Source organism: Hakea prostrata, unplaced genomic scaffold (genome assembly GCF_041222555.1).
Source record: "Hakea prostrata isolate BN-2017 unplaced genomic scaffold, UWA_Hpros_2 contig_20, whole genome shotgun sequence".
In the NCBI taxonomy this organism is placed as follows: Eukaryota; Viridiplantae; Streptophyta; class Magnoliopsida; order Proteales; family Proteaceae; genus Hakea; species Hakea prostrata.
Genome location: NW_028291139.1, coordinates 47,355 through 119,443, shown reverse-complemented (window position 1 = coordinate 119,443; position 72,089 = coordinate 47,355). Strand labels below are relative to the sequence as shown.

The 72,089-nt window shown below is 39.5% G+C and overlaps 2 protein-coding genes across 2 annotated transcripts; one reads left to right on the top strand and one right to left on the bottom strand.

Annotated features, from left to right (window-relative positions):
- The first annotated feature begins 36,832 nt into the window (after nt 1–36,832).
- LOC148999252 (uncharacterized) lies at nt 36,833–37,276 on the top strand. Its single transcript, XM_089141340.1, has one exon. The coding sequence runs from the start codon at nt 36,833–36,835 to the stop codon at nt 37,274–37,276; it is 444 nt and encodes a 147-aa protein (XP_088997466.1).
- A 67-nt stretch (nt 37,277–37,343) lies between these two features.
- Nucleotides 37,344–40,501, bottom strand: LOC148999251 (gamma-glutamyl peptidase 5-like). Its single transcript, XM_089141345.1, has 4 exons — nt 40,109–40,501; nt 39,825–39,989; nt 38,022–38,189; nt 37,344–37,931 (listed from the first exon to the last, which is right to left on the bottom strand). Exons 1-4 carry the CDS (start codon nt 40,424–40,426, stop codon nt 37,818–37,820), a joined length of 765 nt encoding a protein of 254 aa, XP_088997471.1. The 5' UTR covers nt 40,427–40,501; the 3' UTR covers nt 37,344–37,817.
- Between the last annotated feature and the right edge of the window lie 31,588 nt (nt 40,502–72,089).

Sequence of the window (72,089 nt, the reverse complement as noted above, 5' to 3'; positions counted from 1 at the left end):
GACTGGCAGCTAAAGAGTTTACTCATAAAGAGGAAGTTGACTAGTGAAATTTTCTCACCTATCTCTTCTAAAGACTCTTTTAGAGTTATACCAAATAGATGTGAAGATTGCCTTTCTAATTGAAAACCTTAATAAAGAAGTCCATGTCATTTAGCCTGAGGATTTTGCGGTTGATGATTTTAATCATCTTGGTGTAAACTCAAGAAGTCTAATTTGTGGTTTTAAGTAAGCTTCCAACTATGGTGTTTAAAGATTGATAATGTTGTGACTTCATTCGATTTTGTTGAGAAACTTGTAGATCAATATATATATATGGCAAGGTTAGTGGGAGAAATTTTATCTTTCTCATTATTTATGTTGATAATATTTTGCTCACTAGTAGTGACGTTGGCCTATTGCATAAAGACCGAGCAATTATTATTTGAGAATTATGATATAAAAGACCTTGGTAAGGCATGTTTGTCTTGGGCATTGAGATCCATAGGGATTGTTCATGCTATTTATTGGATCTTTCTTAGAAGGCATATATAATTTATATTTAAAGAAGTTCAGTATGCTAGATTGCATACTTGATAATGGTTTTGATTCTCAAGGGAGATACACTGAGCTTATTACAGTTGTCCTATAAAGGATACTGAGAGAGAACAATTGAAGAAAGTATCTTATCTTGAGATACTTGAAGAGGACAATTGATGATAAGATAATCTACAAGCTTGTTTCAGACCTATAGCATTAAGGTATATATATATATATATATATATAGATTTGACCTCGCTAATTGTCCGGATAATAAGAAGTCCATTTTAAATTGTTTTCCTTGATGGCAGGAGGGATAATATCGTGAAAAGTGTGAAATAAGGTAAAATTACTTATTTCATCATATAGGTTGAGTTTGCTACATATTATGGGGCAGTTACTCAAATTGTTTGACTAAAGAATCTCATCAGATAATTGACAGTTCTATTTTAACATTCTGGATAGACCCATCCAGTTGTACTATGATCACAATTCAGTTGTGTTGTTTATTAACAACAAGAAATGTGTGATCATAGGGTCTAAATACATGATGGTCGAGTATTTGACCACTAAAGAAAAAGCTGTTTGGTTAAGGAACCTCATTAGACAGTTGACATTTTTTTATTGTGGATAGATCTATCCAGTTGTACTGTGATAACAATTCTGCTGTGTTGTTTGTTAATAACAATAAGGGTATCACAGGGTCTAAACACATGGAAATTAAGTATTTGACTATTAAAAAAAAGGTTAAAGAAGGTGACACCACAGTAGAGCATATTTGTACAGATAATATGGTTATAGATTCCCTAACTAAGGGTCCCTGCCCAGACGTCTTTGATAGACATGCGGTAACTATGGGTTTAGGAGAAACCTTAGATGCGGTTGTTTAGTGGGAGTTTGAGAATTTTGCTCTATTGTGTAATAAGGAATTCTATCTGTACTTGTCTCTTGTATGCACTGATAATTTATTTGAATTCAATAAAGTTCTTTGGTGACATATTAATCTTCACATTATTATCATGTTGCATGTTATGAAAGTCTTAAGGTATGTGTTAACCTTAAGAAAAAGCTAAAGCATTCATGTATTAGCCTTAAGGTGTGTCATGTAACACATAAAGTTAAAACTCAAGTTATAAAGATGACACAGGTTTGTAGGAACCATAATGTACATATAATCTCATTTTTTGTGGCATTGAGTCACAGGTTCAAACCATAATGTACATGCTTTCGTGGCATTGAGTCACAGGTTCGTAGGAACTGTAAAGTATATTCTTTTGTGGCATTGAGTCACAGGTTCATGGGAACCATAAAGTATATTCTCTCGTGGCATTGAGTCAGGTTCGTGGGAATTATAAAGTGAGAGATTTGGATTGACAACAGAATGACACATGAGGATTTCTATAAAGTGTCATTAGTTGCCACACTACCATATTGCATCCATTTTCAGTAAAGTTAAGAGTATTTGTGACCATGGATGGTCCTGTGTTACATAAAAGATACAGTTACTGCCATGATTCGGTACTTAAGGCTCTATGTGAAGGGATTGAGCTCTAGGATTATCCTTAGACCAATATAAAGTTGTGCACATAAAAGTCAAAATGTTTTCAACGTATCTTTTTCAAATGTTTTCTTAAAACAAAGGAGATGTTTTGTTTTACTCGATTGTGTCACAATCAATATAGCCCAAGTGGGAGAATGTTAGAATATTAATCGAATATTCCACATAAGGTGGGCTTCATTGATTGTGTTACACTTTGATTTGGTTTCTTATTGGTCTGATATGGGTAATATACGGTTACTAGAACTCTTATATGGACTGGCTAGTGTGGGCTAATAGGAACCGTTAGATCTTGATGGACGATCTAATGGATTTGCCTATATAAAGGATGCTAGGTCCCTCCTCTAACCCTAATCATAATCACAATCACATCTGCTTAGTCAAAAAGGATATACCATCAAGCCAGTGAATAGGGAGGAGTCTAGAGGAGAATATCCAACATCAAGTTGATCATAGAATCAACTTCCACCTTAAGTTTGTTCCTAGTGGGAGACATAAAGAAGATATTCCGCTGCGCTTTGTCTCCAATAGAACCATAGAAAGGTATGCTCATCATCATCTTGTGTCATTATTATACTAAGGTGTTTTTAGTCGATCTATGCGATCTTGGATAGAAATATTCTTACACAAAGAACATAAATACCACAAAGAAGAGAAGAAATCTCATCCATAACCCATCGCGAGCCCAGTGCAACTACATGCACCGCCGTAAGTTGACAAATCCCATAGCACAACATAGTAGAATCGTGGCATAAACACAAGAATCACTGCCAGCAAAGGAGTAGAAACCGCACTACTCTAGACAAACCAGACTATTTATTGACTGCATAGAAACATCCGTCTAAGACTTCCGACCAATACTTATTGAGCGTGGATTGAAATAATTCAAGCAAGCATAGGGAAACACAGTAAATTGAATGGTGGAAAAGACATACCTGAAGCATGTCTACCACCGAGTAAATGATCGATTGCCAGGTTAGGAAGGAAGAAACTTAACATGCAGGCAACTAATGCCACCCCGCTAGCTGATCAAGGACAGAGTTCCGTAAAATAAGAGATCCCATCAGATCATGGCAGGCTAATTGCAGATCAGAAGCAAGAGAGCACGATCTTCGAATAGAAAAGCCAGGAATGGAATAGCACGCAGTTCAGTAGAAAACCAGTGGAGTTAACGCTGCGAGAAGTGACAATTGTTGCATGAAGTGTCTAAGATGAGAGACGAAAGCTCAGATTGGTGAAAGCAGTCGGTGATCACAAGACACATATAAGGGACTCAATACTAGGACCGAATAGGGGAGGGACCTTCGCCTTCACCAGCATGCAAAACATGCAACCAGAGAACCCTAGTTGCAGAGCGTCTCTCTCGGTCATTCCTCGTTTGCTCAGTGTAATTCCACCATATGAGAGACGGACGGATGGAAGGAAATGAGTTTTAACCCAGTTATGGATCAAAACATTACTAATTTTTTAATTAATCTACGGTGTTGGAACATACCAACATAATAAAAATATAATAAATGACAAACGGGATTTTTATTTGCGGCAGCAGCAAGCAGCAACAGCTCAGATTGAGCCACATAATCAAGATTATATCGGACGGTTGTAAAAGAGAAAGGAGGGGTATATATGTAAATATAGTAAGTTATTATTTTATCTAAAAGTTTAAAAGTTTTGAAATTTACAAAATCAATCCCTTAAACCGACCCAATTCCCAAACCCTTTGTGCGTTCCGCCTCCTCATCGCCTGCTCATCGTTCCACCACCGCCACCTGCTTTTATCAAATGCCTTTTTATACTTGCCAGTGATTCTTCCGTTACTCTATATTCTCAGTATTTTTTTTCCAAGAGATTGAATCCTCCTTATAAAAAATATCTCGTGATTGGGAGTTTCGGTGCAATACAAACAGAGAAAAATACTGATGTCATATTGGGAGTCATGGTAGCCACATACGGGGAAAGATGCTTGCACCCATTACTATTTGACTGTTGATCTGAATAAAGCTAGAGCAGAGCAGGTTGTAACAACCCATGGCTTGATAAGCATCATTCTGAACACACAAAAAGCAGAAACACGGTGAGCTAAAGGAAGAAGATAATATAAATATATAAGATTGAAAAGAAAATAATGGCATACAGTCCAATAGGTGAAGAGTCTCGTGCTGTTGTCTGCGTACAGATCTGGGCTAACCTGCATTTTGTAAATATAGAGATGAAAAATCTCAGCCAACAGAGAATCCACAAGAGGTGTCTTGAGCCCCTTTTACAACGGAAATGTTCTTAACACATTACAGAGAAATAATAACTGCCAACCAGCTTCATTGTTGTTGAGATCTTGACCAAAGGAACCACCCAAGATCCAGATCTGAGACAAGTTGAACTCATTAGCTTGCTCGGAGAATGTCGTCTTTCTTTGTTCTTCTGATCAGTATGGTATTTTCTGGGCATCTTCCATTTGTGTGCCACAGTTGAATCATAGGGTCTAAACCTTTTTTCGTATTTGCAGTGGCCTTGTTCCCATCAAAAAGTCCTTCTGGATGAAAGTTACCGGCGAAGTTTGCAGGTGGAGGTGGTGGTGGAACGATGAAGAGGCGGAGCGCACAAAGGAGTTTGGGAAGTTAGGGATTTGGTCAGTTCGAAGGATTGATTTGTAAATTTGAAGACTTTTAAACTTTTAGATAAAATGATAATTTATTATATTTACATATATACCCCTCCTTTCTCTTTTATAACTATTCGATATAATCTTGATTATGTGGCTCAATCTGAGCCGTCGACAGGCAGCTGCTGCTGCAAATAAAAATCTGCCTGGCAGCTATCATGGAGCATATCTCTTTTCCCCAGTAGCTTTCATCTTCAAGAAACTGTTAGGGGTAATCTGGACCATTCCTATTTTAAGTGATGTTTTCAATTGAACCGTTTGGTTCAAGTTGGTTCGGGATTATGTATATGTGGGCTTATGGCTTGGTTCAAGTCATATGTGCAAATCGATTTTTGAGGTTTCTGTTCTTCGTGTTTCGAGTTCTCTCTGGAGCTTTCATGGTTGTATTCATCTTCAAGATCCTGCGGTAATGGCTTCTTGGTGGTTCTTGGTGGTTCTATGTTGGGGCTTTTGATCATTGAAGCTAGAAGAGTACTCGGTGGAAGTATTGGCTTCATTGACTACCTGTATCAGGTGTTATCTGTATGTTCTTTCTTTCTTCCCTTACCTGTAATGTCTTGGACAAATAGTGGATTGGATTCAGTCTTGAATCCCAGAGATGTAGGCATCTAATGCTGAACTCCGTCATCAATCTCTCTCTCGTGTGTGATTCTCTTGTTTGCATTCGGTACATACAATTAGGACATGATATTTCGATCACAGAAACAAAAAGAAAACATAACAGAGATAAACAGGAATGAAAGCTTTAGACTTCTGTAGAGGATTCAGAAACTTTTTTGAGGTTAAAAAGAGGCCGATAGAGGCAGTAATCATAAAGGTTTGGAACGTAACACGGTTTAGCCTACGCTATCACTATTACGAATATTAGTTTCCTCGGTTGTCTCCGCTGTCGGCTGAAACGTCATAGAAAAGGTTGCATTATATTTTGGGTAATTTTCATCTGGACCCCCTGAGGTTTGGTCCAAGTCACTTTTAGTCCAGTTTAAGTTTTCTTTTGCATATGGCTCCCCTGTAGTTTCAATAAATGATTAAATAAGGACAAGTTAAACAGAAACTATTAATTTAATTAAATTTGTGACAAAAATACCTTTGTGTCGTTTGGATTTATTTATTTTAATTTTAATTTTAATATACTAAAGTAAATACCGTAAAATAAATAAATAATAAACAGTCATCGATTCCCTTTTTACAGTTATCGATTCCCTTTTTACAGTTATCGGTCGGAATCGGAATACATCTCCATCGAAGAAGAAGATCGAGAGTGAGCCACATTTGGAGATCAAAACCATATCTGTGATCCTCATGCGACTGCACAAAAAAAGAAAATGAGGACGACTTACTCTTCTTCTACTACTACTGCTGGTCTCTATCTGCAACCGGGGTAACCGCTCTTCAAAAGTGTTACCTTTCTCATGTTTCAAGCTTGGATCAGTTGATATTTTTCTTGGAAGTGGATATTTTGCTTCATTCTGTAGAATCGCAGAGGCAAGAATCTTTTAACAATCGGTTCTTTTTTTGTGGGAGATTATTGAATACATGAATATACCCATTTATAGTTTTTAATTTTTTTTCAGTTTCTGACTTTGTTTGATGGTCTTTCTTCTTCTTCTTTTTTCGATTTTTTTTTCCTTCTATTTTAGATGGATTCGAGTTGAAGTTCCTCTACAGTTAGATAGAAAAAGTCAGTTCTTTTTTTTTTTTTTTTGGCTTTTGACTTTCTTTTTTCGTTTTTGTAGGTGCTCTTGTTTCGTTTTTCTTGGATTGTGGATTCATCGTTTTGAATTTTTTTTCTCAGAGAACCAGTGGTTAGAATAGGTATGGTATCTGAGGAATAATCTTTCATCTCAGATCATAATCGAATTGAAAATTGTTCCTCATGACTTCCATTTTGATGTTTTTTAGGGTTTGAGAGGTTGTGATTTGGAATGTATATGCTTAAGAAACTTCATCAACCAAATTATCCCTATCCGAACTGAATTCAGAACGATCAGAGTTAAGTTATTGCTGTTAGGGTTTCCCTTCTCGCTTGAAAATTCGATGCTGAAGAAGAAGCGTTCGTGGGACAAAGCACAAATAAAAAATAAAAAATAAAAAATTCCAAACGAGGGTATTTTTGTCACAAATTTAATTAAATTAACAATTTCTGTTTAACTTGTCCTTATTTAATCATTTATTGAAACTACAGGGGAGCCATATGCAAAAGAAAACTTAAACTGGACTAAAGTGACTTGGACCAAACCTTAGGGGGTCCAGATGAAAATTACTGTTATATTTTTCTCTCATTCTCTTTTCTTTATATGAATACGCTCCACCTCCACTTTTGGTCAGTCAAATCTTATATTTTCTAATAGAGAAAAATATCTTGACATGAAATTAACGTTAGAGCCAATTTCCCTTATTTGCCAGATGAATGGGCAATAGTTTGTTTTTCAAGGGATGCCAATGAAATTTGATCTTGGCAACAAAAAAATAGTATATAGCCTCAATTGAACTAGCACTTAACACCATTACTTGCCCCATCTCTTATGGAGAAGATAAACTTTTATTATGGAAAATGTACCGAGGCATATTTCATGGCCAAAAGACCTGGGTTGCCATTCTTCGAAGTTGACCACATTCAGGGGTGAGACTACCTAAATTCACGAATATAAACAAATTGTAGGGGAGGAAGCTAGAACTGAAATTTCAGCCTTCACTCCCTAGCTAGAACTCCCACTACACTTGAGTGTAGAGTTTTAGAAAACCTTGTTATGAGAAGTTGCAACTTCAGTTCTATTGGCTTGGAGAACTTGGTATGTGTCCTAGCAAAGTTAAGGTTGTCTTTCTGGTATTCATTGAAGCAGTAGCACCATTTTAGGCTGTCTACGCTCTAAATCCTTTGTTCTTCTAATGATCAATTTGACAACATTGGGATGTGAAAGAAAATTGTAATTAACCTCTTTTCATTGCACATATGGGTCTTGAATGATTTCCTCTTCACATGAAATGGAAGTGATGCATCTCTTTCTTGCAAGAGGTCAGAGTTTGAATCTCCTCAGAGCCAGGAGTAAAGCCTTACCTATATTAATTATATAAAAGCTCTCTTGAGGATGTAGTCGAGCAGCATCTGGCCCGAACGAACCTCAAATCCAGGAAAAAAAAAAAAGAGAGAGAGAAGAAAAAGAAAAAGAAAAAGAAAAAGAAAGATGAAGAAGAAGAAGAAGAAAAGAAAAGAAAAAAAGAAAGTGATGCATCTCTTCCTTGTTTGGTATTACCCTAATTTTTGGTGTTGCAAGAGATAATCTTAGAGACCAATTTAGAATTTCTCTACCATTTGATTTCTAAATGGTAACCTTACATAACGAATGTATGTACTCTTAAGCATGGAGAAGTTTGTATTCTCATACATATGTATGCACAAATTTGGTAGCCACATGGGTGGGTGGGAGTAAATTTGAACCCTACATATATATGATATGATCCAACACTTTAGAGGTGGATCACATACCCCACATGAGAGATGGAGACTTATATTGATCTGGACTCTGGGGTAAGGGCTGACTTAGTGAAAGTGATTATTTGGATATGGCTGTGCTTCTGGCATAGTGATGGTAATCTCCTATGTAATGCTAATAATTTCAAGAAGATCTTTTATTGATAGGGAGAGAATGCATGTGTATTGATCGGATTTATTGAGTTTTGTGCCACTGAAGCATGAATATCAAGCTTATTGGAACTTTGACCTAGTCTGATCATTCTTGGAAAAACTACATGATTAGACAATATTAGGTTTGTCTTTACAAACCTGGCAACACATTTTTTTCAGTTTTCGAAAATATATTAACATGGGTTCTCATTTACAAAACTAACCAAAACAGTGTTCTTTCAATAATAGCATTCTTTGACAATTTCACCCTCATCATTATTCCGACGTCATTCATATTGAGACATTTCTCTGCATTGCCACCCAAAGCTTACAAAGTCTTGGAAACCTGATCGCCCATGGTGAATACGTAATTGGTTCTTCATCACCTCACTTGTCCCTCTTCTTATTTCCTCTACTCAACGAAAAGACCCATTAAAGCCTATTAGAAACAGAGCATGATAGAAATGGGCGCTTGGTTTCCTATTCTTCTTCAAATTTCTCATTCAATAATGAGATTTAGACGACCAAAGCTTCTCCAAAAGTAAAATCTCTATTTCAATAGGTATAAAACATGAAATGTTAGACAATGATGCCCATTCGGACAATGATTCAATCATCCTAGTAACCTTGTTTGCATCCCTCTGATTCTTCAAATGGAGCAATCCCAACAAAGAAGAAGTTCTAGATTGTCCCGTGCCCAATCTAACTCGTCGTCATAACCAAAACATCAGTGTCAAATCCTCCTACATCCTCCTTGTCAAGATTAGATCCAAATTCAACAACTCAGAGGCCTTCACCGAGCAATTTTGTAGCGTTTGCTATGGAAGACTCCCCAAATTCAGAGACAAAATCCTATCTTCTAGCAGAGAACTCACCCCTGCACCAAGATATCATAAAGCCAACATTCTTATTATAAAATACCCCAAAATCCTAATCCACTAACTCATTATCTCAGGTCTATAAACTCAGAGTGCTAATAGAAGACAACTTTGGACCATTCAAGTTGAGACCAGAAGTCCAGAAATCAAATTGATGGACTTGGATGAACTAGGAGATGACCTAACTACTTTAATTGGTTTCAAGGGGAGAGAGAAAAACAGTCCGGAAAACTTAAAAAGGAGATTTTGGCATACACGAAAACTAATGCTAGAGGATCCCCAATCCCAAGATAAAGTATACCATCGAGTCAAGTGAGTTTAGAGGCTTCTACCCTCCGAAGCCTGTCAAAAATATCATTCGCATATGAAAGTTATAGGGGCAATTGGTTAATTTAACCCCCTACCAAGAAAAGAGGCAGTTTCAGGTTTTTAGGTTTTAAACCCTATTTTATTGCTTTCTAACCTCATAAATGAATTGTTTATATTCCTCGGAAACTGAGAGCTTGAGAGAGGAGAAAATGGGTTTGGAAAAATCCTTGCACGTGAGGCAATGTCGAAGCGCGGATTATGGAGATAATCGCGTGTGAAGGTAAGAAGACCTAGAAACCCCTTTTTCCAACTACTTTTCATGGTATTTAAGTTGGTAGATTGCAATAGTAACGGCAGTTGTAGAAGTTGGGCTGAGATGAATGTTCATTTATGTTTCCCATCATGTTTCTTAACCCCTTTGAGAAATGAATTATGCTATCCTTTCCATTTGAGACCAATTCATCCTCTTAGAGACACCCATAGATGACACTCTGAGAACCAAATTGGGCCTTTTTTATTTGAGACTAGTTGGAATGTTTGGAATGTGTTTTTGGTCATAGCCACGGAGGGGCAGTGGACCGGCCTTGGTGACCTTGACTTGTGGCCCCCTATCCGAATGTGCAAGTTGGGTACGATTGATACTTAGTTTGATTCCTAACTTCAACCTAACTTAGTATATATATGTTTCTAGGGTTCATGTAACATGTTAGTACTTTTGAATTGTTGATTTCTTGGACTCTTGGATATCATTCTTATTATTGATAGGTGAAGAATACATTATCATGTATTGTGTATTCAATTTAAATTCAAGTTCTTGTTATTACTTATGTCATATACCTTCTTATGAATTGTGTGTGAGACATGGATAAGAGTAATATGATGTTTATGCTTATGTTATTGTTCAATTTATCAAATGATGATTGTGGATGTGATGTGTTTGGAAATTGGGTGGTAAAGTACTATATATATACCCTTGGTGTCTATGCACTCACTTAGATTAGTATATACACGATCAGTAGGTGTCAAGGAGCATGGTTAGGTTACCCTAACATTCTACGGGCAATGGTATTGAAGCCGAGTGACCCATGATTTTAGTGACTGTGTCTTGTGGGTTTCCAAAAAATGACTTGAGTGTCCCGAGGAGACACAGGTAAGGGTGTCAATTGTGTATCAAAACCTTTTAACTACACCAACTTGCGCCATTTAAAACCACACCATTTCAAATTTGGTACGAACGGTTTCAGTTTCGAATGTTGTACCATCGGTATGTACCGAATACCATTTATTGTAATGTATTTGAAGGTTATTTTTGTAATCTTATTTTCTACTCTTATAACCTAAGTCCCCAAATCCCTTCATTTTAGACCTCAGCCGTTTTAGACTTCTTAAGTTCTTCCGTTCTTCGTCTCTTCGAGTTCGAGAGTTTGAGTGTTAAGACTCCGTCGCTTCAAGTTCACCCAATTACCTTCTCCTTCTTGAATCTCCTGGTTCTTATGAAATCTTGGTGAAGTTTTGAGATTTTTTTCTCAAGAAAAGAGTAGAAGTTGGGAATGTACCTAATACAGGATTCTTGTCCAATAACAATTTTGCTAATAACTCCACTTTCTCCTGCAATGCATCATACTTTTGAGCATTTAATTTCCTTCCTTCTTCTCTTTGTCTCTTTTCCTCTTCTCTTTGCCTCTTTTTCTCTTCTCTTTCTTGTTCAACTTGTTGGATTTTTTTAGTCAACTCTGTAAGTCTACCATCCAACTCCTTGTTTCGTTGAGTTTTTGTTAGCCCTAAATCTTTTGGACTTACTCCCGCTCCTAACAAACGTTCCCGACCATGGGTATCTGGTCCCAAATGAGTGGTGAAGATACTTTCGAGGACTGGAATGTCATTTTGATTCTCTTCAAGCAAATTAGCCAACTCTTCATTTATCGCTCTCTAATCATTAAACATTTCTCAACCAAGTTAGCCCACTAAAGACTCCAATATCATATCACATCATTTATGCAGACATTAATCTTATACATAAATGCATACCATTATTTCAGCTGAAGTAGGATCAACAGGAGTTTGATCATTCATTGTATGTGTTTCGAAAAACATCTCTATCCTTGTAGAGTCCAAACCTTCAAGATGCTCTTTTTTCTAAAGAAATCCAACAAAAAATAAATAAATAAACAAAGATAAAAATGTTAACTAATAGTTTGCATACATGTTCACAATAATTTAAATAGTGTGACATTTCAGAAACGTGCCTTCGTGTGAAATCGTTGTGCATAGCTTCTTCAACCACAAGTATGAGTCATATTTTGGAGCTTTTTGATATCAGTATTAACATGACGCATCTTCTACATAATAACAAAACAATTAAAAGATTAACATTATATAACATTGACTTTTACTTATAAAATATGTGTTCACAAATAAATGACATCTTACCATATTCTTTTCAGTATTCCATATATATGTCTATAAGCTCTTTCCATTGATCTAATGGAACCACCGCTAGATAATTATTGATTGCTTCATCAATACTACCAACATCATCATACAACTCTTTTCTTAAGTCTCTTTTAAAGGCCTTCCATTGTAGCCCCATTTTGACATATACCCATCTTTTACCCAAAACATCCACTCAATATCTCTCCTGCAAGAAAAAAGAATCATTTATCAAAAAAGAAACATCTTAATTGTAAATACTAATGCAATTAATATTGTTAATCATTTTACCTGAATTTTATTCCATAATGCTTCCTTGTAATGAATGGGTACTTTCCTCCAATCGTGATCATAGTTATAGGGGAGGTTCAAACCATTTCTTACCTGTGTCCCTAGGTAAGTAATAAACCCTGCTAAGTAGCCATCATCCCCTTGTCCATATACATTAACCGACATGCCTTATTTCCTTCGGATCCATCCTATTCGTCTTCAAAGACACATTTAGACCCCTCTTATGACGTTTCCCTACAATTGAATTCCAATATATGAGAAACAAATCAAAGGCACATAATCCAAATAAATAAAAAATTATAAGCATATCAAAAGCATCCTCACTCAGAATTGAAGTGCTTGAAGAAGGAGCAAAATCCAGTGAATCCATTAAAAGTCACAAAGTGAAACACTAACAAAGAAAAACCTGTAGATGTATAACATTATATTATCATTAGATATTCAATTACAACATAATAGGCAACTATAAAAGACATTAAAATAGCAAGTAACTAGGAGAAGATGGTGAGTGAGTTTTATCAACAAAAACAAATTTAAATATGATATCTTGCACACAAAAAAAATGCATTAGGTAAGCACACCTAATTCTGCAATTGAAGTGATAATTTATGACTTCCAGTATCAATGGTAGTGATAGTGATGTTAGGATTTGAAGAATAAAAACCTTTGGATGATTAAAGATGATTTGTACTTTTTGACCAACACAAATGGATAGCAACCACATCACAAGCCTTACTTTAGGATGTTCTGCAGGTACCTAACTCTGCAGTTGAAGTGTTAACTTATGACTTGTTGTATCAATGGTAGTGATCGTGATGTTAGGATTTGGAGAATGAAACCTTTAAGAATTTCAGGATTTATCTTACTACAGACATGAAAGGTTTCGAAAATCTGAAAATAATAAGTTTGAGATCCACTTGTAAGTGAATGGTATTGTTTGAGACAAAGATAGAGTTTATACTGCTGCTCTTCTCCTTTTGGATGTAGAAGCTAATCCATGTTCTATTTCCCCTTCTATTGGGGGGATTTTCTTTGTCGAAAGGCCCATATTTTCTGCATAGATCTTCTAGGATTCTTGGAAAAAGATTTAATAACATAGCATCAAAACTTCACTACAATATTTATGGGAATAAACTGATCTATTGTGCTAAGGACAATCCATCTTCATATCTAGCCGTTGTTCCATCTCAAGCTCTATAGTCAGCATGTGTCCTACTCCAACTCAAACTCATCCATGTAGAACCCTAGCAAGATCTCTAGAAGCATAGGAAACAAGGACTCATGGCTGAGAGAACCTATATATTGTACCACAAATTAACATGATTGAATAAGAAAACATCAAATCTCTAGTGGTGTAAATACACACACACAACACTTTCTTTGGGACTGGAATAAAGACAATGGCTAATCCAGACTATCTTTGGGACTGGAATAGCCACGTGGACATTGTGCCTTATCCATGTTGCCCGTTACGTTTATATGTCATAAAAGAACGACACTACATTATTGGCCAACAAGGCATTCAATCAAAAGAACAACACTTCAGTCGCAGAAAAAAACTAAGGCATAGATCAAAGTAGAAATTAAATAGATAAAATTTGTACAGCCTACGACAGTAAAGATGAATGCATCTGTTTGATTAGCAAAGAAAACACACACCACACCTCTAGCACTGCTACCAGGGGATGCGTTCAACTGCACAGCCAAGACTTGAAGTAGAAATAGTGGGATCAATCTCTAAGTCAATCACAACAAACTATGCATATTTCTCAAACACAGACCAATTAACACAAAACCAGCAGACAGAGGACCATGTAATAAATCCTACTTCAGTGTTCTTTGCATGACCCAACTAGGTACCCAGGTGGTTCACCTGATGTTGTAGATTGTAAAGACAACAAGAAGATCCTGAACCAGTAAATTAGTGAGCTTGATACTCGCAACTAATTCACCTGTTACTCTGGCAATGGAGCTATCTATAATTTTCTAATTGAGGAACAAAGTTATTTCATGAATTTTCAATAATGAAACTAAATAAACTAGCTTATTCCAATCGAAAGCAGTTAAGTCATTCAACAAAAAAGGCTTTGCAGGGTAAAAGCTACTTCTAAACCTCATCACACATATTCCATCATATTCACACGAGTTTACCATGAGATGCCACAGTGCTTTAGTACCATAACATGTTTTGAGTGATCAGGAAATAAGCAAAACAGTATTGGGTGAGCGTTCTCGAATAACACATAAGAAAATGGCAACAACAGCCTTCTAAGAGATACAAAACTTGTTTCTTGTTTAGACATCCCTAGTTCACTACCACTAAGTTCACTACCATAGGAAAACCTCACCTAGCAGTTCAAACACAGATAAATTAAGTAGAATCTCTTGGCTCATTAGATGGTTCAGTCCCTGTCATGTACTTAGAAAGAGTTAACGAACTGACATAGTTGTGCAGCATCCAAATCAAATCCATTGGATACATCCAGAATGGATTTCAGTGAACATCATTATTCATCATATGGTACCATGTAACAACAACAAATTTATTCGCTACAAACATTTGCAAATGATTTTGGGGTCAACAACATTGAATAAATTTCCTGATACGATCTTCACTAGACAAACAGGAAGGAGGAGAGTCATCGTTTCTTTGTAGGAAAAAAAATTGGCAATGAATATACCACTGGAAATCCGTTCTTCTCATCAACTTCTAACGAAATCTCTGAACAAAGCTCTGTTCTTACCTGAGATTCAGCGAGCAAGTGAAAAGAGTCGAGCAAACTATCCTCTGATGTACCAAACGAGAGAACCAGAGGGATTGCGAGAGAGAGAGAGAGAGAGAGCCAGAGGGACTGAGAGAGATACAACGAGCTAGAGAGAGGAGTTCGTTTTTCAACTCTTCGACTCTTTGTCTTCCCGAAAGTGAGAAAGAGGCGCGGGGTTGGGCAGGAGCAATTAGGGATTGTGGCAGTATATTTTCAGAAGCTTTTTTCTGGCGGTTTTACATATCCGCCACAAAATATTTGGATTTACCGTCGTTTTTATTAGAAACGCTGCAAATAACATGTTATTTAGTGGTGGATAAATAAAAACCGCCACTAATAATTAAAATTGCCCGCAGTTTCCATAAACTGCCACTAAATGTATGTGAATGACCGCTCCCTCTGCCCGGTTCGTGGGTTTTTATCAATTAGTGTCGGTTTAAAAATAAACCGACACTGAATATATCATTAGTGGCGGTTTTTTCTAAACCGCCACTAATTAAACGTCACTAATTGTCATTTTTCTTGTAGTGTGATCAGCCTCTATTTCTTTATCTCTCTTTATGTCGATCAAGTATTTGTATATTTTTACTTAATTTGTTTTGGAAGGATCAACTACCTTTCCCAACTTCCCATGTTGTTCAGATAAGGCTGTGTGTTGAATTAATGCATTTGTGATTATTTTTTCCAAACCATTCAGATCTTCTATCAGTAGTAAATTATAGGATTCTATTTCACATAATCCTACACTAAAAGGGTAACTTTGTAATGTAAATCAAACCAATGGATGAGACTCATCTGTTGAGGTGTTTACAGAGTATAGACTGGAGTCCAGACCATTGATCAAAGCTTACTTTCAATTGAGTTCGGATCCCCCTCCCCCCCGGGCCCCCCCCGCGGAACCCAGCCCTAACCTTGACCCGGAAACCTTGTTGTTTGTAGGTCCGATGACCCGAAGTAAAGTAAGAAGTCAGCTTTGGGCCATCCCAGTAGAGGACTTGGTGTCTGGCTTTGAATCCATGAAAGTTGATGATGAGGTTCTATTTATGGAAACTGAATCCTGATGAAGATCTAATTAGTTGATGGACTTGGAGTGCTCTCTATCTTGGTTTGAAGGCATTTCTACCTATTAGGTAAGTCACTTGACTTGTGTGCAAAACCCCTTTAGGATTGGATTTGATCCGGACCTTCAATTCCTTATTTTGGCCTTCTTGTCGGCATTGGTCGCGTTGGTCGATCGGGCCAGTCGACCAATCCACTCGACCAATGAGTGTCGTCTTTGGAATTAGGTTGTTCTTGCTCTATTTAAGTCCAACCTCGAGTCCACTTCGTATTTGCTGCCTCCAAACCCTCTGGACAACCAAAGACCTCTGCAAGTCATCTCTCTTGCATCCTTGGTGTTTTCTTGACGGATCTTCGTCGGAACTCTTCTTTTTGCATCAAAAGGTATGTCTACTCTCTCTTCTTCTCCTCCATCTTTGTTTTTCTTTCCTTTTTGAGTTGAGACAGTAGAAGAGATGCTGCATCCTCTGTTGCAAACATCTCTGAACATGTTCTCATGATCATCCTAAGGATTTAAGGCTAGAACAATGATCTTAACCATGATCATTGCAAGCTTTTGAAGGATTCATGATCAAACCATGATTTAATCTTTGTTAAACTTCTAATCTGAATTCTGATCTCTTTGGACCTTCTTTTGTTGATCCTGTTAGTAGTAATTACTGTGTTTCTTTCCATGATCCATAATCTATAGATTTCTAGATGTTCTCTTCTACCATACTATGTGTTCTTCATGATGCATGATAGTTACATATATGGTAGGTTTTATTTCCTTATTTAGATTTATGCTTCTAAGCCTTATTCCATGAAGATCTATGTATGTTTTCATGTTTTCATTACCGAAAGCAATGATCCATCCTCCTATTGCTCTTGTCTTTGTTTTCTATTTCAAATTCATCAAGATCCATGTTTGAGTTAATTATGGTAACTTTTTGTTTCCTAATTTGGATCTTGATACCTTGAGTTGGTTAGTGTTTTGAGGTCCCCTATATGTTAGAATACTACTGATGTAGTCTACCCCTTGATTAGTACCCTTTTGAACCACCAAATTCGGATTCCATATCTTAAAACTCTGATTTTATAGGCTACTGTCTGCATTGGTCGACTGATTGGTCGACTGGACCACTCGACCAATCCACTCGACCAATGAGTACAAGCAACTCCAGTTTGGTCTGCTTCGGATGTTTTGATATCTTTGCTGTTAGGGATCTTTCCTAATATGTTGTATATACTTGTTTAGGACCTTCTTCTCAAGTTTGCCAAGATCTTACTTGATTTCTTAGGATTCCTTTGCGAGTTATAAAAGGTAAGGATGGTTATTTCCTTAATTACATAGATAGCATGAATCTAGTTTCTATATTTGAATATCATTAATATGTTTCCTAAATTAGATTCTTACAATGATATACTACTGTTGCATAGCTTTGATTACAGTAGCATTACTTATTCATATTGAATTGATTCATGTATGATTTACTTACCGATGTTATACAAGTGATTGTAATTACCGATTTCTTTCCATATATGAAGTTACCATATATGTGATGATATGAATTGATGCATGTGTATGCTTAAGTATGGTTTGGAAAGGAGAGGTGTCCTTTTGACACTTCGTCCTTGGACTACTACGGGAATATTATGGGATGTTTCCGGAGATGCCCTCTGGACACCTTCCTAAACTGTTGGATGACATATCTAGGATTGTCTAGTAGTGTTTGGCTAGGATGTCCTGTTATGTCGACCCTAATCGGAGGGGTATTGAGACCGAACGACCCGTGGTAGCAATGGGGATTCATGGGCGCTCAAGACCGGTAACCAACCCGTGAGAGGACAGGAATCACATTGTGGGGGCCATTTATTGGTAGGGTTGCATATGGTTAGACTTGGGCTCACGGGCGCTTAAGACCGGTAACCAACCCGTGAGAGGATGTGAGAGCTTCCCGTTTACCATATGTGGATGATCAATAGGGTTGATGAGTCCGTAGTCCGAGTTGGTTGGTGCCATAGGATCGCCGACTCTAGTGTGAAGGATACCGGAAAGGATCGTCGGGACGAGGAATGGAAGTATCTGGATCCGACTTGATGTAACTAAGTAGAAGACTTGCATTTGGCTAGGTTTTACCCCGACATGCGCCAGCACTTATACCAAATGGTTGTGAGAGAGTGTGTTGACTTAACCCCCCTGCCAAGGTTTGTCTCGAGGGATGAAGGACCCATTACCAATCGGCTGCTCAAGACCGGTGAAATGATCCGTGAGAGAATCCAAGATATCTTAAATGGTTGAGGATGTGAGTGGACTTTCCTAAAGAAGTACGGTGCTATGGCTTAAAGCATGTCCAATAGAGACCAGATCCATAGAGTTAGATTCATTCATTCATTGTTTGTCTCATATCATATTGCATTTATGTTTGTTCGGAATTCGCCATTTATGTTATTATGGATTTTAACGCTTCTTCGAGTTTCTTTGAAACTCATTCCTTTATTGTACAATGTTGTTAGACTATCCTGCAGTGAGTACTATGACGGTCCCTATGAAGAAGCGCAAGGCGAAGAGACATATCTCCGGGAAGGTGATTGCGGTTACCACAATTACTCGAAGATCCCGCAGTGGTTATGCTCCGTACGATGCTTAGTCCGACCATTGAGTGGAAGCGTCCTTGTGCTATTTATGAGATTTACACCTACAAGGATGTTGTCTATAAAGTGGAGAATAATTTAGTTACCCAATGTACTTGTTACTGGGATTAAGTTTTGTCTAGTTTATTCTTTTAGAGCTACTTTTCCGCTGGATGTAAAGTGGGATTTTGCTTCGCTTTACTTATCTGATTGATACTCTGATTATATCTATTATTCTGATTCAGTTATGATTCATTCTTTCTTTATTGAATCTATGATTTATCTTCCGCACTCATGTTATGATTGTTCATGATTATGTTATTGTTTATGTGGGAGGTTGATCACTCGATACCTGATCTTCGGGCTGTGGATCACACTCTCGGGTATGCCAGATAGGGTACCGGCTGGGAGGGCGTGACAGCAGGGACTAATCGATAAAAGTTAAGGAAAAGGCAAAGCCGGGCATGTCACACCCCACCCAGCCGGATCCAGTCATATACCCAAATACTCATGGGGATGATACACTACAGGACCAAGATTCAGTGACAAACCCACACAACCATATGATATAGCATAATCCTAGGACATGAATAAATCAAGTTTAATACTAATCTAAAATACTAATGTCTACAATCATCCATGTCTAAAGTTAATCAAATAAATATCAGAATTTGAAAGAAAAGAAGAGTTTGTTTGCAACGGAATAAATCAAGTATCTTGGTAGAAACTGCTCTCGCCCTTCTCAAAAGATATAAGAGTATAAATATAAAATAATGCCATAAATGACACGATAAAATCCCTAAGCGTGGTGGGGTCTCTACTGAAATCCAACTCCATAGGAGCAGTCCTAGCACAAGCTCAAAGCTCCATGTGCGTCCACTTCCTCTCCAATTGCATTTCATGATAATCTCCTGGTGACAGATCCTAAATTTGAATGGGGTCCTCATAACTTGTAGAATAGTCTAAAGAAAAATACACATATAATGGAATAAGTTCAATAGAACTTAGTGAGGTCAACTCAACAATCATGTCATACGTTTGTTCACAAATCCCACGTCACACATATAAGATAGTAATGAAATCAATGATCATGATATGATAAATGAATGGTTATGATGTTATGCTCCTAACTCTATCATGTAATCTCTATGGTAGACATACATTAAGTTAAACACCAATCTCCTCTAGGTGGTCTCAGTCACTCTCCCTCACAACTCTTAAGCAAATCTTTTGGGTTCTCCGTGGTAGTTGGGTAAAGTCATGACAATCCATGGTTGGGGTATAAGCCACCACTCTCTCAAATCACCGTTTGGCGTGAGATTTGGCGTGTGTCAAAGACAACTCTAGGCCCAATGCATAGTCATACGGTCTCGTACTACATATGCTCCAGATATCTCCCCTCATGCCTAGTGCCCTTTCAGTTTGATATCCTTCTCCACCTAGGAATGGTATCCACAACAGGAGGCATCTTTTGGATTCCATTCCTTAACCCAATGGTTATCCACATATAATGGACATGATGCTCTCCATGTCCTCCCATGGGTTGCTTACCGATCTTGATCGCCCATGAACCCTTATCTATTATGTGCCACTCTACCATTCTATGATGACAGTGGGCCTGTAAGGCACTCACCCAGCCGCTAACATCACGGGTTACCAGCTTCAATAACCTTACCGGAAGAGTAGTATCACTCATAGGGTCATCTAGCCCAACACTTCTAGACACCTAGCATTCATATACCTAGGTCTAGATGCTCATTCATATAATGTCACTAGGGTAATGAGCGAACCCACAAACCTAGTTGGTAAGTAGAAATAGAGAAACAAGTCTTAAGCCAATCCCGCACATTTTCATATTATCGACCACAAGATTCAAAAAGAAATAAAATCAATCATACATTCTTACCTTTCATTCGCACAAAGTCACATACAATCACATAATAATAATTATCAAAAATAAAGCAAGATATCAAATATGAAATTCAAATAACATTATCAAATATACATGACATGGTTAAATATATTCCTCAGCTTTCAAATTGATTATGCTCTCCAAAGTCCCACAAATCACACTCAAGAGTAGTTAATTATGCTCAAAATAACCCTAATTACATAAGAGAAAGAGTAAGTATTAATTGAGAATCAATTGTGGTTCAAAAGGGGTCCAAAATGCACTTCCCAAACATGACCGGTTGAATGGCCGGTTGCATATGCTTACAAGAATGGGTAAACGGCTAGATCCCCCGTCCTCAACCTAGTTTCGGCAAAAATCCAGATTTTGCCTTCGATTCGAAATTGGACTAAAGCAAGACTTTGAGGTCTTCTAATTAACAGTAATGGAGTCCTAAAACTACCTACAATTTATCCCAACTAGGCCTCAATCGAAATGCCCCAGATTTGGCTTTTGTGAGTGCACGCGAGCGTCTCTAAGAGGTTTAACACAAAATTTGTCACAACAAATTGCATAAACGACTCTCAAAACAACGGAAAGCATAAAGAGGAGTAAAAATAAAGCATTCATTGCAACCTCTTAACTCCAAATACTAAAACCTAACATTCAACTATGAAGAAACACCATTTAACTAGGTTTAGAGAAGAGAGGTTGACGAACACTCACCTTTCTCAACATTCCCACAATGATTCGATTCTCGAAGTGTCGCCGCACGGGTGGAATCTGGAATCTCTCTTGGTTTCCCCTACTCTCCAAGCCTCAGCCCACTCTAGCATTAGAAATATGTTCTAAGGTGAGTGGAGGCATAAAATAGCATTTTTAAACCCAATTTTCCAAAACTGCCCAGAATTTGGGGATGGGCGGTCGACCCATACCGATCAACCGGTCCGATTGACCCGCCCTTGGTTGACCCCTCAACTAAGGTCTGATTTTGGTGTTTTTTTGGCTTGAATGAAAGGTCTTTTAAATATATACGTTTGGGTATATTTACCTCATCATTTGGATTCTCCTTCATCAGTTTTCTGACATGCCAAGTTTGCCTTATAATCCCTATGTAATTGATCTTCTCTCTCCTTTTAAACTCTAGGAGAGTGGTTGAGTCATCACTAGGGTTGTCAACTACCATTGGATCCATTTCTGAACCTTTAGGCTTGACTTGAATGGCCCACAGTTGTCGTCTCTCGAGTTCCGAGTTCGCAATCCTGAAACCATGGGTTAAAGGGTTAGAAATCCGGGGGATTTCACAGGGCATTCTGCGTGGTGTGGAAGGGAGGATGCATAGCAACAAAACATGGAGTTGTGCATGGAATCAGCAGTGTGATTGATGCTATTTTGAAGGCTTGGAAATAGTGTTTAATGCTATATTCCTCTCAGAACTCTTGTAGTGCTATTAAGTTTTGTTTCTCTAAGTCTGACCCACGGGGGTCTTCTAAGGAGCAAGGACTTGAATGTGAGAATTGGAGGAAACTAAACCATCTTTCTATGTCTGCTTGATCATGGTTTGGTTTCCTCTAATGTCTCACCTTCAAGGTTCTTAGTGTCGTGTTGAAGCTTTTTGGTTTATTTTGAGAGTGAGATATCAGATAACAAAGTTATGGGTATTGTAGAGACAAGAGCATAGCCAGTTCCGTTCAACCAATGACACATTTCTATACAGATGTTTGAAAAAGTTTTAGTGGGTAACCACCTAATCTATTAATTAAAGCACAGAAAATGCAGGCATTAAGCTAAATTTAAGAATTTGGTTTGGCACAAAACATGCAGACTTAAGTCTTTGGTTTAGAATTATGAATACAAGGTCCTTCGTATGCCGAAGAATAAAACAGAGGCCAATAGAAGAAACGAAGTTAGGAACCTTTACACCATTATTAGGTGCCTAAAGTAACCACTAATAAAACTAACACTAAAAATACCTAGAAATCCATTTTTAAATTATAATTAACTAATCCATATAGTGGCGACTGATGCGTCCAAAATCTGCTCAGCCCTTGGATCTCCACGTGATGTCCTGCAAAACAAAAGCGTCAGATGTGGCCCGACCGCTGGGGTCGGGAGTCCACCTCCGAAGGCTAAGTCAGTTGATGAACTTAATCACAAACGGCTCTGCTAGAAGCACAGAGCTAATGAATGAAGAAATGGGAAAGGTGATCTAGATAGCAGGACGCTGATAGTTTGGATCTATCAGTATGTATCTGAACCTGAGTCTCAGAAAGTATTCTTTTTGATCGATTGATCCGTCCCTCACCTTGTATGGTAGTGAGGTTTATATAGAGTGTACCTTCGAATCTCCTTCGTTGGATGCACTCGAGCCTTCTTCGGGTAGTCGTTGGATCTTATCAATAAGATCCGTTGAGCGATAGACTTCTACTAGTTTGGGCTAGTATAGGACTCCTGAGATAACCGTTAGGTTATGCGATAGTTATCCCTTTGATGATGATTATCCGCAGCCGTCAGTTTGAGTCTGCTGTCATCAGGGTGATTACCCTAATCCATAAGTAAGATTAGGGCACGCTTGCAGCAGAATAATCTTTCTTCTTCAGCAAGCCATCTTCCGGCTCCGGTTCGCTCGGGAGCGATTCGGTTTTCTCCGTCTCGACCGGGGTCGAGGGTCGGACCAGGTATGAACCCGGTCAGATCATAAACTCTCCATATCAGCGACAAATTAGAAAATTAGAAGAATGGGTTTTCTTATACTGTATCATATATAGAATGGTGCCGTTTTTCACGCACCGATTTTATACTGAAACTATACCGAACTGTTTTTAAAAATATTGTTTTCATACTGTACCATTTATATTCGGTACAGTATGATTTCAGTAAGGGGTTTTGAAATTCGATACGATACTATGTCGTATTGAGTTACTGGTACTGTACCGAATTGACACCCTAGACACAGGCCAACTGTTATCATGCAGTGGTAGGATTGCATATGTTTAGGTTGGACTCATGGGCGTCCAAAATCCGGCTTGAGTGTTGTGAGGAGACATGAGAGGCATCCACCCTAGCATATATGGATGACCATAGGGTTAAGGAATGGTAGTCCAAAAGATGGCTTAAGTGTCATGAAGAATAGCATTCCTAGTTGGAGAATGATACTAAACCAAAAGGGCCCTCGGCATCAAGAAATGTATCTAGACCACATTTAGTGTGTTACCTTATGGCCTTGCATTGGGCTAGATTTATCCCTGCCATGCACTAGTTCTCAGACCAAATGGTGTTGGCTAGAGAGTGGTGACCTAATTCCCTAACAATGATGTGATGTGATCTAATCCCATTGTTGCAGGTTACCAAAAGAAGTGACTAGTCTGTGAGGGAGAGTGACAAGACAGCCTAGAGGAGGCTGGTGTTGTAACTTAATGCATGTATGCCATAAAGATTATATTTGTTAAAGTTTAGGAATATACTTTCATATTCATTTATTATCTCATTATATTTATATTACATATTGATGTGTGTGATGGATGCACGATGTATGATTATGTTGATCTCACTGAGTTATGTGGAACTTACTCCTCTAAATATATTCTTCTTAGATTCTGTTGTAGGTTATAAGGACACCCTTTACCTTGAGAATTCGCCACAGTGAAGTCCTACGAGGGACCGATGGGAGAGGACACCGAGTTACATAGAGGGTCGTGTCATCACTTGGACTACTCCTATGGAGTCCAGACTTTTTGAAGCCATGGGGATATCATTTGAGAAATTAGTTGCCATAATTGCGGTTACTTATATTGTCTATTATTTATTTGTTAGGCAGAGGCACTACTTATACTTTTTTACTTTTGATAATAATACTTAGACTTCCACTGTAATGGCTCTAATCTTTCTTCTTTTACACTCTGATTATTTTCATTAACTTTGATTATTAACCTGAGGATGATTGTAATAACTTTGATATATGTTATCTTTTATTCTCTCGCTCTTGGATTATGTTATATTGTGTTGTGTAGTTATGGGTTTGAGCGTGAACCTAGACCATGCAATGCATCACCCCCATGGGTATTTGGATAAGTCCGAATCCGGCTGGGTGGGGGATGACATTCATCCTCCTCACTCTGTGTAGTGATCTTTGTCTCCAGTGACGGAAACAGAGTGAGAGCCATCAACATCTTCAATTTGAAAGCAGGATTGGCGGCCGTGAATGTCATAGTCTCAATGTCATCATTAAGAATCGGAGCATGAATAGTGTTCCAACTTATGAATTCAAAATCTCTTTTTCTTTTGTCAACATCCTCATTGACGCTCAAAATTCGATAGGGGCATGGCAAGAATGGTAATGTCAATTTGTATTAGTGTGGTGGAGAGGAAGAACACTGTAGTTGCTTCTTTTGAAAACTGAAACTCAACTTTGTCTAATTTTGACATGTAAAACTCACGGTGGTTGCTTATGTAGATAGAAACTTGTTAGTATCTAGTCTTGTAATTTCCCATCATTCTTTTATAAGAAAAAGCTTTAGGGGCATCCCAAGATAATTAGTGAAAAGAATACAGACACTCCAAAGTATGATAATTAATAATGAATCCCAAAATGTCTCTTAAATTACATAATTGCACACTCAACTAGCATATTCTATTAAGTCATGGTAGGTAATTTCATAATTCCTAAATTATACTTAAACTCTAGTGATTTTACAATAATGCACTTAAAAAAATGGAAATCCTAAAGCTTATCTTCCTTCTTCCTGCACGAGTTCCTTGTACTTTCTCTGGTATGTCGGTTTTATATTATAAGATATAGACTAATACAATTAAATGTATATTCATCATATCTTCTAACGAAGTAGCAACTCTCGTGAAAAATTAAATATGTGACTTGCAATTTGACAAAGTTTTGGAGCATTTATACTTTTTACCAATTATCTCGGGGCATCTCTAAACTTTTTCTTTCCTTCTTTAATAAGTTATGAGCCCAAGATCCAATTTTATACATCTTTTTTATCTTGTGGATGAACATGATATCTATTCTCTTTCCAAACAAATTACCTTTGATTCTTCGGGATATCAATGGCTCGTCACAGGTGCTTTGTACAAATTTGGATCTCCCCATTGATAGATATATCTCCTCCATGGAAGGTGCCTTCCTCACTTGTGCCTTCACTGTCGAAGAGATCAAGGGGGTGATATTTACTGCCGATGAAGATTCTTCTCCAGGCACGGATGGGTTCAATGCAACCTTTTTCAAGAGATCCTAGGAGGTGACAAGACAGTCCGTTTGACATGCTATCATGGATTTCTTTGCCACCTTTAGGATGCCTAATGAACTCAAGTTGTCTAAACTCACTTTGATTCCTAAAGGCGATGCTCAATCTACTTTTAGTGATTTTCGCCCAATTGTGGTTAGTAACTTTATTTACCGTTTCATTGCTAAATTACTAGCTAATCGCTTGAAGCAGGTCCTTCCTAAGGTGGTGGGGATAAATCAGGTGGCCTTCATAGAGGGCAGACAAAGTATTGATAATATCCTCTTGTGCCAAGAGATTCTTCAGGACTACCATATTCCAAGGGGACAACCTTGTTTTTCTGCGAAGATTAACTTAAGAAAAGCTTATGACTCTGTGCAATTGAGTTTTCTTTTTTCGTTACTTAGCAAATTGAATTTCCTGGCCACCTTCATCCATTGGGTGGTCAAGTGTGTGGCAAACCCAAGCTATGTGATCTTCCTAAATGGCACACAATCTAATCGCTTCTATGCTAACAGAGGGCTGCCCAATGTCACCTATGTTGCTCAACATGGTTCTTCAAATCTTCATAGATTCTCTTGGTGTGGCGGCAAAGAATGGACTTTTTGACTATCACCTTCATTGTGAAGAGCCAGAGATCACCTCGATTTGTTTCGCAGATGACTTGTTTGTTTTTGGTGGAGCCTCTATCAAGAATGCAGATACTTTGGGAGAGCTTTTCAGGGAGTTCTCTTCTCAATCTAGTCTGACTATAAACAATGCAAAATCTAACATTTTCTTTGCCAATATCTCTCTAGAGATGGTGAATGTTTATGAGCAAAAGGTGGATTTTTTTCTCTTGGAGCTCTCCTGGTCACATATCTTGGGATCCCTATTTCTTCTAAAGCCTTGACTGCTAGTGATTTCTCTCCTCTTTTAAATAAAGTTGATCGTCGCCTCTCAGCTTGGAAGAATAAATGTTTATCCTATGCTGGAAGACTCACCCTTATAAAGTTTGTCCTCATGGGTGTTGTAGCTTACTGGATTAACGTCGTAAAAATCCCAGCCTTGGTCATCAATCATCTTGAGAGTATGATGGCGAAGTTCCTTTAGAGAGGGGGGTCCAACTCAGGTTCTTACAAAGTCTCTTGGCTTACGATATGTAAACCTGTTGAGGAGGGTGGCCTCGGTGTTAGTTGGATGACTGGAATCTTGCTACTATGGCTAGGCATATTTGGTCCTTATCAACTAAAAGGGATACTTGTTGGGTTCGATATATTTATAAGAGGTGGCTCAAAGAAGATTCAATTTGGTCTTTGAAGGAACCTCCCCACTGCTCGGTGACTTTCAAAACCATTCTTAAGGCCCGATCTGTTTCTAGTTCTTGTATTAAGTATATGATTAAAGATGGGATACTCTTCTTTGGATGGATCCTGGGAACAAGCTTGATCAGGTGGCTTTGTTGACGGGTGGGGATGCATCTTGGAGTAATAATAGAAATGAGACATTGCCAACAGATGGCCGAAGATTGTGTCTTGCAAGGTTTACCCTCGCCTCGCTTTGACACTCCTATTTGGCTGCCTTCCACTGATGGTGTGTTCTCCCTTAGCAGTGCGTATGAAGCCATTCGGCGACATGGTGAGAAAGTTACTTAGAACAACATTGTTTGGTTTTCCTCAGCTCAACCTAGGTTTGCCTTTATCACCTGGCTGGCCTTCCTTGAGAGATTAACCACCAAAAACCGTATGGTTGCATGGGGTGGCATTATTGATTCTACGTGCTCTTTCTGTGGTATTCATGAAGAAAGCCATGACCATTTATTCTTTAAATGCCCATATATGATGCACCTATGGCGTGATTTCCTTACTCTAAATGGTCTCAGATTTCATGGGCAGATTTCCTGGTAGGAAGAGCGCAATTGGATAATTTCCAAATTCAAAGGGAGTTCTCTCATACAACAAGTTCGGAAATTCAGCTTGAGTGCTTTGATTTATCGGGTTTGGGAAGAGAGAAACTCGAGGATATTCAATGGAACCACTGTATGTCCTAAGAAAGTGCTGCATCAATTGGTTTCCAATACCAGAAAAAGATTCTCTTTTCCACAACGGTTGATTCTTGGCGATGCCATCTCTAGAAGCTTCTTCCATCAATGGAAAATCAAGGTTAGTTTTACTTTTAAAAAGGCTCTTGCAATGTCTTGGAAGAAGCCGCCTCTTGGGTGGACATCAATTTGTTGTGATGGTTCCATGAGGAATGAGATGGGCAGCTATGGCACTATAGGCAAAGATTCGCAAGGTTGATGTATTTTTGCTATTTCCGGTTGCTTGGTGGAGGGTAATATTCTTTTGATGGAGCTACAGGCTATCAAAAAGGGGCTTCTACAAGCTATCCAGCTATGCATTCCCCGTGTGATTATCTGTTCAAACTCTGCTACAGGAGTAGCGATGGTGTTGAGGAAGTCCTCAGTTCTGTGGAAGGCGGTAGATATTGTGGAAGACATCAGAGTGATGGCATTGCAATTTCAAAGGTGTTTATTCAAGCATAATTTTCGGGAGGTCAATACTTGTGCTGATTTTTTGGCTGGATTTCTTTCCGTGCCTGGGGAGGTGGTCTTTGATTGTAACCTTCTTCCACCCAGGTTGGCTGAGCTTGTTTATAGTGACGCCTTTGGCAGAACTTATTACCATTTGTAATCTCATGTATAGTCTCTTCTTTTATTAATATTATCAGGTACTTCTTAATACATGGCATGATGGGATCATAGTTATTTTATTCTCTCGAATCCACGCCTTTTCCATTGATTCAATAAAATTCTCGACTTTCACCCACATGAATAAAATTCACGATTAATTCTGGCAATTATATGTGAATAATTCTGGCTAGTGACAGTATGAAAAAAAAGGTGAAAACTCATTGATTTTTCACTGCCAACACATCTAATGTTAATCATTCTTCTCTTTCTACTACAAATTTTCTCTATACAATCCTTCTACAAACAATTCCTACACACTCATGGGCTTCTCTACAATTCTCCTTCTACTAAGGATTTATGCACATTCCTTTACCGATTGATTGAGATTCTCAACTGAGAACAACAGATGAAGCCGAAAGGTGAGTTCTCTGTTTGTTCACCACTTTTTGAACATGTAAAATCCACAACCATAGTTTGTTTTTTTTTTTTTTGGGGTATAATTTACTTCCCTATTGGTTGTCATGTTCTTAGATTTTGATAAGCTATTGAGTATTGACTATGTTTGTTTAATAAACAACAATCTTTTGACAATTGCTAAAATTTGACTTAAACAACCGAATTTTTTACCCAGTTTTTCTTTTAGCAAAAGAATAATTCTCGAATCCGAATTTTAATTTGTGCGCTTTTCTGACTGCTTTGTTGATTGATCGAATTATTTTGAATAATTTTCCATCTGAATAATTCCCAAATTCGAAATAAATAACTTTGGATGGGATTACATTTTTCTTTCTTCAATCAGCTCAGCATTACGCATAGGAGAAAAATGATGGTCAAATCTAGTTCAGACCGAGATTGGGTCGTGGTGGTCAATTTAACCTTGCTTGAGGTTGGGTTAGTAGAATGGTTGAGAACCTGACTTCTAAGTGGAGAGGTTGAGTTCAACCCTTGGTGGCGGCATATGTAATATCTCCATCCCCAATTTCCCTATATACAGAAACGCCTTTGTAAAATAAAATAAAAAAAGAAAAAAGAAAAAGAAGAAGGGTAAAAGCAATTTAATGGTAAAACCCTTGCCAATCTGATTCGACCAACTTTTCTAAAGCCACAATTGAAAGTGAAAAAACACGAATCAATTCCCATTAGACCAACAAATGGTCAACCCAGTCTTTTACATTGAACTTGCACTTGTGAACACGTCATTTAACTCATACATTTTTCACCACACATTTTTTTGAAATTTTTGTTGGTTGTCGCATGGGTATCTTTCGCATGACTCTTTGATTAAAATATGTGGCATTTTAGAGATCTAGTAGTTGCAACTTGTAATACCTACCATTTTTAAGTTGTAACTACTAGAACTTAAAAATATTACATGTCACAATTCGAGAGCTGTACAGAAAATAAACAAAGACTTCATCATTTAAGGTCGTATTTAAAGAAACTTGTTAAAGATTGACTCATTGAGTTTTATCAATTTTTGTTAGAACCAGAAGACCAGAGGCACAATACAGACAGACCAATTACAGAATCAAGGAGAAATAAATATATAACATATTCTTTATGTCAGAATCACTTACCCAAATGTAGTAGAATGAGCGAAAGGAAAACAGCACAAACTTTCACAGGGTGAGTTGAGGTGTACGAATCGTACTTTTCCTTAAGGTATTTGAACGCCCCCTTTATGCTGCTGGGTTTGACCGTGATGTTCTTACCTCCAAGATACAACAACTCCTAGATCTGAAGGCAACACTCCAACAGAGTCTACTTACAAAGGAGATCCGAAGGTAATACACAGCACAGAATGAAGAAAACACAAATGGAATTTTCTAACACTAGATTTTCGAATTTCTGTTTTTCACTAAAAAACGGAATAGAATCTTGTTCAGAGCTTAACCTCTATTTACTGACTCGTATGGACACCTTCAAAGGGCTGCATATGTGCGTAAGGTCACCTGCAAAGAGTTGTGACTGTATGATCAGTCACCTCCCTACTTCAAAACCTAAAGCCGGGTTTTCTAGATCCATGACCCACGACCCATCATAGACAACTTAATAATATTTATATAATATTACAGTGCCCCATGGCTTGGTTAGACTAGGGTCTACAGACCACTACCGCAACCACACCCGACTTGGTCCAGCTCGTTGCATGCGCGTGATCCACACATAGCTCTCTACCAGCATACACCCCACTTAGGAGCTATATATGATTATAGAATCATATAATCATTAGCTCCATCCGATGTGGGACTAAACACATGGTGTAATCTAAATCACCTAATATACATCTAGAAGAGTCCTATAGAAACAAGAGTCCTAAAACAAAACTAGGGAGATAGAGTTTATGATTTTGAAACTTATCTAAATAGTATATTATATTAAATTATATATTTTTAAAACAAAATCCAACACAATTCAAAACATTGTCCTTAAACAATAGACATATCTTATTGTTGGCGACCTTGTCGGGGTTATTAGGTTGCCCTAGGTCTGCCCTAGATCTAGGCTCGAATTGTGATGCACGTTGGATAAGGTATAAGGAAATATAGTGACACTATCTCTATGGGTCTAGATTTTTGAAGCAACAAGTGCTTGATCTGTCAAGTGATATTAGAGCCAAAAGCTTGCGAATTTGAGTTTCCCTAGTGGTGCTAGCGTTGTTGGTTCAATTGTACAAAGTAATAGAGGTTTGATTCTTGTTTTGAGGTAGGTAGGTAGCTAGGTAGGTGAAGCCAAAATCATGATTCATGGATCTTGCCTCTTCCCTAAGTCTCACAAGTGACACCTCCACCTTATGACCTTATCTATCGTTCTGGATTTTAATTGCAGAGTGAGTCCCCACAGGAAGTCTAGATTTTTTTTTCTCTTGGCTCTCGCTATGGAGGTCTGAACGATATCTTATGATCTCTCTTCTCGATGGCATCTTCAACGGCCACTGGGGGGCCATCCCCAGTGGCCCCTCTGGGAGGAAATGGCAGAAACTCTCGACAAAATACCACTTCTCAACCAAAGAGGTCCCCATGGGCGGGACTCTTCAGAGGTGGCAGCGTGCAATATAACTCAGAACCTATTCCTTACTTTCCACCTACAGTTGAAAATGGCGAACAAGTAGTGGATTGCGAGGAGGAAGACTATGCTTATGGAATGGATCGATGGGATGCGGCTCTTTTTGGATATGTCTACGGGGCCAACGTATCGTATACTGTTATGAAAAATTACGTGGAGAAAAAGTGGCATCACGTTGGCTTGGTGACTGTATATGGTCTTGGAAACGTTTTGTTCGTCTTCGACTTTCCTGAAAAACTAGTCCGGCAACAGATCCTTGATGAGGGGCCATGGACTATGGGTGATGCTCCACTCATTCTACGTCCATGGGCTCCTGATGTTCCGATGGAGAGAAATGAAGAGAGGGTACTACCAATATGGGTACGTTTCTACGGCTTGAGACTACATTTATGGGATAATAGGGCCCTTGGGCGTGTTGCTAGCGGTCTGGGAACGCCTCTCTGTGCCGACCAAAAGACCATCAAAAGAGAGAGATTGGAATTTGCGAGAATGTTACCATCGTTTCTTAAGGTTCGCACTCGCAATGGTATTATGTACCAACAATCTGTTGAATATGATTGGGCTCCGCCCGTTTGCTCGCAGTGTTGCGTCTTCGGACATCACGACAACAAATGCCCTAAGAATTCTTCTTCAACCGATCACGGCCTTATTAACTCCTCTTCTGCTGACCCGATCCCTGGTGAACAGTGGATAGTTACAAATCGCCGCCGGCGAAAGAAAAAGACGAATTCACAGAAGGATGGTGGGAACTCCGGTGCACAACCGTTGAATCAGGGGGGCACACCGAGGAATCCGAGAATTTCCTTTCATGCGCCAGTGGATCGTGAGCAAATCCAGGATACTAGAATGGAAACCTCAACTCATCAAGTCAACAAGGATGTTACCAATATTGACAGCGTTGTCATGGAAGAGGAAATAAATCCGGATTCAAATTCTCTTGCTCTTATTTTGGCAAATCCAAATAATGAGCACGGATCTCATGGGGTTGTAAATCATGACATGCATTGCCTTAATCAATCAGGTAATTCTCTTATAGAAAATAATTCTTTCATGACTACACCTTCCCTTTTTGCCTCTCCTACTTTGAAGGAAAACATGGAAAATTCAGTTGGTCTCTTTCCACTTGCGGTCAATGGCAATAAATCTTCTTCCTTAAGGGATGCTGGCATGCCTATTCATGGAACCTTAAATTCCTCAACGGGTAACTCTTCTATGTCAAATACATTTTTGGGAGATTCTCACCATCTCACCCCAACAATTCAGGCTACCTTTGCAAGGAATCCGAATATCCCTATGAATGAAAATGATGTTCAAAAAGGCAACGGCACCACCAGCCATGTAATCCCTCACCCAAAACGGAATCATAATCCAGCCATCTTTGATGCTGGGGTGGAGTCAGCTAAGCGGCTACTACAAAAAAATCGCTTTGAACCCCTTTCTTGTGGCTCTGATTTGGTAATGAATCATGGGATCCCTGACTTGAATGGTAGGATCCGTGATAGAAGCCCCAATGGCAGGAGCATTGTCACTTCTCCCCCCACGTCCCAAAATGATGAAGATAGCCACGTGGAATGTTAGAGGGTTAAATAACCCTAGAAAACGGAGAGCTGTGATGGATTGGGTTCATGCAAACAAACCAACTGTTTGTGCCTTTTTGGAAACCCATGTAAAATTAGAATATTTTACTGCAGTGGCCAGTCAATTTTCTCGTGATTGGAAAATTATCCACAACTATTGCTCTGCCATTAATGGTAGGATTTGGGTTCTTTGGCGTGAGGATGAAGTTGACCTTCAACCCATTTTCACTTTAGATCAACTTATTCATACATATATTTTGCTTAAGCAGTCTATGCAACATATTATGGTCTCCTTTGTCTATGGTGCTAGTGCTGACATAGATCGAGATAATCTTTGGGCTTGCCTTTGTCAGTTAATTCCGCCTCCCTCTTCCCCTTGGCTTTTACTCGGTGACTTCAATGCCTGTAAAAGCATTGTTGAAAAGGAGGGTGGTCATGTTTATGGCGATCGAAAGCTTAGGCCAATGCGGGATTGCATTGAAGACTGTGAATTGCTTGAACTTCCTCGATCAGGAAACTTTTTCACGTGGTGTAATCTTCACTCTGGAAATGATCGTATCACCTCAAAAATTGATCATGTCTTATGCAACGAGTCTTGGTTATCCACATTTCCCTCTTCCTCGGCGGTGTTTCAAAATAGAGGAGTTTCTGATCATTCTCCTATGGTCGTAGACCTCGGTCAACGACGTACTTTTCGTGGTAAACAATTTTATTTCTATAATTACTGGGCTGATCATCCTGACTTCTTCGCCATTGTTCAGCGTGTCTGGTGCCATCGTATCACGGGGTCCCCTCTCTTTGCTCTAATGGCCCGGCTCCGCCTTCTTAAAGATGAGCTGAAAACTTGGAGTCGTTGCATCTTCTCCAACTTAAATGCTCAGATTGATAATGCTAAGATCCAGCTAGACTTCACTCAAAGCCTCCTTCGCTCTTCCCCCCTTGATCCTCAACTCCTGTGTCAGGAACGGTGGGAAGCTCGCATTTTACACCAGCTGCTTAATTTCAGGGAGTTTGAACTACGACAGAAGTCCAGAGCCACTTGGCTTAAGGAAGGTGACGGGAACACTGAGTTTTTTCATCGGTCCCTTATCAACCAAAGGGCTTGTAACAAGATCACTAATGTTCAAGATGCTAGTGGAAGATGGCTCTCTGAAGAAGATGAAATCCGAAATGAGGCAGTAAACTATTTTGAAAATGCGTATAATGGTTCAACCCCAATCATTTGTACCCATCTTGAGCCCAATGGCAAGAGAATTATCACAAATGAAGAGGCTGGTTCCTTGATGAGACCTTTCACAACAGAGGAAATTAAGAATGTTGTGATGACTGCGGACGATGACAGTGCTCCAGGCACAGATGGTTTTAATGCAGTTTTCTTCAAGAAAACTTGGCACATCATTGGCTTAGATGTCTGTAATGCTATTCAGGATTTTTTCAGATCTCTGAGAATGCCTGACATGCTCAAATTATCTAGACTCACCCTCATCCCGAAAGGTCGTGCAGAATTCCTTCAGTGACTATCGTCCCATTGCAATCAGCAGTCAAGTTTACAGGTTCATTGCCAAACTTCTGGCTAATCGAATCAAGATTGTGCTGCACAAGGTCGTTGGCCTCAATCAGATTGCCTTCATGAAAGGTCGCCAAATATCTGATAACATTCTCCTTTGCAGAGAAGTAGTTCATGATTATCATCTCCAAAGGGGCCCTCCTAGGTTTGCTGCAAAAATTGACCTTCGCAAGGCCTTCGATTCGGATCAATGGAGCTTCTTGTTTACCCTTCTTCACAAGCTCAATTTCCCTCCAGGTTTTATTGCTTGGATTTCAAGGTGCGTGGTAGACCCTAGCTATGTTATTTTTCTTAATGGATCCCAGTCATCTAGGTTTTATGCTAATCGCGGCCTTCGTCAAGGATGCCCTTTGTCTCCTATGTTATTCAACATTGTGCTTCAAGTCTTCCTTGATTCCATCTCTGATGCTGCAGTTGATGGGGATTTCGATTATCACTTACATTGTGCAGACCCTCTCATTACATCTATCAGCTTTGCAGATGACTTATTTGTTTTTGGCAAAGCAAATGAGAAAACAGTGGACATCTTCAACAGGCTTTTTACAGAATTCTCTTCTCAATCGGGTCTCACCATTAATAAGGAGAAATCTCAATTATATTATTGCAATATCTCTCCAGGGCTCTTGACCACCATAGATCAGATCCTTGGATTCAGTCATGGCACCTTCCCGGTTAAATATCTTGGTATTCCCCTCTCATCTAAGAGACTTCGGGGTGAAGATTTTATGCCTTTAATTGAGAAAATTGAGCGGCGATTGGAAGGATGGCACCACAAAACTCTCTCATATGGCGGGCGTTTAACTCTCATTCGATCAGTTCTTTGTGGTATTGTGAGTTATTGGATTGGCATCCTCGCCTTCCCCAAGGCCATTATAAACCGCCTCGAGTCCATATTCTGTAGGTTTTTATGGAAGGGTACTTCTTGTGTGGGATCCTACAAAATTTCCTGGCAAGAGGTATGTAAACCTATTAAAGAAGGCGGGTTGGGATTACGTAGGCTTGAACTTTGGAACAAAACTGCCCTTCTTCGCCATACTTGGTGTCTGGCTTCAAAAGCTCCAACAAATTGGTGTGTGTATGTTTGCAAGAGGTGGTTTAGCTTTGACTCTATTTGGTCTATGCATATTCCCTGGGATTGTTCACATACCCTCAAGGTTATTCTGAACCTTCGTTCTACTCTTACACTTTGCAGTCGTTTTCTGATTAAAGATGGGAATCAAGTTATGTTATGGCATGACCCATGGCTTCCAAATGGTCCGATTGCCAAGCCAAATGACCTTATTGTGGAAGCCATTGGTCGTGGACATCATGATGCAGTATCTAAAATCATTTCTGCCGCCAATCAGTGGTTCAACCCTTGCAATGATCCTTTATTATGTGATAGATGGGAGGAGATCAAGACAACCAAAAAATGGCAGCGGCTTCAACAGGATTCCCTCATATGGTTACATACTTCCTCTGGTCATTTTTCTATGCAAAGTGCACATGAAGTTATCCGGCCTCATGCTCCAACCGTAAATTGGTGGTCTCTGGTGTGGCGGTCCATAGCACCAACTAGGTTCATGTTTGTTACTTGGATGGCTGCTCATCATCGGCTCCCTGTGAGAAGTCGATCCGTTTAACCGGGGTGTTGCTCTCGACCCAACATGTGTTCTCTCGTCTTGTCGAAGACGAGACACATGACCATTTATTTTTTTGCTGCGTATATTCAAAGCAGATATGGAATTCGATTCTTCGATTACATGGTTTTAAGCCAAGTGATAGATCTAGCTGGGGCGAAGAGTTGACCTGGGCAGCTTCTCATTTCAACAACCAAGATTTGATGGGTAAACTATTTCGGTTCAGTTTTTGTTGCTTTCTCTATCGTCTTTGGATAGAGAGGAATAATCGCATTTTTCAGGGGAAGTCGGAGACTCATACTAATGTTTTAAACTGTATTATTTATGATACGAGGTTGAGATTCCTTGGGACAGAAATTCCAGTCATAGATAATGATCGCAATCGGTCTTTGTTTCATCGTTGGAAGATCAAGGTGCAATATAGGATTTCAAGACCACATGCTCTAACTTGGAATAAACAACCTAGAATGGGTTTCTCTCAATTGTGACGGCTCTGTCATGGGGAATCAAGGAGGATATGGGATTCTTGCGAGAAATGAGATGGGTGCAGTTATCTTCGCTGCTACTGGTAGATGTCTGGAAACAAATGTTCTTTGCATGGAGCTCACGGCCATTCGTCGAGGACTAGTACTAGCTTTGGAACATTCTATCCAGAGAGTCCAGATTCGCTCTGATTCATCGAGTGCTATTGCGATGATTTTAGGTCGGTTTACCATACCATGGTATGCAACAGAGGATGTCTGTGACATCCGAGACTCATTGAGACGGTTATGCCAATATGGGCTTCATCATGTTGTCCGTGAGCTTAATGCTGGAGCAGATTTTTTGGCTGGGCTTTACCCATCTGTACATGAAATTTCTTTCTCTCCTCATTCTTTACCTGAAGCATTGTCTCGTATTATAAAAGATGACGCTGAAGGGAAGACTTATTTCAGATTGTAACTTTTTCTTTTCTTTCTAATACACAGCTACCTTTTTCCAAAAAAAAAAAATAGAGGTTTGGCTGCCGTTGAAAATGGATCACACCATTACTACAATCACAATCGATAAGTACTACTGATACTATGGTTTCTTTGGTGCAACCCTAATATTTTCTTCTCCATCTTTATTTTTTATGTCATAGGAGGTTGCCCAATGCCGTGAAGTTTCATAATTGAAAGAAAAAGAAAAAAAAAAAAAAAAACAGACATAGATGAACAAGAGACTGCAAAAGAGAATAGCAAATTATTTTTCCCACTTTCAAAATAGAATAAAATAGATGTTCATTAAATAAAGAAAGTACATATCAACAAGTTTCTTTTATTATAGTGAATGAAGGAGATCTTCATTCAACAAATAACTTCTTTTCTCTAACCTTCTTTTATTACAAGAAATGAAGGAGATCTTCATTCTAGAAATATATTCTTTTTTTTTTTTTAAATATTTCAGTAAGATTTTATTATAGCATCTTTTTAATTTGACTATAGAGGGAGAGGAAGTCAAATTAAGCACAAAAAACTTTTCCCCCCTTCAGAAAGTTCTTGCAAATCTTTAGCCAAAATTTACGATCTGGTTCTGCAAGCTCCAATCTTGATTTCACATGCTCGGCAAATTCTTTCTGTAGCGAAATCAAATAACAAAGTAAGTGTCTCCTTCAAAAGGGAATGAATCATGCTAATGAAGTTGCATAAAATAAGTGATTCTTTACCTTTATGGAGTTGTTGTTAGTAAGACGATCAATTATATTACATAAGATGTCTTTGGTGTACTCTGGATGACCTTGAATGCCTAATATGTGGTGGTCAAGAACAAACATCTCTACTCCTGTCTGGTCAGAGAAGGCAATAACTTTGGCACCCAATGGGACTTCCCTCACCTGTTCCATCGAATGAGATCACATTAGTGGCTATAAAACTTCGAGATTTATATGAAAAGAGATTTGTGAGTTCAAAACTAGGGAAATATTATGAAAACATTGCGAAGGTGGCCACCATGTGTAATTCTCAATCTTCCCTCCCCTAGAAAACACCCCTTTACAGTTACACCCTCTGTGTGCTACCTTATGGTGTTCAAGACTAGGGAAATATTATGGAAACATTGCCAAGGTGGCCACCATTGTAGTTCTCAATCCTTCCCTCCCCTAGAAAACACCCCTTTACACCCTTTATGTCCTGCCTTATGATTAATCTATGCCATTAACTAGTCAACTAAAAACCCAGGGCATGAACTTCTTTTGTGCTATACTGTGGAAATATGATGCATCAAGCAAGCTGTAAGTGACCTTCTCCCTACCACCAAAATTTCTCGATGGCGTGTAAAACATATTTCTAGTTGTGTGGATATTCTTAGGAAAGGGCAGTCGGTTCCTTCAAACACTTGAGAATATTTATGGCAAAAATGAGGTTTTGTTTTTTGCTTTGAAATTTAAAAAGTAATAAAATAATAAAATAATAAAAACCAGGGCATGCCAACCAACCCATTTTCATTTTAGATAGAATATAATAGGGAAAATTTATGTGTCTTTCCTACACTTACTCTCTATTTATTCTTGCTCCCCGCCCACACACACACTCTTACCTTTTTAATCATTTATGTTGATTTTTAATTTGTTTTCATTATTCTTTTTCTTCCTTTTCTCTCTCTTTGTAATAATCCATACCTGGATGTATTTCTTAATTTTTCTATTTTTCTTTCTTCTTCTTTTATAGATATTTTTTTCTTTCTCCATTTATTATAAGAATTCATTAAATGTGACTACATGTGTTTATATTTTCTCTTACTCCTTTTTTTTTTTCTTTCATCAAAATCATAAGACATGATTAGATGTATTTTTAAATTTCTCCCTCTTATATAGGAATCCATAAAATGAAAAATATAAATATAAATAAACATTAAATACAAATTAAGAACTTCTATAAAAAAAAGGGGAAAGAAAGAAAAAAACACACAGACCCACTCACCTAAACAGAATAATGGATTCTTATATAAAGAAAAAAGAAGAAGGAAGAATAAAATTGATAAAAAAAAAAAAAAAATAAATTGCATTAATCGACTATAGCAACAAAAATAAGAGTAGAAGAGGTAAGAGTTCACTTTTTTACAGAAATAAAACAGAAGGGGAATATAAAAATAAATAACATTAAGTACATGAGAGAAATGATTACCCAAAAATAAAAGTAAGAAGGAAAATATAAATATCCTTATATAATATAATATGTAAGAAGCATGGGCCAAGAGTTGCTATTGTTTATTTAATTATTTATTTTTAGTAAATCAGCGGTTTTTGGGTTGATCAACTCTATATGTATTTTGACCAAAAAAAACTCCATATGTATTATTATTATTATTTTTTTTTTGGTGAAGCTCCATATGTATTACTAGACAGCTAGACTTGACACAAAGTAGCCAAGCCTATGAAGGTCAAGAATCAAGGTCTGCAAGTTAGAAAATTTGGGAAACAATTGATAGCGAGAGAGCGAGAGAGATAGAAAAGGTTACCAAGGCTACGTACCTCATCTTGGTGACACTCAATAATGGTGAGCGTGGATGGTATCTCCTGCAGGCCATCAAAGATGCTACAGGGGGGCAACTCCCCTACCATGTTGACTTCTCTTAACCCAAGGTCCCATCCACTACAAGCTCTATCAACCTTACCACCCAGTGCTCGGCACAAGACCTACTCAATGAAAAGCACAACACACCGACATGTAAATGACAGACAGGGAAGAGATGAACTCTTTAAGAAAGTACAGCAAGAAGCTCATCAATGAAATTAAAAGCTTCAGAAAAGAGTACCTGATGGCCAAAGCATATCCCTAGCACCTTTTTCCCCATAGAGTCCAGTTTACGCAGCAGAGAGCAAAGCTTCATGATCCATGAGTCATTTCCATAAGCATCAAAAGGACTACCACTGATTACAAAACCATGATACTTATCAAGATCATCAAAGTCGGGGAACACCCCATCCACAACACTGAACATATCCCATGTTTCCCCTTCGTCTGCAAATGCATTCTGAAACACATTGAAGTACCCACCGTACACTTTCTTCACATAGTCTGAGTCCCTTGCAGCCATCAGTAAAGCGTATCTCTTCTGCCCAGTAGCTTCCATCTTCAAGAAACAGAAAGAAAACGAAACAGAGATAGACAGGAATGAAAGCTAGAGACTTCTGTACACAGAGGATTCAGGAACGTTTTTGAGGTGAAAAAGAAGCCAATCGAGGTGGTATTTATAGAGGTGTGGAACGTAACGCGGTTTAGCCTACGCGTGCACTTTCCAAATATTAGTTTCTGTAACGTTGTAGAAAAGGTCGCATTCTTCTCTCATTTTCTTTTCTGCGTGTGAATATGGACCACCTCAAGTTGCTGCTTATCAAACCATAGTCGTTATTCCCGTTGTGTTCTTTCTTTCTTTTTTTCCGGCAGTCAACATTGTATTTTCTAATACAGAAAATTATCTTGACAAAAAAGTAAGGTTAGAGACGATTTCCCTTTCACCCATGGACATTTTCTTGGGAAGGATGTTGGTAAACCTTCGTGTGGTCAATGGTTATATTAAAATGTTGGCAATCTGGTTTTAAGTGGAGATAAATTGTAGGGTAAGCTGCTTTCTTTTTTCTTTTTTCTTTTTTAATTTTTTAAATTTTGTATTTATTATTATGCAATAGGCTTACCAATAATTTCCATGTGCTTGGTGAAAGAGTAGTAACGACATAAGTGGCCAACAAATAGGTCATTAGGATATTATATACCATAAAAATGGAAGGCAGACTTATTGAAAGCCAAGCTCTGTGAGAAGGGGCTTGAGTCCGGATCTTCTACCAACATGGAGAGGATTCTTAAACATGTATCCAATCTCAAGATAAGCATATTTAGCTAATTTACTAGGAAATAGAAGATATTTGCCTTGAGATTGGACACTTGTCAAGAATCCAACCTTGTGGGTTAGTAAATTTCATCTCCATTAGGCTAGAGGATCTATGGTGGCGTCAATCTAAAGTTGGGATCCTCTACCGATTGTGCTTCCCTCATATTTCAAAACCACATATTAGAGATCTGTTCCACCTTTTCAATACTCAAAGCTGTATCCTACTCCTAAATGTTTGGAGGGTTGTGAAAAGAATACAATCCTCTACCCCTGCAGGTAGAGGACTCGTACTTAGACCTTGTACTCTTATTATGTTGATGAATCGGCAATCTTTTATTTTTTAAGGGATGTCCAATAAATTAGATTATGGCACCAAAATACTGTTTATACACTCAAGTGGACAGGTAGTTAGCACCATTACATGCCCAATTCTTATTAAGAAGATGAATTTTCACCATGAAAAATGCTCTGGGGCATGTTTCAGGATCTAAAGGCATATAGGTCGCAATTCTTCGGCATTGACCACCTCCGAGTAAAGACTATACAGATTCACGAATATAAACAAATTGCACGGGAGGGAGCTAGAACCTATATTTCTACCTTCCCTCCCCTAGCTAGGATTCTCTCACTGTACTCAAGTGCTTAGAGTTATAGAAAACCTTGTTTTGAGAAGTTACAAAGTCTGCTCTATTAGCTTGGAGAACTTGGTCTGGATACTTATAGAGTTGAAGATCACCTTTCTAGTTTTCATTGAAGCAATAGCAATTTTAGGCCCTCTAAGGGGTTGTATGATAGTGTTTCAATTTCTTGTTTCTTATGTTCTTTTACATTTTTGGAACAAAAAGAACCCAAATCATTAATGTATAGTCTAGTCTGTCCCCCCCCCCCCCTCCTTTTTTGAAATAGACATGCACTTTGGCATAGTTTTGAGCCCACTTTGAGATCTCACAAGGCAAAAAATATGTTTCTCTTGAGGGAGCTTCCTTATCTTTTTGACATCAAAGCATAACCTCCTATTTTGAAACCCTAAAACTCGAAAGTGTCTTCCCTATTTCATTTTTTCCTTTTTTTCTTTTGTTACAACAACATTTTTTTCTTGTGTAACCATACATAATTTCAACACCCAAAAACAGTGTGAAACAATGAAAATGCATAGAAACAAGGAAAATTGTTTCTTAACTAAAAACAAATAAACAAAACAGAATGTTGCAATAGAACCCCTGACTTCCAAATCCTTTGTTCTTGTTATCATTAATTTGATAATATTGGGGTGTGAAAGAAACCTGTAATCAATCTCTTCCATTGCACATATGGGTCTAGAATATTTTACGCTTCACATGAAATGGAAACAAATGCATCTCGTTCTTGTCTAGTATTACCATAATAATTTTTTGGGTTGCAAAGATAATCCTAGAGACCAATTTAGAAACTCTCTACCATTTGATTACTAATGGTGACCTAACATATGCAAAGAGATAATCTTAGAGGGTATTTTTTTCCTTTATTTTTGGGTGGGGTGGGGGGGGGTGTCGGGTTGGGAGTTGGAGATATAAGTAAGGGTAAAGTTTGGATCATCTCCCCATAAGGAGAGAACAATGTGCTCCCCTAATGCTTCACCAACACAATAGTGTTGGGCCCGCTAGTAAATATTGAAAAGAAAAAAAAGAAGTGGAATTTCAATAGGGCCTACTTTGGGTCCCATCCCTATTGTATGGTTCAAAAGTATCATGGGAGGCACATTGTTCACCCCTAATAGGGAGCTAATCTAGACTCAAGAGTCTTAATCTGCTGCCTTGAAGGATACGACACCCCCCCGGGTCCCACCGTCACTACAATACAACTAGGGGTGTCCCACCTTGCTAGCTTTTAGTGGTAGGGTCCCACTTGCTTGTGTGGTAGAGAGGGTAAAGGGCAATGTTATACATGACCCCAATTTGTTAAGGATATTTAAAGCAATACAAATAAAATTATGAAAGAACCAAGAGTTGCCCTAGTCACCAATTCACTTCAACCAATTAAGAGTATTTTTGGAAGACCCTTTACAACACTAACCGAATTTGGAAGTCTCCTTATAGTGCTGGACAAACCAAACAAAAGGAGTAATCCCATTGCATCTCAAACCCTCAAAAGGCTGCATCATCTCAACAATTGATAAACACTCAGAGTTGTACTTCATCTCAAATACACAAGAGATCAAGATTATGTAAAACCCTAATAACTACCTTGTATAAATAAAACTCTAGTGTGAGAGTCCTAGAACAAGGACTCTCATATTTTTATATATGTAATCCTATAATTCAAAGAAGTAGTGAACTATTATTCCATGGACATAGGTCCCACTGATCGAACCACATAAACCATTTCTTCCTTGCCTCTCTCTCTCTCTCTCTCTCATTCACACGCGAACAATGGCCTTTAACATGGCATCAGAGCTCCATGTTCCCAACCCCACGTTTCCCTCCCTAAGTAGCTTAATTCCTCTCCACCAAGCTTAGTGAAACAAATTATCTATTATGGAGATCGTAGATCATGCCTCTTTTGAAGACTTATGACTTGTTTGATATTGTGGATGGATCTTCTCTTTCCCACCCCCTACCATCCTTGATAAAGATGATGCATCCATCTTTTGGACAAATCCAAATTTTCACAGGTGGAATCGTCAGGATCAATTTCTAATGTGTTGGATTATTGCGTCACTCACTGAACCTGTTCATACCCAAGTTGTTGGCTGCACGACCTCTCATGATGTCTAGTTGAAGCTTGAAAGGATCTACTCTCTGCTGCCTCTTCTGCTTGAATTATGCAACTCAGACTTCAAACTGTTAGATGAGGTAACAACATACATGATTACCTTCTTTGTGTTAAAACTATTTTTGATCAACTTGTAGCAACAAGAAAGCCCTTAAGTTATGAAGAATTATGGCTCTATATTTTTAATGGTTTAGGAGCTGAATATTCTCCCTTCGTGATTGCTATTACTTGTTACATCCATCCAGCAGGTATCGGAACCACCTGAATACCTTAGGGAGTGATCTACAGTCACAAGATCAGGTTTACACAATCACCAACCAATCCAGATAATAACAAAATTACAAGCAAATAAATAATAAAATCCAAGAATGCATTAATGCTAAGTATCAAAGAATATTTTTTGGATATGAGGTTCATCCGGGCCAGCTTACGCGCACCACGATTACATCCTTAAGGGAGCTTTTATATAATTAATGCAACCGAATTGGTGTGAACCCAAGATCTCCCCTAGGGAGGTTGGGCCTTCAACCGCTTTACTTACCCATCAAAGAATATTGCCAAAGAGTATCAAAATTGTAAATAATAAAAATATCAAACTAGAAAGGAAAGTCAAACTAGAAATGAAAGAGGAATACAAGACTCCCAAGGTTTGCATTGTTCAAGCATTTTTAACTAAGTGATAAATATGATATTCAAATATCTCAGTCTCTCTAATGGTCTTCGTCTTCCTAAATGTAGGATTGAACTCCCTATAAATAGTTCAAACATGCACACGTGTTACCGTGCACGTTGTCATCGTTGTAATCTACTAAGTCATAGGCATTGGTCCCCGGCCTCTTGTAAGCTTGAAGCGCTGCGGCATCATAATCTGCATTGGAGGCTAAAAAAAAAATTCCACGAGGGATGACCCACAACTACCTTCTACTCGTGTTCTGGGTTCTCAGACTTACAAGACAGGTTTCGGATTAAGATCCTAGGAAATTTTACATTACTACCTACACTTCCCCTATTTCAGAATTACGAGGTATGCTTTTGACTCATGAAATTCACTTATGTGATGAAATTATTACTGTTGATTCCCTCAACCAATCGCCAATTTGGTCAGCAGCTAGCCCGCTCCTACTTGACCTCCAAGATTGCCCCTAAGGGGCATTTTTCCCCCAACGGGCATATCTGATCAAGGGCATTTCATCTCCTCAAACAAATCAGCACTCTCTTGATATTGGTAGTATTGGATCTAGAGTTGTTTGTCAAATGTATGATTGATAAAGACATAGATCTAGAGATTGTTATTAGCACTTCAACCATGCAATTCAACGTAACATTCCCACTCCTCCTTCAGCGAATATTTCTAAAATTTTTTCTTGCCTCTATTATAGCCAAGAATTGGTACCCGGATTTTGGTGCTACTCACCACATCACGAATGCTCTTGAAAATCTTCATGTTGCATGCTCAACTATACACTAGATCCGATAGTGTTCAAGCTGGGAATGGTGTTGGCCTACCTATAAGTAACACTACTAATGTCTCTATTAGTACTTCATCCTCTCTGTTGTATTTGAATTTTGCTCTTCATGTGCCATCTATATGCAAGAATTTATTATTGGTATCTCAATTCACAATGATAATAATGCTATGTTTGTCAGACATATGTTATGTAAAGGATCATAAGATGAGGAGATGTCTTATTCAAGATAGCATTAAGGATGGTCTTTATCAATTGAATTTGGGCACTCATTCCTCTCTAATAGCTTTACTTAGAGAAAAGACCTCTTTTTTACATTAGCACTCACATTTGGGGCATCCTGCCTCCAAAGTTTTTAAGAATTAATTTCTAGTTTATCTATTACTTTAGGAAATTTACTTTATGTGTGTGATGCTTGTAAAAAAGGGAAGAGTCACAAACTTCCTTTTCGCCCTTCTAAGTTCGTTTTTGATGGACCATAAGACATTATTTTTTTCCAGATGTGTGGGGACTTTTCCTTGTTGAACCTCTTGATGGCTTTTTTAAGAGGCTTAAGTTGCTTGTTGAGAACATCTTTTCTTGACATATAAAATACTTACATAGTGACTGGGGAGAAGAGTGTAGTTTTCTTCTTGAATATGGCTTATTGGTTCAAATATTGATACATCTTTATTTATTTATTAGACACCTAGTGGGACTATGTATATTCAGGTATATGTTGATAATATCATACTCATGGCAATTCTAACTCTCTCTTGGCTGATTTCTTTGCAAGCTTGACTTTGTCTTTTCTCTAAGGATTTAGGACCTCTCCATTACTTTCTTGGTATGTTTGTCTCTAGATCACAGGATGGCATTCATCTCTCTCAAAACTAGTATATCAAGGATTTTCTCAAGCGGGCAAATATGTCTAATTGCAAGCCTCTCTCTACTTTGGTCTCCACCATTGATAAGCTCAATAAATTTATTGGTGTCCTCATGGATGATCCATCACTTTATCATAGCATCATTGGGGCTCTTTAGTATGCTTCTATGACACGACCCAATATATAGTTTGTTGTTAAATAGGTTTGTCAATTCATGCACAATCCCACCCTGGATCACTGGACTGTTGAAAGGGACTTCCTCTCATGGCATCTTCATTAATATTCAGTCTTTTACAAGTCTGTCGGCCTTCTCTTGCTGATTGGGTTGGTTGCCCTGATGATCATAAGTCCATGAATGATTATGCTATTTTCCTACATTGTAATCTTATTTCTTGGTGTTCTTATAAACAACACAGCGTGGCCCGCTCTAGTATGGAGGCTGAATATCGAGCTTTAGCCAATGCTTGTACTAAACTCACTTGGCCTCAGTCTCTTCTCAGGGAGTTACATGTCCTCTTACCTGCTGCCCCTATTCTATGGTGTGATAATATTGGAGCCACTTATCTCACTGCGAATCTGGTCTTCCACACTTGCACTTAACATGTTGAAATTGACATCCATTTTGTTGGTGAAAAGGTTACCAAAGGGGATCTCCGGGTTCATTATTTATCCACTAAAGATCAACCGGCCAACACCTTCTCCAAGCCCTTATCACATTAGGGTTTCAATTTCTTATCTTCAACCTCAAGGTATCATCTCCACCTTGAGTTTGAGGGAGCGTGTTAAGGATATTTCTAGCAATACAGATCTAATTATGAAAGAACCAATAGTTGTCCTCGCCACCACTTCACCTCAATCAATTAAAGGTTTTTTCGGAAGAACCTCTACAACCCTAACCGAATTTGGAAGTCTCCCTACAGTGCTAGTCTCCCTAAAGTGCTAGCCGAACCAAACAAGAGGAGTAATCCCACTACATCGTTGCTTGCATCATCTCAAATACTGATAAACACTCAGAGTTGTACAACATCTAAAATACACAAGAGATAAAGATTATGTAAAACCCTGACAACTACCTTATGTAAATAAAACTCTAGAGTGTGAGAGTCCTGGACATAAAATAATTCAGAGATTAAGTAGTGAAGAACAACTATTATTCCATGGACGTAGATCACACTGACTGAAACCACATAACCTACTTTTTCCCTTCATCTCTCAGATCGAAACCACATAACCTACTTTTCCCTTCATCTCTCTCTCTCTCTCTCTCTCTCTCTCTCTCTCTCTCTCTCTCTCTCTCTCTCTCTCTCTCTCTCTCTTTCAAAACATCTCTCTCTTACTCTCATTCAAGCACAAACAATGGCCTCTAACACAACTCAATCACATGGGACTTATTTTCATGGGTGCATTTCGAAGAGCTATAGAATAAGATTCCACACATTAGTTGACCACGAGCTAGAATACTTTGGCGCAAAGTTTAAAGTATCCCAAGATATGACACACTACTACCCGTTATTTGTCTATATTGAATACAAACGATAGGATAAGGGATGATACGAATCTTATGACAAATTGAAACGGCATAATAGTAGCAGGAATACTGTGATCCCAGGGTTGGAAGACAATCAAATGGCTTTTGTAATTTCAGGGCTATGCAAAGAGGATCAGGTTCCTGGTCTTTTCATTCCTTCACTTCAAGGTGAACCGATCCGCTGCTCCTTCAACTAGATAAATACCATCAACTTCGAAAGCCTCAGAGTTAAACGCCTTGTTGAGAAAGTGTTGCAGATAGTACAATGTAACCACTATGCCATCCACTACCCAACCAAGAAGGGTAAACTTGAGAGGGGGGTAGAGGAGGATGAAGCACAAGCGCGAGGAAAACATTTTGATACAAGTCTTAACACACGAGAAGAGCAACTGTAACTCAAATTGAACCTTCAAACGGGAGAGAGTCTAGAGAACAACACTCAGGTGAGGAGTTGAGGAAGATCGGCATGTGCAAAGTGTCAGAATATTAATTGAATATTCCACATAAGGTGGGCTTCATTGATTGTGTTACACTTTGATTTGGTTTCTTATTGGTCTGATATGGGTAATATACGGTTACTATAACTCTTATATGGAATGGCTAGTGTGGGCTAATAGGAACCGTTAGATCTTGATGGACGATCTAACGGATTTGCCTATATAAAGGATGCTAGGTCCCTCCTCTAACCCTAATCATAATCACAATCACAATCACATCTGCTTAGTCAGAAAGGATATACCATCAAGCCAGTGAATAGGAAGGAGTCTAGAGGAGAAGATCCAATATCAAGTTGATCATAGAATCAACTTCCACCTCAAGTTCGTTTCTAGTGGGAGACATAAAGAAGATATTCCGCTGCCCTACGTCTCCAATAGAACCATAGAAAGGTATGCTCATCATCATCTTGTGTCATTATTATACTAAGGTGTTTTTAGTCGATCTATGCGATCTTGGATAGAAATATTCTTACATGTGGTATCAGAGCCTGTATAGAATTGATTAAAGACCCATAGGATTGTTGAATGATGAACTTAGGGTTCTAGAATGGAACCTATGAAACTTGTGAATTTGTTCTCCTGATTTTTTCATCGAAACCGTGGGGTTTTTGGTCAATAACTTTTTTTCTAGAAAAGAATTTTGAAAATCTGAAACTACCACTGCGTAGATCTCGGAAAAACGAAGAAATTGATATATTATGGGTCACCATCGGACTTCGGACGCGCCAACAATCACTGCCGGAATCCGACAGCAGTTTTTTTTTTATTTTTTTAAATTTGTGCAATGCTGATGTGGCAATTTGACCGGGTCAACGGGTTGGGTCAACCCGACCCATGACCCGCTAGGGCGACCCGATTCTGAACCCGTCAGGTCAAACGGGTCGACCCGGTCATCGGTCCAACCGAATGGATTAACTTGGGTGAACCGGATTTATTGTTTAAACCATTTTGGACCAAACTCGTTTTTTGACTTAGCAAATCAACTCGCTGATTTCTATTCGATTTCTGATTTTGATTCTTCGGTTCAATTTTGATTCGATTCAATTTCTGATTTAGATTCTTGGTTCAATTTTGATTTCGATTTGGTTTTAATTTAGATTCGATTCAATTGCTGCTTTCGGTTTGGTCCGGTTCGGCCTAATAAGATTTTGATTTTATTGGACCGTTTTTATTTGCTAGTTGAACCGGTTTAATAAATAAATAAAAACCAGAATACTATATGTTTAGTATTTGTTTATTTCTGACCAAACCGTAAGGAATTTTAAAGCGTTCTTCTGGGGTTTTATATTTTGGATCATTTCAAACTCAATTGAACCATTTTCAAGACCCAATTCTACCCCTATATATGTGAAATATTATATATTAGGTTTTGGTTGAGCCGATAATTGGAATGCTATTTATTTAGTATTTTTTTTATTTCTGGCTAAACCGTAAGGAACTTTAAAGCGTTCTCTTAGGGATTTATGTTTTGGACCCTTCCGGACACAATGGAATTATTTTCAGGATCAAATTCCACTTATATATATATGAAACATGATATGACATATTTATGTTGTATATGTAACTTCACCGTTGGGTGAATATTTTAATATGAATTTTTTTATCAAATGGCTTTGTATTGTGAGCATGTTTTATATGATATTATACAATTGTAAAATATATATCATGCATGCTTTATAAAGGTTTTGATTACTTTTGGTAATCCAGAATTTTATGCAAATGTATGATGTATTTTATACATGCTTCGATTGCCTTTTGGTAATCCGAAATTTTTTTCTTCCAAACAATGTATTAGCATTATTTGTGGGTAACATAATGTATATCCCAATATGAGAATTTCATGAGCTTGATTGTGAGTGACTGCCAAAGTGGCATTCATGGTTGGGTTTATGGAATGTCAACCATATATAGTAATGGGATGTCTCTTGATGTTAATGCATTTTTATACGCCCAAATGTGGTAATTATGTGTTAGCATTAAGAGGGAGACATGTACAGCATTTGGTTGGGAGTTGATTAATCTAAGAAGTTTATACACTCAAAGGTGGTAAAATTTCCGAAGGTTGAAATACTCTCATGGCCGCTGACGTGTAAGGGAGTATCACAACTGTATGTCATGAATTCTGTCCAAAAGGTGTTTTCATGATGATATATGTGTACTCTTTAAAGTGATGCACTTATAAGTTATATGTTACCCACATTGTGATAATAAAGCGATGTACTTATAACTTACATATTAAAGTGCTAATAAAGTGATGGAGTATCATAACTTTATGTCATGAATTCTGCCAAAAAGTGTTTTCATGATGATATATGTGTACTCTTTAAAGTGATGCACTTATAAGTTATATGTTACCTACATTGTGATAATAAAGCGATGTACTTATAAGTTACATATTAAAGTGCTAATAAAGTGATGGAGTATCACAACTGTATGTCATGAATTCTGTCAAAAAGTGTTTTCATGATAATACATGTATGCTCTTTCTAGTGATGTACTTATAAGTTACATATTAAAGTGCTAATAAAGTGATTGAGTATCACAACTGTATGTCATAAATTCTGCCCAAAAGTGTTTTCATGATGATATATGTGTGCTCTTTCTAGTGATGTACTTATAAGTTACATATTAAAGTGCTAATAAAGTGATTGAGTATCATAACTGTATGTCATGAATTCTGCCCAAAAGTGTTTTCATGATGATATATGTGTGCTTTTTCTAGTGATGTACTTATAAGTTACATATTAAAGTGCTAATAAAGTAATTGAGTATCACAACTGTATGTCATGAATTCTGCCTAAATGTGTTTTCATGATGATATATGTGTGCTCTTTCTAGTGATGTATTAATAAGTTACATATTAAAGTACTAATAAAGTGAGGGAGTATCACAACTATATGTCATGAATTTTGTCCAAAGGTGTTTTCATGATGATATATGTGTGCTCTTCTGTTAGTCATATTTTATGTCTATAACAATATGATTGTTGTTGAGATTCTTATAAAGTCAAACTTCAAGAAATTGTAGATGATGTGTTGTTAACCACACATTCTTTGTTACTGAGTAACTGATGGATATGACTCATAAGAGTATAGAAGATAAAAGTTGAGTTTTTCAAAGGTGAAAAGTAGTTATGTCCTTTTACTGCCCATTAAGAAGTCCATCAAGGAACACTTGATGAATTGTTTACCCACTGAATGCACTGTTTTGAAATTGTTGAATGCAGTAGCGTAAAGATACTAAGTCTCATCTAGTGTTGAAATAAGTATATTTCTGTAAGAGTTTTTTATCATAAGGTGTGATGGTTTTGGAGGAGTTAGGGATTATTTCATCAGGATGATTATTTTTTAAGATAAAACTCATGATTCCTAATGTTTCTTTTATTACCATTGCTATTATCCATCAATGCCCTTTGCATCCTCTACTGAGTTTGGAATTATAAAGACCAATACCTTTTTTCAAGAAGAAACTTTGTTCTTATAAGCATCAAAACTCATAAAAATGTTCAGGGTAAAGACAAAGAGTCCGGTCAGATTAACAATTTGGGACCTGTGAAAACTTCCTTATAAATAGAGATGATTGTTGTAAGTAGAAGTTGCATTGAGTATAAGGTCTGGTTAACTAAGTGCGAAAATGAAAGTTATGATTCTTTGGTTCTTGTTTAAAGATTTGATTTTCTCTTGTCCCATTCAGTCCTGGTGTCTATATAGTGGTCCTTATTCGGCCACATTGCGTATAAATTATTATTTCATCATATTTATTAATGACCATTATTTGTTGATGACCACTCTTAATATGGTTTTTGTATTCAATTAAAGAATAATCTAAATCTCTAAGATCTTCAAGAATTTTTTTAGACTGAAGTTAAGAAATTGTTAGATCTGACCGAGGAGGAGAGTATTATGGCTGATATGAGGATGCTAGACAGCTTAAGGGCCCATTCGCCAAATACTCGGAAGATTCAGATATAGTTGGTTTGTTCACTATGTTTGATAGTCCCAAGCAAAATTGTGTAATCGAAAGGCTTAATCACGCTCTTGTGGACATAGTGAATAGTATGGTGGGGAAACTATTTTGTCTGAATTATTTTTTATAAGGTGAAACCCTGATAACAGCCTCTTATATGCTTGATCATGTTCATTTCCAAATATGTTCTTTTTTACTCCCTTTTCCATTGCAAATTATTCATAAATCTAACTTAAACCATTTTAGCGTTTGAGTTGTTCTGCAAATCTAAGGTTGAATAATCCAGTATTGCAGAAGTTGGAACATAAAAGTTTTTCATTGTTAATTTGTTTCTTACTCAGATCTTGTCTTACCATCATTGTTAAGACAACAAAATTGTGAATTCTTAAATATATTTCTGGAGTTTGATATAGCCAAGAAATGTAGCTTGTTCCCAGACTACTTGATATAATGAACATGAATATAACATTGGCATTACGGCTGACCCAGTTACTAAAAAGTTGTCTTTAATTAGATTTGTGATTGGGTGCAACAAGATATATGATATAGTTGATGAGACATAATGATGTTTGGGAAGCTTGTTAAGTTGCCCAAATGCTTTAAACTCATTTATTTTAAGTGGGTGTATAAGACTAATAAATATTCATGAAGAAAGATTGTAAGGTTTAAAACCAGACTGGCAGCTAAAGAGTTTACTCATAAAGAGGAAGTTGACTAGTGAAATTTTCTCACCTATCTCTTCTAAGGACTCTTTTAGAGTTATACCAAATAGATGTGAAGATTGCCTTTCTAATTGAAAACCTTAATAAAGAAGTTCATGTCATTTAGCCTGAGGATTTTGCGGTTGATGATTTTAATTATCTTGGTGTAGACTCAAGAAGTCTAATTAGTGGTTTTAAGTAAGCTTCCAACTATGGTGTTTAAAGATTAATAATGTTGTGACTTCATTCGATTTTGTTGAGAAACTCTTAGATCAATATATATATATATATATATGGGGCAAGGTTAGTGGGAGAAATTTTATCTTTCTCATTATTTATGTTGATAATATTTTGCTCACTAGTAGTGACGTTGGCCTACTGCATAAAGACCGAGCAATTGTTATTTGAAAATTATGATATAAAAGACCTTGGTAAGGCATCTTTGTCTTGGGCATTGAGATCCATAGGGATTGTTCATGCTATTTATTGGATCTTTCTCAGAGGGCATATATAATTTATATTTAAAGAAGTTCAGTATGCTAGATTGCATACTTGAGAATGGTTTTGATTCTCAAGGGAGATACACTGAGCTTATTACAGTTGTCCTATAAAGGATACTGAGAGAGAACAATTGAAAAAAGTATCTTATCTTGAGATACTTGAAGAGGACAATTGATGATAAGATAATCTACAAGCTTGTTTCAGACCTATAGCATTACGGTATATATATATAGATTTGACCTCGCTAATTGTCCGGATAATAAGAAGTCCATTTTAAATTGTTTTCCTTGATGGCAGGAGGGATAATATCGTGAAAAGTGTGAAATAAGGTAAAATTACTTATTTCATCATATAGGTTGAGTTTGCTACATATTATGGGGCAGTTACTCAAATTGTTTGACTAAAGAATCTCATCAGATAATTGACAGTTCTATTTTAACATTCTGGATAGACCCATCCAGTTGTACTATGATTACAATTCAGTTGTGTTGTTTATTAACAACAAGAAATGTGTGATCATAGGGTCTAAATACATGATGGTCGAGTATTTGACCACTAAAGAAAAAGCTGTTTGGTTAAGGAACCTCATTAGATAGTTGACATTTTTTTATTGTGGATAGATCTATCCAGTTGTCCTGTGATAACAATTCTGCTCTGTTGTTTGTTAATAACAATAAGGGTATCACAAGGTCTAAACACATGGAAATTAAGTATTTGACTATTAAAGAAAAGGTTAAAGAAGGTGACACCACAGTAGAGCATATTTGTACAGATAATATGGTTATAGATTCCCTAACTAAGGGTCCCTGCCCAGACGTCTTTGATAGACATGCGGTAACTATGGGTTTAGGAGGAACCTTAGATGCGGTTGTTTAGTGGGAGTTTGAGAATTTTGCTCTATTGTGTAATAAGGTATTCTATCTGTACTTGTCTCTTGTATGCACTGATAATTTATTTGAATTCAATAAAGTTCTTTGGTGACATATTAATCTTCACATTATTATCATGTTGCATGTTATGAAAGTCTTAAGGTATGTGTTAACCTTAAGCAAAAGCTAAAGCATTCATGTATTAGCCTTAAGGTGTGTCATGTAACACATAAAGTTAAAACTCGAGTTATAAAGATGACACAGGTTCGTAGGAACCATAATGTACATATAATCTCATTTTTTGTGGCATTGAGTCACAGGTTCAAACCATAATGTACATGCTTTCATGGCATTGAGTCACAGGTTCGTAGGAACCGTAAAGTATATTCTTTTGTGGCATTGAGTCACAGGTTCATGGGAACCAAAGTATATTCTCTCGTGGCATTGAGTCAGGTTCGTGGGAATTATAAAGTGAGAGATTTGGATTGACAACAAAATGACACATGAGGATTTCTATAAAGTGTCATTAGTTGCCACACTACCATATTGCATCCATTTTCAGTAAAGTTAAGAGTATTTGTGACCATGGATGGTCCTGTGTTACATAAAAGATGCACTCACTGCCATGATTCGATACTTAAGGTTCTATGTGAAGGGATTGAGCTCTAGGATTATCCTTAGACCAATATAAAGTTGTGCACATAAAGGTCAAAATGTTTTCAACGTATCTTTTTCAAATGTTTTCTTAAAACAAAGGAGATGTTTTGTTTTACTCGATTGTGTCACAATCAATATAGCCCAAGTGGGAGAATGTTATAATATTAATTGAATATTCCACATAAGGTGGGCTTCATTGATTGTGTTACACTTTGATTTGGTTTCTTATTGGTCTGATATGGGTAATATAAGGTTACTAGAACTCTTATATGGACTGGCTAGTGTGGGCTAATAGGAACCGTTAGATCTTGATGGACGATCTAACGGATTTGCCTATATAAAGGATGCTAGGTCCCTCCTCTAACCCTAATCATAATCACAATCACATCTGCTTAGTCAAAAAGGATATACCATCAAGCCAGTTAATAGGGAGGAGTCTAGAGGAGAATATCCAACATCAAGTTGATCATAGAATCAACTTCCACCTCAAGTTCGTTCCTAGTGGGAGTTATAAAGAAGATATTCCGCTGCGCTTCGTCTCCAATAGAACCATAGAAAGGTATGTTCATCATCATCTTGTGTCATTATTATACTAAGGTGTTTTTAGTCGATCTATGCGATCTTGGACAGAAATATTCTTACACAAAGAACATAAATACCACAAAGAAGAGAAGAAATCTCATCCATAACCCATCGCGAGCCCAGTGCAACTACATGCACCGCCGTAAGTTGACAAATCCCATAGCACAACATAGTAGAATCGTGGCATAAACACAAGAATCACTGCCAGCAAAGGAGTAGAAACCGCACTACTCTAGACAAACCAGACTATTGATTGACCGCATAGAAACATCCGTCTAAGACTTCCGACCAATACTTCTTGAGCGTGGATTGAAATAATTCAAGCAAGCATAGGGAAACACAGTAAATTGAATGGTGGAAAAGACATACCTAAAGCATGTCTACCACCGAGTAAATGATCGATTGCCAGGTTAGGAAGGAAGAAACTTAACATGCAGGCAACTGATGCCACCCCACTAGCTGATCAAGGACAGAGTTCCATAAAATAAGAGATCCCATCAGATCATGGCAGGCTAATTGTAGATCGGAAGCAAGAGAGCACGATCTCCGAATAGAAAAGCCAGGAATGGAATAGCACGCAGTTTAGTAGAAAACCAGTGGAGTTAACGCTGCGAGAAGTGACAGTTGTTGCATGAAGTGTCTAAGTGATGCGTCCAAAATCTGCTCAGCCCTTAGATCTCCACGTGATGTCCTGCAAAACGAAAGCGTCAGATGTGGCCCGACCGCTGGGGTCGGGAGTCCACCTCCGAAGGCTAAGTCAGTTGATGAACTTAATCACAAACGGCTCTGCTAGAAGCGCAGAGCTAAGGAATGAAGAAATGGGAAAGGTGATCTAGATAGCAGATCGCTGATAGTTTAGGTCTATCAGTATGTATCTGAACCTGAGTCTCAGATAGTATTCTTTTTGATCTCCTCACCTTGTATGGTAGTGAGGTTTATATAGAGTGTACCTTCAAATCTCCTTCGTTGGATGCACTTGAGCATTCTTCGGGTAGTCGTTGGATTTTATCAGTTAGATCCGTTGAGCAATAGACTTCTACTAGTTTGGGCTAGTAGAGGACTCCTGAGATAACCTTTAGGTTATGCGATGTTTATCCCTTCGATAATGATTATCTGCAGCCGTCAATTCGAGTCTGCCATCATTAGGGTGATTACCCTAATCCATAAGTAGGATTAGGGCACGCTTGCAGCCGAATAAGCTTTCTTCTTCAGCAAGCCATCTTCTGGATCCGGTTCGCTCGGGAGCGAGTTGGTTCTCTCCATCTTGACCGGGGTCGAGGGTCGGACCAGGTATGAACCCGGTTTGATCATATTCCCTCCGTATCACGAGCCCCCCAGACCAAGTGTTCGGTCGATCCCGAGGGCTTGGTTTTTAACTGGGTTCGTCGTCAGATGGTAATCTCTACGTGCTTCATTAAATGTCATATCACATTTAATGCGGTGGTCACTTTTCCTCGAGCGTTGTGAGTGTAAGGCCACATATCTCCTTGCAATTGATCTGTCGTGGCTCACGTCATCCAAGCGACGGTTTCCGAACGCCTATTTCGGATTCGTGAGTTCAAACTTTCAAAACGTCTTTCAATCTTGATCGCTGATTTTGAATCAATCTCGATCGTTCAGATTCCTGAACACTCGTGCGGGAGTTTTAAAAGCGGTTCGTTGTCTTCGTAGGTTTCATTCTTCCTATCTGGAATTTGAACCTTTGTTGTCTGCTTCGCGCCTTCCTGCTCTCAAGCTTCCGTCTCACTGAATCAGTAAGTTTACCGGTCTTTTTCTTTTTGTAGTTTACTAAAACAAGTAATGGCGGACGATAGGGATTCTTTAGTACCCAGTGTTGGTAATAGCAGTGATGCTTTTGCTTCTCCTGCTCCCGAACAGTCGGATAGTGATAAAAAAACCCTAACTGTCCTCTGGCGCAAGTTCGCTGAAGTTTCTCAAAAGGTTTTGAAAGAAAAACCGAAACTTCTCCTGTCCTTCTCGAGTCTGGATCTTCCAAGATTGTCGAGTCTTCTAGGCAGCCTCAAACCTCCGGGTCCAATGGTGGACTTGGCTCTGTTCCCTCCATTTACAATGAGGAAACCCTTCTTTCAACTGTCCAAGATTTTGATCTTCCTTCCTCATATCAGGTTAGGGCTCCCCACCCTGATGAGAGGGTTGATTCATCCCTTTCGGGTGAATTTTCTCTATATATAGATGCACTGAAAAGCGGGGTTCGCTTTCCCTTTTTTAATCCTTTGTTCTCCGCAGTTCTGAATCATTAGAACATTTGTCCCGGAATGCTCCTCCCCAATAGCTGGAGTCTCATCGTCGGCTTCTTGGGTTTGTGCTTTGAACTTGGCATTACGCCATCTCTTTCTCTCTTTGTACATTTTCATGTTCTTTCTATCTCCCATCCTCCCGGATGGGTTTTTCTGTCCAAACGCAATAAGGCTGAACTTGATTGGAGGGGCAGCATCCTTGTCAAAGGAACTTGCCCTTCTAACCACAAAAGATGGCGCGAACGATACTTCCCAACCACCTGGAGGAGGTGTACTTCTTCTTCCGAGAATAACCGAGGCCTTCCCTTATCCAGAGAAGACGAGGCGGCCATCAGGAAGATCAAATCCATGCCGTGGTATCAAGAGATACATGGATTTGAAGTGGAGTATAACTCCATCCTTCAATACTGGGGCTTGGCTCATTGTGAGCTTCTAACCACCATACTTTAATTTGACTGAAGTGATATGTTTTGAATTCTGACTCTTGTCCTTCTTCTTTGCAGTGCCTCCAAGAATGAACCCTAAAAGCCTGCGGGTGAAGGCCGCCAGGGCCGTTGTGACAGCCGAGCAACGATCGCCCAGAGTCTTGACCGTAGATCAAGAGGCTTCTCTTCCCTCTCCCGACCCCTCTTATAGGGGTATCAGGAATATCAGGCCTGTAGCTGATGCTTCGGGTAAAGGGAAGAAACCGATGGTGGAGAGGTCTAATGTCTCTTCCTCCGCCCGAACCAAGTGGAGGCATGACACAATTGATGCTCCCTCCAATAAAAAATCCAAAGCTTCAACGGATGGTGAGGAGGTCTTCACCCCCCAGTGGACCCTGAAGCTGACCGACAGGGTTACTCGGGATCCCGAGAAAGCGGCAGAATGGAGCTCCCTCAGTCTTGCTCCTTCTGATCGCCAGGAGTTTGAAGCCCTGGATGACACCTCCCTTGTTAGTCAATCTACAAGGTACCGGTCTTCTTGCTTAGTTATTTTCTCATAATTCCTTATGACTTCTTCTGATATTTTCCGCCTTCCCAGGAATGTTGTGTTGAGCTTTTATCAACACATGGAAGCATTGAGCCTGGTTGGTCGCACCAGCTCCTTGCTACAAACCTGTCAAGAGAATTTGGCGAAAGCCAATTCTGAAATAGACCTGCTGACTGCAGCTGCCGTGGAGCTGCAGAAAAAGCATGAGGAAGAAGTGATCTCCCTCAAGGAGGCCCTCGAAGCGTCGAAGATTCGTGCCGCTGCTGCCGAGCGCGAGGCCAGGAAGCAAAAAGCAGCTGCCACGTTGTTTGGTGACAGGCTTGAATTCAAATGTAGGGAGCTCGAAGAACATCTGAAGTTGGCAATCCCTAGCAAGCCCGAGCATATAAAGCCAGAGCTTCGGAAGGAGTGTGTTCGGAAATACTTGAACAGCGTACCTTTCTCCGAGATGCTAGGTATTTACAACATTCAAGCTTATCGCCTGAGGCAGAACGACGTTTGGGAGCGAATCCTCGGATCAATCCCTACCTTCGACACTGCTCCTTTTTGTGAGGTGTGCCACAAAGAGGTCTTCGGGAAAGTTGGTATGGATCTCCCGGACTGGGCTTAGGAAGAAGATGATCCTTTTCCAGCTGACCCTCAATATGAGGCATACCTGGCTGACGAGCCGGCACTTCCAGAGGAGAAATCACAAGTCGAGTCTCAAGTTGCTGCTGTAGAGGACTCAGTGTCACGCCCTCCCAGCCGGTACCCTATCTGGCATACCCGAGAGTGTGATCCACAGCCCGAAGATCAGGTATCGAGTGATCAACCTCCCACATAAACAATAACATAATCATGAACAATCATAATAAAAGTGCGGAAGATAAACCATAGATCCAATAAAGAAAGAATGAATCATAAATGAATCAGAATAATAGATATAATCAGAGTGTCAAACAGATAAGTAAAGTGAGGCAAATATCCCACTCTACAACCAGCGGAAAAGTAGCTCTAAAAGAATAAACTAGACACAATCTAATCCCAGTAGCAAGTACATTGGGTAACTAAATTGTTCTCCACTTTATAGACAACATCCTTATAAGTGTAAATCTCATAAATGGCACAAGGACGCTTCCACTCAATGGTCGGACTAAGCATCGTACGGAGCATAACCACTCGCGGGATCTTCAGAGTAATTGTGGTAACCGCAATCACCTTCCTGGAGATATGCCTCTTCGCCTTGCGCTTCTTCATAGGGACCGTCATAGTACTCAAGACTGCAGGATAGTCTAACAAACATTGTACAATAAAGGAATGAGTTTCAAAGAAACTCAAGAAGGCGCTTAAAATCCATAATAACATAAATGGCAGGATTCCGTAACAATCATAAATGCAATATGATATGAGACAAGCAATGAATGAATGAATCTAACTCTATGTATGCTGGTCTCTATTGGCAGACATGCTTTAAGTCATAGCACCGTACTTCTTTAGGAAGGTCCACTCACATCCTCAACCATTTAAGATATCTTGGATTCTCTCACGGATCATTTCACCGGTCTTGAGCAGCCGATTGGTAATGGGTCCTTCATCCCTCAGGACAAACCATGGCAGGGGGTTAAGTCAACACACTCTCTCACAACCATTTGGTATAAGTACCGGCGCATGTCGTGGTAAAACCTAGCCAAATGCAAGTCTTCTACTTAGTTACATCAAGTCAGATCCAGATACTTCCATTCCTCGTCCCTGACGATCCTTTCCGGTATCCTTCACACTAGAGTCCTCATAGTCCCTGACTACGGACTCATCAACCCTATTGGTTATCCACATATGGTAAACGGGAAGCTCTCACGTCCTCTCACGGGTTGGTTACCGGTCTTAAGCGCCCGTGAGCCCAAGTCTAACCATATGCAACCCTACCAATAAATGGCCCCCACAATGTGATTCCCGTCCTCTCACGGGTTGGTTACCGGTCTTGAGCGCCCATGAATCCCCATTGCTACCACGGGTCGTTCGGTCTCAATACCCCTCCGATTAGGGTCCGACATAACAGACATCCTAGCCAAACACTACTAGACAATCCTAGATATGTCATCCAACAGCTTTTAGGAAGGTGTCCAGAGGGGCATCTCCGGAAACATCCCATAATATTCCCGTAGTAGTCCAAGGACAGAAGTGTCAAAAGGACACCTCTCCTTTCCAAACCATACTTAAGCATACACATGCATCAATTCATATCATCACATATATGGTAACTTCATATATGGAAAGAAATCAATAATTACAATCACTTGTATAACATTGGTAAGTAAATCATACATGAATCAAGTTAATATGAATAAGTAATGCTACTGTAATCAAAGTTATGCAACAGTAGTATATCATTGTAAGAATCTAATTTAGGAATCATATCAATGATATTCAAATATAGAAACTAGATTCATGCTATCTATGTAATTAAGGAAATAACCATCCTTACCTTTTATAACTCGCAAAGGAATCCTAAGAAATCAAGTAAGATCTTGGCAAACTTGAGAAGAAGGTCCTAAACAAGTATATACAACATATTAGGAAAGATTCCTAACAGAAAAGATACCAAAACATCCAACACAGACCAATTTTGGAGTTGCTGTACTCATTGGTCGAGTGGATTGGTCGATCGGTCCAACGACCAATCAACGACCAATGCAATGCGACAGAGCCTAAAAAAAACAGAGTTTTAAGATATGAAATCCGAATTTGGTGGTTCAAAAGGGTACTAATCAAGGGGTAAACTACATCAGTAGTATTCTAACATATAGGGGACCTCAAAACACCAATCAAATCAAGATATCAAGATCCAAATTAGGAAACAAAAAGTTACCATAATTAGATCAACCATGGATCTTGATGAATTCGAAATAGAAATCAAAGACAAGAACAATAGGAGGATGGATCATTGCTTCAGGTAAAGGTATCATGAAAACATACCTAGATCTTCAAGGAAAAAGCTTAGAAGCATAAATCTAAATAAGGAAATAAAACCTACCATATATGTAACTACCATGCTTCATGAAGAACACATAGTATGGTAGAAGAGAACAACTAGAAATTGATAGATTATGGATCATGGAAAGAAAACACACAGAATTAACTACTAACATGATCAATATCGAAGATCCAAAGAGATCAGAATTCAAATCAGAAGTTTAACAAGATTAGATCATGGTTTGATCATGATTCCTTCAAAAGCTTGCAATGATCATGGTTAAGATCATTGTTCTAGCCTCAAATCCTTAGGATGATCATGAGAACATGTTCAGAGATGTTTGCAACAGAGAATGCAGCATCTCTTCTACTGTCTCAACTCAAAAAGGAAAGAAAAACAAAGATGGAGGAGAAGAAGAGAGAGTAGACATACCTTTTGATGCAAAAGGAAGAGTTTCGACGAAGATCCGTCAAGAAAACACCAAGGATGCAAGGGAGATGACTTGCAGAGGTCTTTGGTTCTGCTCCAGAGAGTTTGGAGGCAGCAAATACGAAGTGGACTCGAGATTGGACTTAAATAGAGCAAGAAAAACCTAATTGCCAAAGACAAGCACTCATTGGTCGAGTGGATTGGTCGATCGGGTCCAACGACCAATCACCGACCAATGCCGACAAAGAAGACCAAAACAGGGAATTGAAGGCCCAGGATCAAATCCAATCCTAAAGGGGTTTTGCACACAAGTCAAGTGACTTACCTAATAGGTAGAAATGCCTTCAAACCAAGATAGAGAGCACTCCAAGTCCATCAACTAATCCGATCTTCATCAAGATTCAGTTTCCATAAATAGAACTTCATCAACAACTTTCATGGATTCAAAGCCGTACACCAAGTCCTCCACCGGGATGGCCCAAAGCTGACTTCTTACTTTACTTCGGGTCACCGGACCTACAAATAACAAGGTTTCCGGGTCAAGGTTAGGGCTGGGTTTTACATTCTCCCCCCCTTAAAGAAATTTCGTCCTCGAAATTGAAAGCGTACCTGTGCTTCCAAAGAGGTAAGGAAACTTCTCCTTCATGTCTTCTTCCTTCTCCCAAGAAGCTTCTTCAGGGGTATGGTTCTTCCACCGAATCTTCACCAAAGGGATGGTGCGATTCCGCAGCTGCTTGTCCTTCCTATCCAAGATTTCGGCCGGTTCTTCATCGTAGGTCAAATCAGCACTAAGTCCTTCAGTGCTTGCTGCAAAATGTGTTCCGGATTCTCTATGTATTTTCGGAGCATCGAAATATGAAACACATTGTGAACACCAGCAAGAGGCGGAGGTAATGCTAATCGATACGCAACAGTCCAACCTTTTCCAAAATCTCGAAAGGTCCAATGTAACGAGGGCTAAGCTTTCCCTTAACATTGAATCTCATCACACCCTTCATTGGTGAAACCTTCAGAAAAACTTTCTCTCCAACTTGAAATTCCAAATCGGTCCTTCTCTTATCAAGATAAGATTTCTGTCTTGATCAAGCGACTTAATCCTTTCTCTTATCATATCTACCATAGCACTCGTAGCTTCAATCATTTCAGGACCTAAGACTTTTCTTTCACCTTGCCTTAGTCCAAAGACAAAGGTGTCCTACAAGTACCGCCATACAAAGCCTTGAATGGAGCCATGCCTATTGTTGCTTGATAACCGTTGTTATAGGCAAACTCAACCAAAGCTAGGTGTTCATCCCAATTACCACCCATATCCACCACACAAGATCCGAGCATGTCTTCCAATGTCCGAATTGTCCGCTCGCATTGTCCATCGACCGTGGATGATGAGCTGTACTCAAGTTCAATTGGGTTCCCAAGGCCTTCTGCAAACTATTCCAAAACCTTGAGGTGAACCTAGGATCACGATCCGAAACAATACTCAATGGCACACCATGCATTTTAACCACATTATCCACATAAAGCCTTGCTAGCTTATCCAGGTAGTATGAGTGATCTTCATAGGAATGAAATGGGCTGATTTGGTCAACCTATCAACAATCACCCACACAAGGTCATTGCCTTTACTTGTCCGAGGCAAGCTAGTCACAAAGTCCATGGAGATATCCTCCCACTTCCAACTAGGAATAGGAAGGGGCTGAAGTAATCCAGATGGAGGTTGTCGAACGGCTTTCACACGTTGGCAAGTCTCACACTTGGCAACAAAATCATCAACATCCGCCTTTAGACCAATCCACCAAAAATGTTCCTTCAAGTCCTTGTACATCTTGGTGCTTCCCGGTGTATAGTAAAGACCGACCGGTGTGCTTCCTTCAATATTTCTTTCTTAACTTCTTCATTTGCAGTGCACGCACGGCTTCCTTCCCTAAACAACAAAGCACCATCCATGGATATACCAAAGTCGGGGTCCGACTCAGATTCGAAGAAATCTTCTCAACTTTGATCAAAAACTCTTGATCGAACTCTCGCAGAGCAACAATCTTATCTCTAAGACCAGATCTTGCCGTCATGGCGTAAAGAATAAAATCAGAATTCTCAGGGACGATTTCCAAATCAAAACTCTCAATAGAAGACCACAATGGTAAACTCAAAGCATTCAAATCCAAAGTCTTCTTCTGGTTCTTCCTACTAAGAGCATCAGCAACAACGTTTGCTTTCCCAGGGTGATACTGAATATCACAATCATAATCGGAGACTAGTTCCAACCATCTCCTTTGTCTCATGTTCAACTCCTTTTGGGTAAAGAAGTATTTCAAACTCTTATGATCCGTGAAAATGGCAATCTTCTCACCGTAAAGGTAATGTCTCCAAATCTTCAAAGCAAAGACAACGGCGGCAAGTTCTAGATCGTGAGTGGGGTAATTCCGCTCATAATCCTTCAATTGCCGAGAAGCATAGGCTACGACCTTGCCATGTTGCATCAAGACACAACCCAAACCAATCTTTGACGCATCGGTATAAACCGTCATACCACCGGAACTATCAGTATAGTCAAAACCGGGGCACTTGTCAATCTATCTTTCAACTCTTGGAAATTCTTCTCACAAAGCGCCGACCAAACAAACTTTTTCTTCTTTCCCCGGTCAACTTAGTCATAGGAGCAGCCAACCGAGAAAAGTTCTCAATAAACCTTCGGTAGTAACCCGCCAATCCAAGAAAACTTCTTATTTCCGTTATCGACTTCGGTCTTTCCCAATCAGCCACAGCTTGGACCTTTTCAGATCGACACGAATACCTTCGGCTGAAACTACATGACCAAGGAATACCACTCTCTTAAGCCAAAAATCACACTTGCTAAACTTAGCGAACAACTTCTTTTCTCGCAACCTTTGCAAAGTGAAACTTAGATGACTCGCATGCTCTTCTTCGCTCTTCGAATAGATCAAGATGTCATCAATGAAAACAATCACAAACTTATCAAGCACATCATGAAATACTCGGTTCATGAGGTCCATGAACACCGCAGAGCATTGGTCAATCCGAAGGGCATGACTCTAAACTCGTAGTGACCATACCGCGTTCGGAAAGCTGTCTTGAAGATATCACTAGACTTCACTTTCAATTGGTGATATCCGGACCTTAAGTCAATCTTTGAGAACACAATCGCACCCTTCAACCGATCGAAGAGATCATCAATTCTGGGCAGCGGATATCTATTCTTGATAGTCAACTTATTCAACTCACGGTAGTCGATGCACAAGCGCATACTACCATCTTTCTTCTTGACGAACAAGACCGGAGCTCCCCAAGGTGACACACTAGGCTGTACGAAACCTCTATCAATGAGCTCATTCAACTGATTTTGCAACTCTTTCAACTCAAGAGGAGCCATCCTATACGGAGCTTTAGATACCGGAGCGGCACCAGGGACGAGATCAATAGAAAATTCGACATCCCCCGTCCGGAGGCACTCCCGATAGATCATCGTGGAAGACATCAACAAAGTCGCAGACAACTCGACTTCATCGACTCTTTTCTCCACTATACCCTTGCCTTCGCATGAAGCATCATCCACTAGGGCATAGACTTGCATCAAGCAGCAGACAAGACCTTCTTACAAACCCTTCTCTTTTCACCCCGAAATTCAAAGACCGGACTTCCACAAATATGGAACTGAATCTTCTTTGAGGAACAAAGGAACACAAACTTTGTGGGCTGTCAACCAATCAATTCCCAAAATAACATCGAAGTCCTTCATGTCAAGAATCACAAAATTGGCTTCCAAGTTCTTCTCACCAATCAACACAGACATTTAGATAACCCCTTATCTAGTTTCACAACAGACCAAAGAGGTGTACTAATCAATAAACAACTAGACAACTTCTCGTGGATTAGGTTAGTCTTCTTGATGAATGCAGATGACATGAACGAATGAGATGCACCCGTATCAAATAAGACAAATGCAGAAATAGAAGCAACTAACAATGTACCCGTAATCACATCATGGCTTGGATCCCGCTCAAAGACCGGAAATACCGAAAACTCTACCAGAGGGAGGAGCAGGAGCACTCTTCACCACCGGGGCAAAGGCTGGGCAAGGTGCCGCTTCGGACAGCACGAGCAAAATGACCAGCTTGCTTGCAAGAGAAGCAAACAGATTGCTGGATCCAACAGGGGTGGCTGCAACAGAGGGCTTCCGAACAAAAGGCCTTGCACTTGCACTTGCACTTGCACTTGCCGGTGGTCGGTTTCCGCCATACCGTCTAAACCGGCCGGGCTGCTGAAAACCCGTGTTCCGACCTACACTCTTAGCCCGAAAGGTAGGAGTGGGGTAGGGTGTAGGTCTCACAAAACGACGGTCATTACGATCCACCAAACCAGAATTCCTTGATCGCCAGTGGCTTCTGCACACGAGCACTTTCCTTCTCTCGTTTCTTCCAACTTCTTCGAGTTCTCGCACCACTTGAGCATAGCTCACTATAGGCCGGATCGTGAGGTAAGCTTTAATGGCAGGGCGCAGCCCTTTGAAGAACTTCTTTGCTTTCGCGAGGTCATCCTTCGCAGAATCTGGAGCAAAGAAATGAAGCTCCTCGAACTTCGTTGGTACTCCAACACGTACAGAGATCCCCGAGTAAGAATCATGAACTCAGCTTCCTTCGCATCTTTTACCGCCTCGGGAAAGTAATTCATACAAAAAGCCTCTTTGAACAACTCCCAAGTTACAACTCCCGCATGCAAACCTTCCAAAACAAAGCCGAGTGGAGATCCACCATGCATCAGCTTCTTGTTGCAACTTCGTTCAAAGAACAAAATCTTCTCGAGCTTCCGAGCATTGCAGATGTCGGAAAGCCTTCTCCAACTCACGAAGCCACTTGTTAGGAAACAAGGGGTCCTTGGTAACTCCAAAGGAAAGTGGGTACTTGCATCTTCGTAAAACTCTCCATCAAAGTAGTATGAGGAGTTCCAACTAAACCTCCCGCATTCAGGATCGCGGCATGAGGATTCACATTAGCACCAGCCCGGGTCTCATTATGCAGAGTCATGAAACCCACCAACATCCGGTTGAATTGAGTCGCTTGTCGCCGCATCATATTGCCCATAATATTGGCAATATCTCGAAAACTTCCAACATTCGGGGCACCAGTATCTCATGAGTACCCCGATCAACATTTGGTATCTCACCACCACCATGAGGTATTTCACCACCTCCCCGAGGTATCTCACCACCACCATGACCACCGGATTCACCACGCCCACTTCTCGTAGTAACCATTCTCGCAAAACCGAGAACATCAAAATACCGAATTTCAAGTTTCAACATAAACCACAAGTCCAAATGATTTGAAAACTTAAATCATGCTCAAATATATCCATATAGTCATCAAACAATAATCCATAAGGCAAAAATCACATTTTCCAAAAATTCAACAGCAATTGAGGTCTCGTGACCATTGGTCGAGTGATTGGTCGATCGACCCAACCGACCAATGAGTCGACCAATGCAGACATGCAATGCGAAAATTCGCATTATAAGCCTCATTTTCACATTCCAACCTCATTCTAACTTCTTCCAAAGGTGAGAGAGCTCTAGGGAAAGTCTCCAAGAGTTCTCACAAGTGTTCTTGAGGTGATTTGGTGCTTCAACAACAACACCACAACACACAATCTTCACAAACAAGGTAAATCTCTCATTCTTTCTTCCATTTTCATCTTCTCATGCTTGCATTTCAATAAAACCATGCTTTACTTGTATCCAATGCTAGAAATCATGCTTAGGAATGCTTAGAAACATATTCCCTAGGTTTTAAACACAATGCCATGCATAGACAACAAGTTTTAACATAATGGTGTTCATCTCGCAAAGTTTTTATACCGAAATCGATATCTTTAGAAAAATTCCGTTTTCTCTCAAACCGCTTGAAATTTTCGCACGAGATCAAATGCTACATGCTCAAGATGACATTGTAGATAGGTCCATACAATTTGATTTAACCAATTTCAACTTTTCAAAAATCCAATTTTGACCTAAATTGCAAAATCCCCAAATTTCCTTCTTGCTGAATTTTTCGCTTTAATCCAAGTTTTCGATCGATTTTCATCAAACAAATTTCCTAGACATGAAATTCCAAGTATTGCGCACATGCTAGTATGTTCAAATCAAATTTCCCCCAAATTTGAAATTTTCCAAAAAAATTACGAAAATACCCTTTTGGCTCAAATCTTAAAATAGCACTAACTCGGAATTGTCTCTTGTCTCTTTCACGTATACCCACTATGCGCAGAGGGGAGGGCGAGGACGAGGTAGAGGTCGTGGTCGCATTGTAGGTGCTCTTAGGGGCAGAGGTCGTTCCTTCGTAGCCTAGACAGGAGGTTAGGAGACCGGACATGTTTGACACACCTCAAAGCCGAGTTCCCGTACGAGGCCTACTTCGGCCATCGCAATATCGAGATGGGACGTCTACTTCACTTACGCCAGCTCGTAGCCTTTAGGATTCGGCAGAGGTTCGACACATTGCAAGTGGACTCATCTCTTCACCGAGGATCCGCCGGTATACCCGGAACTAGTGAGGTTGTTCTTCAAAGAACCTTACCTACACAGAGGAGGCTCGAGGCCAAGGACATCCGCTTAGACTTGTCCTCGTGGAGCAGGGTCTTCCGGACTCGCATTCGCTTCTCTACCCGGACACCGGCTGAGATCTTGCAGGTTCCTTACTATCCACAAAGCAGTGTGTGGATACCCGCAGGAGCAGATTCGGACAGCCATCCGATGCCGTACGAGCTACGCGAGATATGCTCTACGCTATGGGATAGCCGTCGATGCTTCACTCCGTGGACCAGCGGACGGATGACGGATTCTGCACGGATTATCGGTCGCATAGTCGGCCGAAACATTATGCCGAAAGCCGGACATCACCATCGGGTCACGTTGATGGAGGCCTTAGTCATCTACCGCATCTACATGGGCTTCGAGATCGATCTCTCCTACATCATTCAGCAGGTCATGCCGGACTTAGTTCTCGCGGCCTAGCATGCGGAACCTTTGCTATGGGAGGCTACCGACTTTGATCTTCAGGCATTTCGGGGTGAGTTTCGAGGATACACCAGTGGACACCGGTTCACAGGGATACTCTATTGGGACTCGGACCATTCGTCGATGAGACTACAAAGACCGAGAGATCTCCCGGTCCGGAGGGTGAGGATGATGATGAATCGGAGGATGAGGATCAGGGGGTCGAGGATGGAGGAGAGGATATTGGTCCCGATAGTGATGATCAGGCCGGAGATGATGCAGATATGCACGAGGGCCGAGCCTCCGTGCATCACGAGTTTCCTTCATCACACTTCGAGGCGGTGGGCCCTTCACATGCAGCTCCGGAGACTTCAGATCTTGGAGCACAGATGAGATCGATGACTTCCATGCTAGAGAGGATGGAGGTCGACAGAGTAGATGTACGAGAGGATGGAGTCACGACAGATAGGATAGAGCATCGGTGACTCAGCTAGCGGAGGAGTTCGAGCATACAGAGATCGAGAAGATCACCTAGATAGACTGTACCTTAGGATTTCCATTTATGCATTTCAGATGTAATCGTTGTAAAAACTTTTGAAATTATTGAAGTTCATTTTGTTTCCCTTTAATTATTGTATGTTATGCACCTTTCTTTTCCTTGCATTAGTGACATTTGTTCAAGTATAATTATGGTATGTTATTCGGAAATGTTCTGTTATGCCTCACAACCCCCATTTTTTTTTCCCCTTTCTCCTTTTTTTTTCCCCCCTTTCCCCCCCCCCCCCCCCCCCCCCACGGATAGTGATAACAAAACCCTAACTCGTCCTCTCCGGCGCGAGTTCGTTGAAGTTTCTCAAAAAGGTTTTGAAAGAAAAACCGAAACTTCTCCTGTCCTTCTCGAGTCTGGATCTTCCACGATTGTCGAGTCTTCTAGGCAGCCTCAAACCTCCGGGTCCAATGGTGGACCATTTACAATGAGGAAACCCTTCTTTCAACTGTCCAAGATTTTGATCTTCCTTCCTCATATCAGGTTAGGGCTCCCCACCCTGATGAGAGGGTTGATTCATCCCTTTCGGGTGAATTTTCTCTATATATAGATGCACTGGAAAGCGGGGTTCGCTTTCCCTTTTTGAATCCTTTGTTCTCCGCAGTTCTGAATCATTGGAACATTTGTCCCGGAATGCTCCTCCCCAATAGATGGAGTCTCATCGTTGGCTTCTTGGGTTTGTGCTTTGAACTTGGCATTACACCATCTCTTTCTCTCTTTGTACATTTTCATGTTCTTTCTATCTCCCATCCTCCCGGATGGGTTTTTCTGTCCAAACGCAATAAGGCTGAACTTGATTGGAGGGGCAGCATCCTTGTCAAAGGAACTTGCCCTTCTAACCACAAAAGATGGCGCGAACGATACTTCCCAACCACCTGGAGGAGGTGTACTTCTTCTTCCGAGAATAACCGAGGCCTTCCCTTATCCAGAGAAGACGAGGCGGCCATCAGGAAGATCAAATCCATGCCGTGGTATCAAGAGATACATGGATTTGAAGTGGAGTATAACTCCATCCTTCAGTACTGGGGCTTGGCTCATTGTGAGCTTCTAACCACCATACTTTAATTTGACTGAAGTGATATGTTTTGAATTCTGACTCTTGTCCTTCTTCTTTGCAGTGCCTCCAAGAATGAACCCTAAAAGCCTGTGGGTGAAGGCCGCCAGGGCCGTTGTGACAGCCGAGCAACGATTGCCCAGAGTCTTGACCGTAGATCAAGAGGCTTCTCTTCCCTCTCCCGACCCCTCTTATAGGGGTATCAGGAATATCAGGCCTGTAGCTGATGCTTCGGGTAAAGGGAAGAAACCGATGGTGGAGAGGTCTAATGTCTCTTCCTCCGCCCGAACCAAGAGGAGGCATGACACAATTGATGCTCCCTCCAATAAAAAATCCAAAGCTTCAACGGATGGTGAGGAGGTCTTCACCCCCCAGTGGACCCTGAAGCTGACCGACAGGGTTACTCGGGATCTCGAGAAAGCGGCGGAATGGAGCTCCCTCGCCTTGCTCCTTCGATCGCCAGGAGTTTGAAGCCCTGGATGACACCTCCCTTGTTAGTCAATCTACAAGGTACCGGTCTTCTTGCTTAGTTATTTTCTCATAATTCCTTATGACTTCTTCTGATATTTTCCGCCTTCCCAGGAATGTTGTGTTGAGCTTTTATCAACACATGGAAGCATTACCTGTCAAGAGAATTTGGCGAAAGCCAATTTCGAAAATAGACTCGCTGATCGCAGCCGCCGTGGAGCTGCAGAAAAAGCATGAGGAAGAAGTGATCTCCCTCAAGGAGGCCCTCGAAGCGTCGAAGATTCGTGCCGCTGCTGCCGAGCGCGAGGCCAGGAAGCAAAAAGCAGCTGCCACGTTGTTTGGTGACAGGCTTGAATTCAAATGTAGGGAGCTCGAAGAACATCTGAAGTTGGCAATCCCTAGCATATAAAACCAGAGCTTCGGAAGGAGTGTGTTCGGAAATACTTGAACAGCGTACCTTTCTCCGAGATGCTAGGTATTTACAACATTCAAGCTTATCGCCTGGGGCAGAACGACGTTTGGGAGCGAATCCTCGGATCAATCCCTACCTTCGACACTGCTCCTTTTTGTGAGGTGTGCCACAAAGAGGTCTTCGGGAAAGTTGGTATGGATCTCCCGGACTGGGCTTAGGAAGAAGATGATCCTTTTCCAGCTGACCCTCAATATGAGGCATACCTGGCTGACGAGCCGGCACTTCCAGAGGAGAAATCACAAGTCGAGTCTCAAGTTGCTGCTGTAGAGGACTCGGTGTCACGCCCTCCCAGCCGCCCCCCCCCCCCTCCCCCCAAAGGGGGCCCCCCCCCCCCCACAACGAACCGAAGCGGGCCCCCCCCCCCCAA

What these genes read in the sequence shown, in the direction of transcription:
- LOC148999252 (XM_089141340.1), top strand. Translation starts at nt 36,833, where the DNA reads ATGGGGAATCAAGGAGGATATGGGATTCTTGCGAGAAATGAGATGGGT.
- LOC148999251 (XM_089141345.1), bottom strand. Translation starts at nt 40,426, where the DNA reads ATGGAAGCTACTGGGCAGAAGAGATACGCTTTACTGATGGCTGCAAGG. An exon ending in GGATATGCTTTGGCCATCAG is followed by an intron (nt 39,990 to 40,108) that starts GTACTCTTTTCT and finishes TTCATTGAGTAG; the next exon opens with GTCTTGTGCCGAGCACTGGG. An exon ending in TTGAGTGTCACCAAGATGAG is followed by an intron (nt 38,190 to 39,824) that starts GTACGTAGCCTT and finishes TCGATGGAACAG; the next exon opens with GTGAGGGAAGTCCCATTGGG.